Source organism: Ascaphus truei, chromosome 6, assembly GCF_040206685.1.
Source record: "Ascaphus truei isolate aAscTru1 chromosome 6, aAscTru1.hap1, whole genome shotgun sequence".
NCBI classification, from domain to species: Eukaryota; Metazoa; Chordata; class Amphibia; order Anura; family Ascaphidae; genus Ascaphus; species Ascaphus truei.
Window position 1 is genome coordinate 137,818,059 of NC_134488.1, and position 72,089 is coordinate 137,890,147.

The 72,089-nt window shown below is 47.0% G+C and overlaps 1 pseudogene; it reads right to left on the minus strand.

The window, feature by feature from the left end:
- Positions 1–2,206: 2,206 nt before the first annotated feature.
- On the minus strand, positions 2,207–56,246 carry LOC142497970 (uncharacterized; annotated as a pseudogene).
- Positions 56,247–72,089: the final 15,843 nt, after the last annotated feature.

Below are 72,089 nucleotides of genomic sequence, written 5' to 3' on the forward strand. Positions count from 1 at the left end.
TATATAACACACTGGGGGAAGGAGCCGCTCCTGGATGCTGGGTATATAACACACTGGGGGAAGGAGTCGCTCCTGGATGCTGGGTATATAACACACTGGGGGAAGGAGCCGCTACTGGATGCTGGGTATATAACACACACTGGGGGAAGGAGCCGCTCCTGGATGCTGGGTATATAACACACTGGGGGAAGGAGCCGCTCCTGGATGCTGGGTATATAACACACAGGGGGAAGGAGCCGCTCCTGGATGCTGGGTATATAACACACTGGGGGAAGGAGCCACTCCTAGATACTGGGTATATAACACAGTGGGGGAAGGAGCCGCTCCTGGATGCTGGGTATATAACACACTGGGGGAAGGAGCCACTCCTAGATACTGGGTATTTAACACAGTGGGGGAAGGAGCTACTGCTGGATGCTGTGTATATAACACACAGGGGGAAGGCGCCGCTCCTGGATCCTCTCTTGCCGGTTCTTCCTGGGGTCTGTTTGTTGGGGCCTCCTTTACTCCCAGTTTGTGGAGGAAGTCATCCCCGTCCTCTGGCTCTTTCATGGAGATGGCCCTCCCGTTCTTGATGACCAGTAGGCCGAACGGGAAGGTCCATCGGTACCGGATGGCTCTGTCCCGGAGAATCTTCGTAACCGGTTGCAGTTTCCTCCGTCGGGCCAGCGTTAGAGGAGAGAGGTCCTGGAACAGCTGGAGGGTAGTTTCCTCACATTTGCAGGCATTCTGGTTGCGAGTCTTTTGAAAAACTGCCTCCCGGGTGCGAAAATAGTGCAACCTTGCTATTACATCGCGCGGTTGTTCAGTAGTCCCAGGTCTGCTCCTGAGAGCTCGGTGTCAGCGGTCCATTAAGAGCTCTGTTTCGGGGATTTCAGGGAGCAGGGACGCCATCAAGCGGGAGACAAATCCCTCTATCTCTGTAATCTCTTCAGGGATGCCGCGGATCCGTATGTTATTATGGCGGTCCCTATTTTCGGCATCCTCCTGCCGCTCTGCGATTTGGGTTTGCATGTACTGTCCCGGCCGAGCTGAGTCTTACAAAAGACCGGCTCCGGCCGGTCACGTGACGGGTATTTCCGCAAAAGATGCGTGCGCGCTCCCCGCACGATCACCGGCCGTTCCCGCGCCTCAATAGGAAAGCGCTATGGCGCTTTCTATTGAAAGCGCCTGAGGCGCGGGAAAACGGCCGCGAGCCTTCCCGGCTCGCGGCGGGGCACTTACGCGCGGCGCCCGCGGTTGTGACAGCCGCTTTAGGCTCAGCGGCGCCGCTACTGTACGAGGATCTCTAGTCCGATTTTCGGATAGTTTTTGACGTTGCCGCCATTTTCTCCTCTATGGCCCCCGTGCGCTCCCACAGTCCCTGGACCTCCTTACGGAGCTCCTGTATTTTGGCCTGAAATAGCGTCTTCATACCGTTATACAGCCTGTCAAAATCACAACGCCTTACCGGCAGCTATTCAGGCTCCTCCACCCCCTCCTCTTCACACTCCGAGTTCGACCCCGCGGCGGAGCCCACCACCATTTCGGCTCCGGCACCCTTTGCCACCGATCGGTTCAGGTACTTGCGTAAATCGACCGTGTTCTTCTTTTTATTTGCTTGCGGGGCCATCTCTGTGTCTTTACCGCTGTATTTATGACAGTGCAGAGGCTTGATAGTCACTGAAAAGTGGTTATTGCTGCTTTATTATCTTGGCGGGGGACGGAGCTCTAGACTTAAGCAGCCATCAACCACACCATCGCGCATGCGCCTCGAGTCACTGTACCTTTAAGGAGCGGCAGACTTTCAGATCCTCTACCTTGCTGCTGTCACTTCCGGATCAGAGAGACGCCACGGAGGGAGGGTGTCACCACGCTGGTGCACCTGAAGCCAGGAGGACGTAGGGATACAGTGCTTATCATGAGTACATTGTTGCTCCACACTGGACAATGGCTAGGTTGTGTAGTTACCGCTTTATACTGTGGACACACTCCTGCTTACCTGTTGTATATCCTCCTTCATTAGGTTATGTATTAACTCCATACGCTCCGCTTTATTTCCTTCATTATACGGCATTGGTTCCATGTTCAGAGCCCTTCCGGGAACTACATAGTAGATTTCTGTTATTTACAAAAAAAAATGACTGGTGGCAAAACGCCGGCGGCCAATTGGTCGCGGCAAAACTTTTCAATTTACAGCTAAGTGAGACTACAGACCGCTTCAGCATAACGGGGAATGCACATTTTATGAGAACAGAATGGAAATATAAAACAATAACATTTTCTTTTAAATCAAAGAATGATATAAATAACCAGCATTTAAAAAGTTATGACTTTGTTATCCTTTTCAAATGCTCATTTTATGCACCATAAACTAAAGTCACTTTGCATTGTGATTCAGCGTAACACAGATACAGTACACGTGTGCACTTATATGTGAGTGTCTTAGTTGCTGGTTATCCCTAAACAGGCCTGGCTTTAGAGATAGGTCTCTCCCCTGTGTGTGTCCTCTTGTGTGTGTTCAGGCTGGATACGTCACTAAATCCCTTCCCACATTCATGTGGTTTCTCCTCTGTGTGTGTTCAGGCTGGATAACTGACTAAATCCCTTCCCACATTCCCCACATACATGCGGTCTCTCCCCTGTATGTGTCCTCTTGGGTGTGCTCAGGTTGATTATCTGACTAAATCCCTTCCCACATTCCCCACATACATGCGGTCTCTCCCCTGTGTGTGTCCTCTTGTGTGTGTTCAGGCTGGATAACTGACTAAATCCCTTCCCACATTCCCCACATTCATGCGGTCTCTACCCTGTGTGTGTCCTCTTATGTGTGTCCAGGCTGGGTAACACACTAAATCCCTTCCCACATTCCCCACATACATGCGGTCTCTCCCCTGTGTGTGTCCTCTTGTGTCTCTTCAGGCTGGATAAGTCACTAAATCCCATCTCACATTCCCCACATACATGCGGTCTCTCCCCTGTGTGTGTCCTCATGTGTGTATCCAGGCTGGATAAATGACTAAATCCCTTCCCACATTCCCCACATACATGCGGTCTCTCCCCTGTGTGTGTCCTCATGTGTGTACCCAGGTTGGATAACTGACTAAATCCCTTCCCACATTCCCCACATACATGCGGTCTCTCCCCTGTGTGTGTCCTCTTGTGTCTGTTCAGGCTGGTTAAGTCACCAAATCCCTTCCCACATTCCCCACATACATGCGGTCTCTCCCCTGTGTGTGTCCTCTTGTGTGTGTTCAGGCTGGATACGTCACTAAATCCCTTCCCACATTCATGTGGTTTCTCCTCTGTGTGTGTTCAGGCTGGATAACTGACTAAATCCCTTCCCACATTCCCCACATACATGCGGTCTCTCCCCTGTGTGTGTCCTCTTGGGTGTGCTCAGGTTGATTATCTGACTAAATCCCTTCCCACATTCCCCACATACATGCGGTCTCTCCCCTGTGTGTGTCCTCTTGTGTGTGTTCAGGCTGGATAACTGACTAAATCCCTTCCCACATTCCCCACATTCATGCGGTCTCTCCCCTGTGTGTGTCCTCTTATGTATGTTCAGGTCTGGAAGCTGACCAAATCCCTTTCCACATTCCTTACATACATGTGTTCTCTCCCCTGTATGTGTTCTCGTGTCTGATTAGGTTGGATAAATGACTAAATCCCTTCCCACATTCCCCACATACATGCGGTCTCTCCCCTGTGTGTGTTCTCTTGTGTCTGATTAGATTGGATAAATGACTAAATCCCTTCCCACATTCCCCACATACATACGGTCTCTCCCCTGTGTGAGTCCTCTTGTGTGTGTTCAGGTCGGATAACACACTAAACCCCTTCCCACATTCCCCACATACATGCGGTCTCTCCCCTGTGTGTGTCCTCTTGTGTGTGTCCAGGCTGGGTAACACACTAAATCCCTTCCCACATTCCCCACATACATGCGGTCTCTCCCCTGTGTGTGTCCTCTTGTGTCTCTTCAGGCTGGATAAGTCACTAAATCCCTTCTCACATTCCCCACATACATGCGGTCTCTCCCCTGTGTGTGTCCTCATGTGTGTATCCAGGCTGGATAAATGACTAAATCCCTTCCCACATTCCCCACATACATGCGGTCTCTCCCCTGTGTGTGTCCTCATGTGTGTACCCAGGTTGGATAACTGACTAAATCCCTTCCCACATTCCCCACATACATGCGGTCTCTCCCCTGTGTGTGTCCTCTTGTGTCTGTTCAGGCTGGTTAAGTCACCAAATCCCTTCCCACATTCCCCACATACATGCGGTCTCTCCCCTGTGTGTGTCCTCATGTGTGTATCCAGGCTGGATAAATGACTAAATCCCTTCCCACATTCCCCACATACATGCGGTCTCTCTCCTGTGTGTGTTCTCTTGTGTGTTTCCAGGTGGGATAACTGACTAAATCCCTTCCCACATTCCCCACATACATGCGGTCTCTCCCCTGTGTGTGTCCTCTTGTGTCTGTTCAGGCTGGTTAAGTCACCAAATCCCTTCCCACATTCCCCACATACATGCGGTGTCTCCCCTGTGTGTGTCCTCATGTGTGTATCCAGGCTGGATAAATGACTAAATCCCTTCCCACATTCCCCACATACATGCGGTCTCTCCCCTGTGTGTGTCCTCTTATGTATTTTCAGGTGGGATAACTGACTGAATCCCTTCCCACATTCCCCACATACATGCGGTCTCCCTGTGTGTGTCCTCTTCTGTAGGTTCTGGTCTGATAACCAAGTCAGATTCTTCCCACTTTCTCCAAGATCTTTTCCGGTGGCACCTTCTAATATATATTCTTTTGAATATGAAGCAGTTACATTGTTTATTAATTGCCTTGACTGGTTGAAAGTTGCATTTTCTGTCATATTTATTGGAATGTTGCAAGATTGTTCTGTCCTCATCTTTTCCATATTCTCATTTGGGTGTTTGAACTTCAGATGTGTGAGGAGGTAATCCTGACTGCTAAAAGCAACCTTGCAGTCTTGGCATGGATGGATTATTGGTGCTTGGCTTTGTACTAGACGAGACAAAAAAGTCAGTTACACAAACTGTCTTACAGAAGGTCATGCAGGAGAGGTAAACTGGAATATCACAAACAGTTCAGGATGAAAGTAAACTGTAGATTTACATTGTACAAAGGAAGGGTTTAGCACAACATGTGTAAGCATTAGGGCCGGGAGAGCAGATATAGTGGATCATACATTTAAGGTGAATCTAAAGCTTTAAAAAGAAATCTCACTTGCTGGAAAACTCAATTAAAGTGGCAAAAATCTTGTCAAATCCTTTGTTACATAAAAAAAAAAAAGGGGGAAAGAATCCCTTTCTAATGCACTCAGTGTTGTGTAATGAGTTAGATACAATAAAACCTTTTATTGGTAATTAATAAAAAATAATGAAAACAGGAGTTGTGTTAATAGATCCATGACCAATCCCAATGAACAACACATTACAGTACTTATAAACATATACTCTAACATAATATAGCAGTGAATCAATTGCTGACCCTGATGGAAAACATATACTGATGTTTAACAGAGTCTCTTGGAGGTAATCTCCTATTCAATAGAATATATGGACCTGGTAGTATATACCTATAAGGGCTACAGACTCCCATTATTATAGTTAATACTGAAACTGCAGGAGGTTCAAAGCAAACCCGGAGCACTGAGGGGCCTATGCAGTAAAGTTTCATTAAAAAAATCGCCGGGCCATTTAAATCTCCGTTTTTGTGAGCGTCGCTATCACGGTATTCAGAAAGCATCGATAACCTATGATAGCAAAATTCACAAAATGGGCGAGTTGCCGGCGGCGTGAAGATCACCTCTCTGAACAGGACTTACCCGGCGATTCATTTCTGCTGCAGATAGAGCTGCTAAGAGAGAGCTGCCTCTCCCAGCGCAAATGTAGCCAAAAATGTATACAGGCCCCGTTATAGGGTGCCAGTATCTCCTATGCATGGAAATGTCCTGATCACGAGACACGGGACATTTCAATGCATAGGAGATACCGGCACCCCATATTGGGGCCTGTATCTCGGGAAGCAGTGTGTCCCCAAACCTCTAATTAATGTGGTTCTGCTCCGGAGACCCCTGCTCGTCTACACTAGTAATAAAATGTATATTAAAATATGTATTACGCACCAATACACAACCCACCCCCTGTGCCCCCACATAAAACCATTATTTATTTTTTTACACACAGGATTAATACCCCATTCTGGTGGGGGTCCCAGGGTGGTCCCCACGTGTGTCCGCATGCCCCATGCCTTGGCTGATGCGGGAGTACCTCTTTCTCCCCCCTCCCCTTCTGTCCCATAGTACCAAATTCTTTGATAGATAGCAAGCCTCCCCTCCTTCCCCCCATACCCATAACACACCTATCATGACATTTGTTTTTTACGGCGCAACTTTTACTTAAATGGCAGTGTTGCGAGTCCTATTTCACACCCCGCGAGCCCCCCCCCCCCCCCATTTTACACCTCGCGAGCCACCTCCTATTTCCTTCACGCTTCCCATGTATTTCTTTCCCCTCAGTCTCACCTCTCACTCTCCCCCCTCCAATTACCCCACTGTCCCGCCGCCTCACATACAGGCATACCACGCATTAACGTGCGCAATGGGACCGGAGCATGTATGTAAAGCCAAAATGTACTTAAAGTGAAGCACTACCTTTTTCCCACTTATCGATGCATGTACTGTACTGCAATCATCATATACGCGCATAACTGATATAAATAACGCATTTGTAACAAGCTCCCCGCTTGCGCACAGCTTTGGTACAGGTAGGGAGCCGGTATTGCAGTTCAGAATGTGCTGACAGGCGCATGCGCGAGCTGCCGTTTGCCTATTGGGCGATATGTCCTTACTCGCGAGTGTACTTAAAGTGAGTGTTCTTAAACCGGGGTATGCCTGTATATATTTCTCTCAACTGAATCTCATTCTCACTTCTCCCTCTTTTCCTCACTCACACCCCTTCGTCCCCTCTCTCTCCCTTCCATCAATTACACCACGCTCACTCCATTCCCCCCCACAAAATATATACTAAAAATCCCTACCCCCATTGCGAAAAACTTCCCACCCCAAAATACATACCAAAAAATCTGCAATCCCCAAATATACACAGCCCCTCACCTCCCCAAATATATACAAAAAACCCACCTCCCCAATACATATACAAACCCGCCAATACATATTAAAAAAAAACCCAATGCATATAAAAAAACGCAATTCATATAAAAAGCCCCAATGCATATAAAAAAAGCCCCACTCCCCCCAATATATATATATATATACAGTGGTTGACAAATCACCAAAAAATCTACTCGCCACACAAAAAAATCTACTCGCCACCTAGTACCAAACGTGTGCTGCTTGGGCCAATATTTACTCGCCTGGGGGTTAAATCCACTCGCCCGGGGCGAGCAAATGTATAGGTTTGTCGAACACTATATATATATATATGGGAAGGAGGGGGGGAGGCGGTGGGAAGGGGGGGGGAGGCGGTGGGAAGGGGGGTGGGGAGGCGGTGGGAAGGGGGTGGGGAGGCGGTGGGAAGGGAGGCGGTGGGAAGGGGCGGTGGGAAGGGGGGGGCGGTGGGAAGGGGCGTGGGAAGGGGGGGGCGGTGGGAAGGGGGGGGCGGTGGGGGGGGCGGTGGAAAGGGGGGGGGGGCGGTGGAAGGGGGAGGGGAGGCGGTGGGAAGGGGGGGAGGCGGTGGGAAGGGGGGGGGGAGGCGGGTGGAAGGGGGAGGGGAGGCGGTGGGAAGAGGGAGGGGAGGCGGTGGGAAGGGGAAGGGGAGGCGGTGGGAAGGGGGAGGGGGGGCAGTGGACAGGAAGGGGGGCAGTGGAAAGGAAGGGGGGCAGTGGACAGGAGGGGGGGCAGTGGACAGGAGGGGGATGCAGTGGACAGGAGGGGGGGCAGTGGACAGGAGGGGGGGCAGTGGACAGGAGGGGGGGGCAGTGACAGGAGGGGGGGCAGTGGACAGGAGGGGGGGCAGTGGACAGGAGGGGGGGGCAGTGGACAGGAGGGGGGGGGCAGTGGACAGGAGGGGGGGGGCAGTGGACAGGAGGGGGGGGGCAGTGGACAGGAGGGGGGGGGCAGTGGACAGGAGGGGGGGGGGCAGTGGACAGGAGGGGGGGCAGTGGACAGGAGGGGGGGGCAGTGGACAGTAGGGGGGGCAGTGGACAGTAGGGGGGGCAGTGGACAGGAGGGGGGGCAGTGGACAGGAGGGGGGGGCAGTGGACAGTGGACAGGAGGGGGTGGACAGTGGACAGGAGGGGGTGGACAGTGGACAGGAGGGGGGGGCAGTGGACAGTGGACAGGAGGGGGTGGACAGTGGACAGGAGGGGTGGACAGTGGACAGGAGGGGGGGGGCAGTGGACAGGAGGGGGGGGCAGTGGACAGGAGGGGGGGGGCAGTGGACAGGAGAGGGGGGGCAGTGGACAGGAGAGGGGGGGCAGTGGACAGGAGAGGGGGGGCAGTGGACAGGAGAGGGGGGACAGTGGACAGGAGAGGGGGGGCAGTGGACAGGAGAGGGGGGGCAGTGGACAGGAGAGGGGGGGCAGTGGACAGGAGGGGGGGGCTGTGGACAGGAGAGGGGGGCAGTGGACAGGAGAGGGGGGGCAGTGGACAGGAGAGGGGGGGAAGTGGACAGGAGGGTGGGGCTGTGGACAGGAGGGGGGCTGTGGACAGAGGGGGGGGCTGTGGACAGGAGGGGGGGGGGGCAGAGGACAGGAGGAGGGGGGGCAGTGGACAGGAGGGGGGGCAGTGGACAGGAGGGGGGGCAGTGGACAGGAGGGGGGGCAGTGGACAGGAGGGGGGGCAGTGTCACACACACACACACACACACACACACACACACACACACACACACACACACACACGCGACACCTACCTGTACTTCCGGCCGCCGCCATCTTCTCACTCGGCGCCGCGAGGGAGGAAGGGGGTCCGCCATCTTACGCGCCGCGTGGCAGCCTGTTCCCCCGCCGGAGGGAGGTGAGTGTAGCGGGAGGGAGTGGTGTGTAGCGGGAGGGAGTGGTGAGTGGAGCGCGAGGGAATGGAGCGGGAGGGTGGTGAGTGGAGCGGGAGGGAGTGGAGCGGGAGGGAATGGAGCGCGAGGGAGGAAGGGGGTCCGCCATCTTAGGCGCCGCGTGGCAGCCTGCCTGTTCCCCCGCCGGGGAGGGAATGGAGCGGGAGGGAGTGGTGTGTAGCGGGAGGGAGTGGTGTGTAGCGGGAGCTACACTGTGTGAGGTAGCGGGATAGGGGGGACATTGGTGGCATGGTGTAGCGGGGTAGGGGGCCTCGCGGTCTGGTTGCGGTAGGGAGATGTGTGAGGTTCAGGAGATGTGAGGCGTGCTGTGCGGTTCGCGGGAGCTACACTGTGTGAGCTAGCGGGATAGGGGGAGGGACATTGGTGGCATGGTGTAGCGGGGTAGGGGGCCTTCCGGTCTGGTTGCGGTAGGGAGCTGTGTGAGGTGCAGGAGATGTGAGGCGTGCTGTGCGGTTCGCGGGAGCTACACTGTGTGAGCTAGCGGGATAGGGGGAGGGACATTGGTGGCATGGTGTAGCGGGGTAGGGGGCCTCGCGGTCTGGTTGCGGTAGGGAGCTGTGTGAGGTGCAGGAGATGAGGCGTGCTGTGCGGTTCGCGGGAGCTACACTGTGTGAGGTGGCGGGATAGGGGGAGGGACATCATTGCCATGGTGTGTGAGTGGAGGCCGCGGCCTCGCGGTCCGGTTGCGGGAGGGACATGTGTGGCGTGGAGGGGAGGGGGGGTTTGAAGAGGCAGTCTGCAGTGTTTGGTGTTGTGTGAATGTGTGTGTGTGCTGTGTTTGTGCGTTGTGTGTAGATTCTGTACCTGATTCGGCAGTCTGTGGTAGCAGACGTGAAGGTTTTGATAGCTGTGAAGCGTGGCCCCAGAGCAGGTTGAGGATTAGAGGATTAGGTGTTGCAAAAGCAAAGCGTTCCCAAAACTCAGTGAGGGGTGGGACAGTGTGGAAGTATTAGGGCAGTGGTTCCCAAACTTTTTCGGTTCAAGGCTCCCCAAGGCAATCAGAATTTTTTCAAGGCTCCCCAAGGCGATCAGGATTTTTACGCGGTGCCCAAAGTAAAAACAAAGGTGTACATACATACATAGGTGTACAAACATACCTAACAGTTGCAGTGCGCAGTTGGTGTCTCTCTCAGACACTCTCACTCTCTCTCACACACTCTAACTCTCTCTGACCTCACTCTCTCTCTCTCTGACCTCTCTCTGACCGCACTCTCTCTCTCTGACCTCACTCTCTCTCCTCACTCTCTCTCTCTGACCTCACACTCTCTCTCTCTGACCTCACACTCTCTCTCTCTGACCTCTGACCTCACATTCTCTCTGACCTCCCTCTCTCTCTCTCTCTCTCTGACCTCACACTCTCTCTGACCTCACACTCTCTCTGACCTCACACTCTCTCTGACCTCACATTCTCTCTGACCTCCCTCTCTCTCTCTGACCTCCCTCTCTCTCTCTGACCTCACTCTCTCTCTCTGACCTCACTCTCTCTCTCTCTCTGACCTCACTCTCTCTCTCTCTCTCTCTCTCTCTCTCTCTGACCTCACTCTCTCTCTCTCTGACCTCACTCTCTCTCTCTCTGACCTCACTCTCTCTCTCTGACCTCACTCTCTCTCTCTGACCTCACTCTCTCTCTCTCTGACCTCACTCTCTCTCTCTCTGACCTCACTCTCTCTCTCTCTGACCTCACTCTCTCTCTCTCTGACCTCACTCTCTCTCTCTCTCTCTCTCTCTCTCTCTCTGACCTCACTCTCTCTCTCTCTCTCTCTCTGACCTCACTCTTTCTCTGACCTCACTCTCTCTCTGACCTCACTCTCTCTCTCTCTGACCTCACTCTCTCTCTCTCTGACCTCACTCTCTCTCTCTCTCTGACCTCACTCTCTCTCTCTCTCTCTGACCTCACTCTCTCTCTCTCTCTGACCTCACTCTCTCTCTGACCCCCCTCTCTCTCTCTCTCTCTCTCTGACCTCACTCTCTATGACCTCACTCTCTCTCTCTCTATGACCTCACTCTCTCTCTCTCTCTGACCTCACTCTCTCTCTCTCTCTGACCTCACTCTCTCTCTCTCTCTGACCTCACTCTCTCTCTCTCTCTCTCTCTGACCTCACTCTCTCTCTCAGACACACACAAATAAATACACACATAAATACACACACACACACACAAATACACACACACAAATAAATACACACACACACACACAAATAAATACACACAGATACACACACATTGATGCAGATACACACACACACACAAATAAATACACACAGATACGGGGGGTGGGGGAGGGTATGGCTGAACGGCCCGGTCCCTGCACGGGGGAGGTCAGTGGTGCGGGGGCCTGTGCCACGTGGGGGGAGGGCCGGTGTGCTGCGGGGAGGGAGGGGGGGGGGGGGTGACGCTGCAGTGCTGCTGGGAGACATCTGTCTCCCGGTGCTGCTCCTCCAGCGTGAGCGCCGGGCCTCCCTCTCTCAGCGTAGGCAGCTCAGCGTCGCTGAGCCGGGCTGAACAGATGCACAAAGCCCCTGCATCTGTAATCAACGCGGCTATAGTTCCTCCGGCCTGGGACATAGTAAGCGCTTAGGTGCTGCTGCTCGGAGCTTTTTGCTGTCCTGGCAGAGGAGACAGCAAGCGCGCTTGGGAGGCGGGTATCACTGTGTGTGTTTGTCACTTGGTAGCTGTGTGTGTGTGTATATTATATAATATTTTAAACATTTAAAAAAAAAAGACATGTGAGAATAAATTATTAACATTGTGCAACTTTGATAAATATATTCACACACACACACACCACACATATATATATATATATATATACACACACACCACACCACACACACACACACACACACACACACACACACACACACACACACACACACACACACACACACACACACACACACACATATATATATACACACACACCACACATATATACACACACACCACACATATATACATATATATATATATATATATATATATATATATATATATATACACCACACATACACCACACATACACCACACATACACCACACACACACACACACACACACTCACCACATACATACATATATATATATATATATATATATATACACACCACACACACACACACACACCACACATATATACATATATACACACACACACCACACATATATACATATATACACACACACACCCTGCAGCCCGTTTTTACACACACACACACACACACACACACACACACACACACACACACACACACACACACACACACACACACACACACACACACACACACACACACACACTGCTGTCTGGTGGCTTTGTAGTTGCAATGCCGGGCACTGAAGTTGCAATGCCGGGCAGGCTGCAGTCCCATTGGATGGGAGCGGTCATGTGACCGCTCCTCTGCTTCCCCTCAGAGGTTTTTTTTTTTTTTTTTAAATGAGCTAGCAGCCCTTGTTTCCCGCTGCTGGCGGCCCTGATCGCGGCGCCCCTCTAGCCAAGCCGCGGCGCACCAGGGCGCCGCGGCGCACAGTTTGGGAAACACTGTATTAGGGCATTGGTGTTGGACGCAGGCCAATGAGAGGTGTGCGGGGGCGGGCATTGGACGCAGGCCAATGAGAGTCAGTGAGGGGTGGGACGCAGGCCAATGAGAGGTGTGCGGGGGCGGGCATTGGACGTAGGCCAATGAGAGTCAGTGAGGGGTGGGACGCAGGCCAATGAGAGGTGTGCGGGGGCGGGCATTGGACGCAGGCCAATGAGAGTCAGTGAGGGGTGGGACAGTGTGGCATTGGTGTTGGACGTAGGCCAATGAGAGGTGTGCGGGGGCGGGCATGGCCTGAGCCGGAGTGACAGGGCCAAGGTCCAATGCGATTGACCCTTGGGACGCAGACATACAGTGATTTCACAAATATATAGTAGATATAAAGACCCCACTCCCCCCAATACATATAAAAAGACTCACCCAATACAAATAACAAAATGTAGACTTACCTTGGGGATGGTCGTACCCGGTGGCAGCGGGGTAAAGTGGCTGGCGCTGCAAGTTGGGGCAGACCTCTGGCCAGGTCCAGCTGCCGGTCGCCGCCGGGCTCCGGCACTCCATCAGCTGCAGGCCTCCTCACTCTGTGTCCCACGCCGAGCTTCCAGTCAGCACGCACCGGTAGCGGAGGCCCAGCTTACTTCCGGAGCGCTGACGTCAGAGACTGGAGCCCCCCAGCCTCTGGGCCCAGGACACTTGTACCTATTACTCCCCCCCTCTCGGCGGCCCTGTTACGAGGAGCTCGCTAGGTGAGAGTCTCTATGTTCCCATCGGAGCTACAAAAATAGGGAGATTTTATACAAAGTGCGAGAGGAAGCTGGTTTTCAGCTCCCGCTCGGTGTGTTTGAGCCGCAGCGCTGCCGCTCGGGGAGACGCTCTTCCCGTACGAGTTTGGCAGGTCATCGGAGCTCTCTGAATAGCAAACCTGTCAAATCGTACGGGAAGTGCTCAAAAAGCTCGATGAATTCATTATCAAAGCTACTAGAATTGGCCCCTTAGTGTTTTGTATAAGACTTCGGGACAAACCAAGCAATATCCATGCTTTACCAGCCGCTAAGGTGGCAAAGGGGGTGAGGTAATGTAATGTTTATATTATCCCCTTTGTGGTCAGCTGGTCATGGAAACTGATGACTCGTTGACCCGTGGACTACTAAGGCCGAGTCCCCGGTGGTGACTGTGGCACGCGCGCAGGCCCAATGGCTGTGTGTGTGGGCGTGCAAAGCACTATGACGCGAACGCTGGCAGGGAAGACAAGAATGTTGTCTTCACGTGCCGCGACGTGGTCATGTGGAGGCACACAGCCCATGGCAGGGCAGATATGCCCCGTCCCCACGCTCGCCTACAGACCGCCGATCGCGCATGCAGCAGGGAGGACTGGGGCCGTAGCCTAAGGGGTTAATATATACTGTAATGTATTTTAATAACACTATTTTATCATCTATTCCATGTTGGTTTAGCTTATCTTGCCTATGTATATAACGGGCAGTATATTGACCAGTATATACATAGGAAAGACAGGCTAACGCCAGCCTGGAGTAGGTGAGAAAATATTTGTGTTATTTCTGCCATTCATCCCATTCTGATAAATATCCGATCTTGATGTATGGCAATTTTAAGTAAAAATACGGTATTATCCCTGGTTTTTATGGGGATCGATGTTTTTAACGTGTCTGATAAAAAGTGCTTTATTTTTGGCACTGCAGCGCTGATTCATTGCACGATAATAATAATGCACTTTTTTAAGGCCGGTAATACGGCATGTTTAGGTAACCGCAGCTTGATGAATCCGGCACTTTGACTGAAGTTAGGTTTAGTGATATTAAGTTGTAGTTGACCCGTAATGGTGTATGCAGATCAATAACTGCAATTTAACATCAGTAATAAGACAATAGAGATGTCAAAACCACACAACACACATATTCCTGATTACCTTGTGCTGGCGCGGTACTTATCCACAGCGTACTGTATCTCACTTGTTACCAGACCGTCAGAACTCAAAACAGCAGGTCACTGGTATACTGACTCCACCAGACCTGACTCCGCCCCCTGGAACATGCCTTGGTCCTACTGACCGCAAGGTGTAACCGCTTGGGCCAGGGCAAAAAGGTGCCAAAAATCATCCACTACTATCCCTAGCCTCACTTTGCTAGGATGGTAGCATCACCCCACAGAACCACTAGACGGCCCACCACAAAAGCCACGCCCCTATACCAAGGATACCCCACCCACACTCCTGGGAACACTGACCCAGAGTACATCATGGGAATCCTATTCTGGCTTTTCTAGGAGGGTAGTTACCACCCAGAACGACTAGGGGCCCCACCCCAAGAGCCACGCTCCTATGCCGGGGACCCAGATTACACAACCTTAGGCTAAGGCCCAGCTTCCTCAGTCAGCGCGCCCGCACTGCCTGCAGGCAGCGCGGTGAGAGGCACAGACCGCTATCTGCGGTCTGTAGGGAGCGGGAGCCGTGGTTTGAGTGGAAGGGCGTGGTTTGAGCAGAGGGGGCGTGGCTTGAGCGGAGGGACCCGTAACTCCGCCCCCTCCCTCCACGGGCTCGGTCTCCTGGGCTGCAGGGGAGATCTGCTGCGGGCTGCTGGAAGGTAAGCAGCTCCCGCTCCCTCCCCCTTCCCCCACAAATGCCCTCCTCTCACACGCTGACACACACACACACACACACACACCACCCCCTACCTTGTGGAGGAAGCTCTCTGACAGCTCCCGCTGCTGATCGGCTCATCAGCGCACCACGTGACGCGTCTCCGCTCGGGATAACAATTTTCTTGCATCCCCTGGCGGCTGACACGCTACCGCGGGTAGTAAGCCGTGCAGCGAGGGGGAACTGGGACCGGCTCAAGAAGGATTCCCCAGCTGGTGAGGAACGCGGCCACGCACGCCGCCGAACGCAGCGGGACCATACCCTGATACCTGTGTGATTTCTGGGGACAGAGGGACCCCCGTGAGTGCAGAGGGTCTCAAGGTTCCCAGAACACGTAAAACAATTACACAATCCCTGCACCCAGATCACAAGGATCCCAACCTCCATTACGTGGTCTCTGGGGGTACCGGAATTTCCACTTAACCTAGAGAATTCCAGAACTCCCAGCGAGCACACAGCACGTTACTGGGTCACAAAGCACACACAGTAACAACCCTAGCTGAGCTCACTACGGGGCAGCTTCTGAGCAATATCACAACATACAGTAGGTCACAAGTTACACAAAACCATGTGGACTAACACTCTGTCCCAACAATAGTGCGATCAAAGAAGAGTTTAACCTAGAGGGTACAGTACACAAAATATAACGTACCGTCAGCAACAGTAAGTACACCGGGAGGGCAGAGAAATGAGAGAGTTCTTCTTTGAAACTTACAAGTAGTCAGTTCCACCCGGGGGGGCGGGAATAAAGTCTTTGGGAGGGTGCAGGGCAGTGGGGTAACTGCACAGAGCAATATGTTCCAAAGAGAGGTCCCAGCATCTGAATGTCTTTCCCCAGTGAGTCCCAGTCTGGAAAGGCCGGGCAGGGGGTTTAAACATTTCCTCGCCCATCATTCCCTATGGGGGGTTTGCACCAATCAGAGATGTTTTAATCTTCAGCTAATCACAGGGCTGGCCCCCGCCTAACTGAAATGTGAAAATAAGAGGGGAATCCAGCACAGAAGGGGTTACAGATGGGGACACTCAGTCTGCAATGTAAGGAGCTGATCTCAGCAGGGGTCATGCAGCAAATGGCTGCCTGGGACACACAATAGAGGAGCCACAGAGGGGTATCTGTCTGCTAGAGGGGGGAGGGAATCAGTAGATCATACAGCTGTAACCCAGCAATATACCTTTCCCTGATATTCTGCATTAAAATAAAAGGGCATGGCATGGCAAGGAGACTGCAGACTGGCCTTAGCCTTCTTTTACTAAGGGCGCCCGGTTTAATCCGTCACACCAAGTTTCCTCAAAGAAAAGAAAAACGACAATTGGTTGGAGAAAGGATCTAAGGGTTTCTATAGATGTCTTAACTGTAGAGCCTGCCATTGTAAGGCTGCGCTTACAGTGCTGGCTACGGATGATATCACCCGTCTCCGTAGCCATTGCGAAAGTTGTAATTCAGTTTGAGACGTTGCTGGCTACAAGGCCAGTGACATCAACAAGGGGAAGGTAGAGGGGCGGAGACAGGAGATTCGGCTGAGACAATAAAAAAAAATGCATCCAAAAGCAAATAAAACCTATTTGCGCTCTTTTATTTGTCTGCAGCTTTTATTGGGGAACAGTTTGTGCCACAGGATGCAGTTATAAAAACTTGTACATGCTATGTAAAATGAAACACAGACACACATGCATTGGATGCAATAGGCACTCTGTGATTGTGTTAGAGGCAGTCACATGTGGAGACCGTCTCTCCAAAAATCAAATTTCACGGACTACCAGAATTTTGGTACAGAACACTGTAACTGCTAGATCTCCCTTTAGGGGGGGGGGGGGAGGGAGGGGGGGAAGAAGCGTTAAATATGCAAACAATGGTTGTTCCTCCCCCCTCCCTTTTACCAATTGGTCGCAGCAAAACTATTCCAATTAACAGCTAAGGCCCCGCTCCCTCAGTCAGCGCGCCCGCAATACAGACAGGCGGCGCGCTGACAGACATAGACCGCGATATTGCGGTCTGTAGGGAGCGGGGGCGGAAGTGGGAGGGGGGGCGTGGCTTGAGCGGAGGGACCCGCTACTCCCTCCCCCTCCCATCACGGGCTGCCGGACAGGAAGGAGCTGCTGCGGGCTGCTGTAAGGTAAGCAGCTCCCCCTCCCCCTACACACACACACACACACACACACTACCTTGTGAAGGAAGCTGTCTGACAGCTCCCGCTCCCGCCCCCACCGCTGATTGGCTCATCAGCGCACCACGTGACGTGTCACCACTCGGGATCACAATTTTCTTCCATCCCCTGGCGGCTGACGCGTCACAGTGCGTAGTGAGCCGTACAGCGAGGGGGGACTGGGACCGGCTCGGGAGGATTCCCCTGCTGGTGGGGAACGCTCGAGCGGCCGCCCGCACCGCCGGGCGCAGCGGGTCCCAGCCCTTGTGAGGGTACAGACCGCTTCAGCATAATGGGAAACGCACATTTTATTAGAACCAACCGCATGGAAATACAAAACAATAAAATTTTCCTTTAAATATAAGAATGATATAAATAACATGCATTAAAAAAGTTATAACATTTCTATCCTTTTAAAATGCTCGTTTTATGCACCATAAACTAAAGTCACTTTGCATTGAGATTCAGCGTAACAGACACATGTGTGCACTTATATGTGAGCGTCTTAGTCGCTGGTTATCCTTAAACATGCCTGGCTTTAGAGATAGGTCTCTCCCCTGTGTGCGTCCTCTTGTGTTTGTTCAGGCTGTATAACCGATTAAATCCCTTCCCACATTCTCCACATTCCTGCGGTCACTCCCCTGTGTGTGTTCAGTCTGAATAACACACTAAACCCCTTCCCACATTCCCCACATACATGCGGTCTCTCCCCTGTGTGCTTCCTCATATGTATGTTCAGGTGTGATAACTCCTTAAATCCCTTCTCACATTCCCCACATACATGCAGTCTCTCACCTGTGTGTCCTCTTGTGTAGGTTCTGGTCTGATAACCAAGTCAGACTCTTCCCACTTTCTACAAGATCTTTTCCTGAGGCACATTCTAATATAAATTCTTTTGAATAAGAAGCAGTTACATTGTTTATTAATTGCCTTGACTGGTTGAAAGTTGCATTTTATGTCATATTCAATGTTTGGGTGTTTGAACTTCAGATGTTTGAGGAGGTAATCCTGACTGTTAAAAGCAACCTTGCAGTCTTGGCATGGATGGATTATTGGTGCTCGACTTTGTACTAGACGAGACAAAAAAGTCACAGTTACACAAACTGTCTTACAGAAGGCCATGCAGGAGAGGTAAGTTGGAATATCAAAAACAGTTCAGGATGAAAGTAAACTGTAGATGTACAGTACATTGTACAAAGGAAGAGTTTAGCACAACATGTGCAGCATTAGGGCCGGGAGAGCAGATGTAGTGGAGCAAACATTTAAGGTGAATCAAAATATTTAAAGATTTTAAAAGAAATCTCACGTGCTGGAAAAGACCAATTAAAGTGGCAGATCTTGTCATATCATGTCAAATCCTTTGTACATAAAAAAGGGGGGGGGGGAAGAAACAATTAGTGTTGTGTAATGAGTTAGATACAATAAAACCTTTTATAGGTAATTAATAAAAAATAATGAAAACAGGAGTGGTGTTAATAGATCCATGGCCAATCCCAATGAACAACACATTACTTATAAATATATACTCTAACATAATATAGCAGTGAATCAATTGCTAACCCTGATGGAAAACATATACTGATGTTCAACGGAGTCTCTTGGAGGTAATCTCCTATTCAGCAGAACAGCGGTGCACAAAGTGGGGGGTGCGCCCCCCAGGGTGGGTCCCCCAGGGTGGGCGTGAGATGCGCTGCAGGGGGGCTGGGTTTGCAGAGGCCGCCACACGTTTCCCGACTTACCTTGATTTAGATGCTTCTGGTGATGCGTCACCATGGCAACGGGGCGTCAAATGACGTCACATTGTCATGACGCCAGGACATCTAAATCAAGGTAAAGGGGGGGTGTGAGGAGAGGGGGAAAGCCAGCAGGGGGGCACAGGGGTAAAAGATTGCGCCCCCCTGCAGTAGAATATATAGACCTGGTAATCTATATCTATATAATTGAAAATCTTGTTTGTGAGTGTCTGTAGACCATTTGATTAGTCCATCGGTCCGCCCGCCCTCCGACGGATCTCATTGGCCGGTGTGTCTCCCCCACCCCGTGTGTCCCGCCCCACCACGGCTCTCATTGGCCGGTGTGTCTCCCCCACCCCGTGTGTCCCGCCCCCCCATGGCTCTCATTGGCCGGTGCGCTCTAACCCATAGGACCCCGGCCACACTGCTGCTGCTTCCTGAGGTGACAAAATGCTCCATGGTGCTCTTGCTGCTACTGCTGGGGGGGAGGCTTAACTGAAACGTGTGAGTATTCCCCCCACCCTCCCCAGCTCCGTTTTTTACCCCCCCAGCTCCGTTTTTGACCCCCCCCAGCTCTGTTTTTGACCCCACCCAGCTCCGTTTTTGCCTTCCCCCCTGACACACACAGTGACGCACACATACAGTGACACACACACACACAGTGACACACACATGACAGACACACACACACACAGACACACACACACATGACACACACACGACAGACACACATGACAGACACACACACTCATATGACAGACACACACACGACAGACACACACACACACGACAGACACACACACACACACGACAGACACACACACACACACGACACACACACGACAGGCACACACACACACATGACAGACACACAAACACACACGACAGACACAGACACACATACACACACGACAGACACACACACAGATGACAGACACACACACACGACAGACACACACGACAGACACACACATGACAGACACACACGACACATACACACATACACATGACAGACACAGACACACACGACAGACACACACACGACAGAGAACAGACACACATGACAGAGAACAGACACACACACATGACAGACACACACATGACAGCCACACACCCATGACAGCCACACACACATGACAGCCACACACACACGACAGCCACACACACGACAGACACACATACACATGACAGACACACACACACACACGACAGACACACACACGACAGACACACACACACATGACAGACACACACAAACACAACTGACACACACATGCAGACACACACACACACACACATGACAGACACACACACACACGACACACACGACACACACACGACACACACACACATGACACACACACGCACGACAGACACACCCATGACACAGACACACACATGAAACAGACACACACATACATGACAGACACACACACACGACAGACAGACACACACACACGACAGACACACACATGACAGAGTCAGACACACACACACACGACAGAGACAGCCACACACGACAGCCACACACACATGACAGCCACACACGACAGCCACACACGACAGCCACACACATGACAGCCACACACGACAGCCACACACATGACAGCCACACACATGACAGACACACACACACACGACAGACACACACACACGACAGACACACACACACGACAGACACACACACACACGCAGAAAAAAAAACACACACACACACGACACAGACTCACGACACACACACGACACACACACACGACACACACACGACAGACACAAGACAGACACATGACAGACACACACACACACACAAGAGACACGCACACACACGACACACACACACACGACACACACACGACAGAAACACGACAGACACACACACGACAAACACACTCATGACACAGACACACACATGACACACAGACACACACGACAGACACACACACCAGACACCCGCCGCCTCACACCCGCTCACACCCTAGCAGTAGCCCCACCCAAAGCCATCACTCACTACCCACCCGCCACCCGTACTGAACACCCACCCGCCGCCTCACACCCTAGCGGGACACACACCTCACATTTTTACTGCTGCGGCACAGTTTATTTGAGCATTTGCCCGTTCTGTGCCGCAGCAGTAGCCTGGCGCGCGCCCGAGAGTGACGGGCGCGCGCCGAAGCAGCGGAAGAGCGCCCTCCGATCGGGGCGCTCTCCCTACCGCTGCCGGGTCCGCCGGGTCCCCTGGAACCCCCTGCCGCTGTCCCGCGATCGCGGGACACCAGGGCTCCCTCGGGGAGCCCCTGGACGCGCGTGCAGGGGGCGCACGCTCCCGAAGACGCGTGACCGCGCGTCTATGACGCGCGGCACGCCGAGGGGCGGCCACTAGCAAGCCGGGAAATCTCCCGGCTTGCGGATCTGGCCGCAGTGTGATAAACTGTGTCGCCAGTGTACATCACTTATGTCATCAAAATATGCATTGTACTTTGGTGTGTTTACAATAAATCATTTTTAAACAACATCGTATTAGATTTTCTTCAATGTTTCTTTTCAACATCATTATACAACCTTTCCACCAAATAGTCATCCTATTGTTCCCCTATTTATACATAATACTACCTATTACGGATTTACATCCTAGGCAACGCCGGGTATATCAGCTAGTATATACCTATAAGGGCTACGGGCTCCCATTATTATAGTTAATACTGAAACTGCAGGATGTTCAGAGCAAACCCGGAGCACTAAATCTCTTAAAGGAGATAAACCAAAAGGGGTTCAGACAAAAAGTTTATCTAAAAAAAACTGCATAAAAAACATATAAAGCGCGTCCACATTTTAAGTAGTGTTTAGCTGTGAGGTCACCAATGACCAATTTACGACCAATGGTCGGCGCGCGATCGGTTCCGCCCCCATCCCTGATTAGGCTGCATCATAGGCTGCCGGTGCACAGAGGTGTGCCCTATCGCTGGTTACTTCCTGGTGCCGCCCTGGCTGGCTGGCTATTGGAGGCCCTGCCTTTATATATCTTGCTGCTGCCTTCATTCTTAGTGTGATGTAGAGAAGGTTCCAAATTGGAAGTCACGGTGCACAGCCAGGTAGTGGTGAAAAATTCCAGTGGGAGCCACGACCAAAAGTTGAATGAAAAAGTATTTATTATTAAGTGGTTAACACATGGGTAAAAGAGAAGCAGGTTAGAGACACCCCTCTAACGCTGCAAAAGCACTTTGTCAAAGAGAGTATGGGCAGTAACTGTGTGTACTGATTGAAATAGGAAATCCCATCCTGTACACGCCCCAAACGAATGACGTGGGAGGCGTCATGAGGGTGAACCAGAGAGTGGTTACCAAAGAGTAATCAGCAAGCTGCATGGTACACCAAGCTGGTATAATGTTATCTTGACGACATTCTAATTTTCTCTAAATCCAGACAGGAACACATCGCTAACGTGAAACAAGAGCTCCTCCGCTTACGCAAGAACAAACTTTTTGCCAAACTGAAGAAATGTCCTTTTCATCAAACATCTACCTGATACCGGCCTCACCACAGATCCCGCCAAGGTCAAAGCTGTCCTGGATTGGCTACAACCTACTACCCTTAAAGCAGTACAACGCTTCCTTGGATTCTCAAACTATTACCGTAGGTTTATCCAAAATTTCTCTTCCCTAGTGGCTCCACTTACGGAGTTAACCAAGAAAGGAGCGGACCCTGCATCTTGGCCCACTGCTGCTCTCCAGTCTTTCGTCCGCCTCAAAAATTCCTTTGTGTACGCCCCTATTCTTATTCATCCTGATCCCCATCCTGATCCCAAACTTCCTTTTACCCTTGAGGTCGACGCCTCTGATGTAGGCGCTGTTCTGTCTCAAAGGAAGAATTCCCTGTCCAAATTGCATCCTTGTGCATTTTTTTCGGAAAAAAATTCTCTGGCCCAATGCAACTACGATGTCGGGAACCGGAACTCTTAGCCATGAAACTTGCTCACGAAGAATGGAGACATCTGCTGGAGGGTACTGAAGATCCGATAACCATCCTCACGGATCATAAGAAGTTGCTTTACATTGAAGGCGCACGTCGCCTGGGAGCCCGTCAAGCCAGATGGTTGCTATTTTTCTCTAGATCTCTTTTCATAATTTCCTATCTTCCCGGATCCAAGAATGTCAAAGCTGACGCCTTATCTCGACAATTTTCCCTGGACGACAAGACTGAGGATCAGCAAAAACCCATTTTACCGCCCAAATGTATTCTCTCGGCTACATCATTTGGAGCGCTCAAAGACATTGTCCGTCAACAAAGTCACATCCCTCCTGGCATCTCGCAACCACAGGACCGTCTCTTCACTTTGTCCATGCACCGTAACAAGATCCTCGAATGGAGTCATTTGTCCAAATCTGCAGGCCATATCGGCACCAAAAGGACTCTGGACCTCATCTCTCGCACCTTTTGGTGGCCAGGAATGCAAAAGAACATAATTTTTTTTGTAGCTGCGTACCCTATGTGTGCCAGGACTAAAACGCCCAGGATACCTCCTGCAGGTCTCCTTCAACCTCTACCTGTTCCAGATTGAAATCCATGGACAAATGTGTCAATGGCCATTGTGGACTTGCCTAGTTCCAAGGGTATGGACACAATTCTTGTAGTAGTGGACCGATTCTCGAAGCAGGCCCATTTCATACCCCTCAAGGGTCTGCCCAATTCTCCCAGATTAGCTAACATCATCAGGAAGATCTTTCGGTTACATGGAGTACCCTTGGTAATTGTTTCAGATAGAGGCTCGCAATGCGTTTCTCGTTTCTGGCACTCGTTTTCTCTCCAGCTAGGTATCACCCTCCATTTCTCGTCGGGATACCACCCACAGACTGATGGTCAAACGGAGAGGACCGATCAGTCCCTTGAAAGGTATCTACGTTGCTTTACCTCGGACTCCCAAGATGACTGGGCTGAACTCTTACCCTGGGCAGAATTCGCCCACAACAACGCACGAAGCAGTTCAACCCGAGTCTCCTTTCTTCATAAATTACGGATTGAACCCATCCACTCTTCCTCTTGTTGAACTTTCCTCAGGGTTCTCAGCAGCTGATGACAGAATAAAAACTTTACAAGACTTGTGGAAAAAGATGCAGGTCAACATCAGGCAAGCAGTCAATAGGCAAAAGAATCAGGCAGATCGCCACCGCAGACCTGCTCTGGACCTTAAACCTGGCGACAAGGTCTGGTTGTCATCCACGAACATCAGGCTGAAAGTCCCCTCTATGAAGTTCGCACCCAGATTTCTTGGACCCTTTGCTATCTCCGAAAGGATCAATCCGGTGGCGTATCGCCACACTCTCCCGCCTTCCACGTGGATCCCTTCCGTATTTCATGTTTCACTTCTCAAACCTGTGGTCCAGAATGCCTTTTCAGTTCCGGTGCCTCCCACTTCTCCTCTGATGGTTCAAGGACAACCTGAATACGAGATCCAATCTATTCTTGACTCTAAGATCTCCAGGGGATCGCTGCACTCTCTGGTGCATTGGAGAGGTTTCGGCCCGGAGGAAAGATCCTGGATTCCAAGTCATCTGGTCCACGCAGCCAAACTGGTTCGCATGTTTCATGCCAAATTCCCTGGGAAACAATCATGGAGTTGCCCGGAGGGCACTCCTAAAGGGGGGGTACTGTGAGGATTCGCCATCCTGGCGGTTGCAGACCGTCTCCTCACCTCAACAAACCTTCCGTGACAAACACTCAGGATGCGCGGTCTCGTGGTCCCACTACGCGCGCGCGCGGATCTTGCGCGGTCTGGTTCCCCGTCCGCGGATTCTGTCTCCACCTCCCGCTCTGGTGATGGACAGGACCGGCGTGGGAGTGACGTGCGCCTCGGGCTCTGCCCCGACCTGTGACACGCGCGGGTCGGCACGCGATGGATCCCGACCCCTCTTGTTCTAAGGACATCCAGAACCGGCGTGGGAGTGACGCACACTCCAGGCACCGCCCCTGACCTCCGTGACGCACGCAGGTCGGCGCGCGATCGGTCCCGCCCCCATCCCTGATTAGGCTGCATCATAGGGCCCACCTCTGTGCACCAGCAGCCTATCAATGGTTACTTCCTGGTTCCGCCCTGGCTGGCTATTGGAGGCCCTGCCTTCATTCTTTGCTGAGCATAGTCTAGTGTGACGCCGCGCCTTGCTGCATTCCAGTTCCTGTGACCTTGCCTTGCTGATTAACCTCTTGTTTCCTACCTTGCTTGTCTCTTGGATTCAGCACCTCTCCTCTCCTGATCCGTCTACGAAAGACCATTCTCCTGTCTCCAGTCCTGACCTTGGCTAAGTACTCCAACGATCCGATACTCTCCTATCCTGAACCTGGCTACGTACCCCGACGATCCGCTACTCTCCAATCCCGAACTTGGCTGCACACTCCGACGGTCCGCAACTCTTCACTTCAATCTATAACCCTGGCTTGAATGACTACTCTACATCCTAGGCTCGCCCACGTGGCTGTGGGTCGGCGTTAACCAATTCCCTACCTCAGCACCACATTCGCGCTTCATTTGTGGTGAGCTACACGTTGCAGTGGCAGTGTAAAGCGATTGTGACCGATTCCGGAGTTCGAACAACACGTGAAGCTGGCAGAGCGTAGTTACTGTGACATATACTTAGGTTGTTAACACTTAAGGTCTCTGGTTAGGTGCTATATGTCAAAAATGTGTAGCTCTAGTGTTCCTAGTATAAGGTACAGTGTGTATATTACTCACATTAGGCACGTCTATATAGTGTCACAAGGTTTGCCTATGAGATGAGAGAAGCAATACTCCTAGTCTCAGGTAGTCCTCAACTGAAGAAGCGAGTAGACCTCGCGAAACACGCGTTGATGAAGTAGAGCGTCACGATCGGTGACGTCATTGCAGTTGCGACATCAGCTACTGGGAATACGGCTTGTATACTAGCTTTCTCTATCTTACCCGCTGTGGCAGAGCTTGTGGATATGGTTGCCTTGATAAGAGTTTTCCAATACAGCATGATTTACTCCTGAGCCAGCCCTTACACACACTCTTTATTCAGACACACATGCAATATACTCAATGCAGATACGCAAATTACGCTAATTAGAGGGTTAAATGTATTACCTAAATACGCCCTGACTGTGGAAAGCAGATAATGTGTGTGTCATAATAGAATATATTGTGTTGTGCAAATAATTTATGGTAGACACCTAGACTAGGAGTATTGCTTCTCTCATTTTATAGGCAAACCTTGTGACACTATATAGAGACGTGCCTAACGTGAATATTATACACACTGTACCTTATACTAGGAACACTAGAGGTACACATTTTGACATATAGCACCTCACCAGGGACCTTAAGTGTTAACAACCTAAGTATATGTCCCAGTAACTACATGGTGTCACATACAGTACATAACAATTTAATAGAGGTAATTCCCAGGTCCTATTTGGAAATAAATTTGGAAGCACATGTCTTTTTCCGATGTCGCAGTAGAATTTTGGGACATAACCACGAGGGTTAAAACATATCACTGTACAATTAGATTTGCCCAAACATTTTCTGCACCTCAGAAAATCCCTACTACCTTACTCCTCTACGGGGATTTTAAGTATATATTTTAATTATTTTGCACTATGTCACATGATATTCCTTTTGATGTAATAAAATTTTAGTTATTTTTGATTTTATACTGACCCTATTTTTCGGAGAGAGCCAAAGCGGTTTAATTATCCGTAGTATTTACCTAATTCAGCTAGTCCAAAAGTCATAGAGTGCATTTTTGGAGGGTCTTCTTCTGATCCCGTAGGGATCAAACTGTTAAATTATTTAGTTAAACCCTTTGGCCAAAGCATCGTAAGCCTGCATACCAAACATCAAGGTATAACCAATAATGCAGGTCCTACACTACACTGAATCCTCCCCTTTACCTCTGTATGAGGGGAAAGAACCATAGTAGGTCCTGTTTTTGCAGCAAAGTGAAAAGACCCCTTGATATTTATCAAAAGTCCATTGGTTCCAATCTGATGCCGCACTACGGCTCTCCTTTTATCATCAGATACATATCATCAGGACTTTGCTGCTGGGTTTCTCATTTCTGCACTTTGTTGGGGGTTACCCCTAGCAGGACATTTCATTCATCCACCGCTATTCACTTCGAAGAGCTGAGTATATCCATTATCTGCTGGCTCCAAGTATACAGCTGTATTCAGGGCTTTATTTTTCAGTACCTGCATTGCCTAGGGATATTGGATCTGGGTTTAATTGGAGTTATTTCCCCCTTCCAGGCAATGTTTGCAGCCTTCAGTTACTTAGGTAGTGTTGACATCTAATATATGTATGTTTTTGGATGTCATTGGACATATGTATGTTTACATGGATGGATGTTCATTTGTGTCCTTTAGAGTGCTCTCTGACTATTTATTTTTGTTTGGCTTTATCATGAGCCATGTGTGCAGTTATGTAGTTTTAGTTCAAGGATTATTTTTTTCCCCTCTTTATAACCGGCCGGTTGTAATCGCACTGGGAACTCTGTCCCCAGTGTGGTCTGTTTCATTACAGGGGAGAGGGGGGGGGGGGGAGTTTGTTCCTTTTAGGTTTGCATTCATCCAATCCTTTTCATTTGTCCTTATTATTTGGAGGTCAGTAGGTAGGCTTTTTTAGTCAGTTTTATGTCTGCGTATGTGTATGTGTGATATGTTATGTTTTGAGTTTTTGATTTAATTGATCTAATAAATTTATTTTCATATTTTGTACAATATGTCTGAGTGCTTTATTTGAGGGTTCTTTTTTCTTTTTTGTGGTATATATTTATATCTATATCTCTATCTCACTCCCCCCAATACATATAAGACCCCCACTCCCCCCAATATATTTTTATAGAGCAGGATGTAATTTCTCTTCAGAAGGACTTGGAGAGACTGGAAACGTGGGCAGGTAAATGGCAAATGAGGTTTAATACAGATAAATGTAAGGTTATGCATTTGGGATGCAAGAATAAAAAGGCGACTTACAAATTAAATGGAGATATATTGGGGGAATCCTTGATGGAGAAGGATTTAGGAGTGCTTGTAGACAGCAGGCAAAGGCAAACAAGATCTTATTTGGCATTAAATGGGCAATGGATGGAAGGGAAATAAACATAATTATGCCCCTTTACAAAGCATTAGTAAGCATTAGTAAGACCACACCTTGAATATGGAGTACAATTTCGGGCACTGCTCCTTAGAAAGACTAGAGAGTGCAGAGAAGAGCCACCAAATGAATAAAGGGGATGGCCAATCTAACTTATGAGGAGAGGCTAGCTAAATTAGATTTATTTACATTAGAAAAGAGGCATCTAAGAGGGGATATGATAACTATATACAAATATATTCGGGGACAATACAAGGAGCTTTCAAAAGAACTATTCATCCCACGGGCAGTACAAAGGACCCATCCCTTAAAGTTGGAGGAAAGGAGATTTCACCAGCAACAAAGGAAAGGGTTCTTTACAGTAAGGGCAGTTAAAATGTGGAATTCATTACCCATGGAGACTGTGATGGCAGATACAATAGATTTGTTCAAAAAAAGATTGGACATCTTTTTAGAAAGGAAAGGTATACAGGGATATACCAAAAAAGTATACATGGGAAGGATGTTGATCCGGGGATTAATCCAATTGCCAATTCTTGGAGTCAGGAAGGAATTTATTTTTCCCCTTATGAGATATCATTGGATGATATGAACTGGGGTTTTTTGTTTGCCTTCCTCTGGATCAATAAGTAAGGATAGATATAGGATAATGTATCTTTTGTCTAAATTTAGCATGGGTTGAAGTTGATGGACGTAAGTCATTTTTCAACCTCATTTACTATGTAACACACACACACTATGCTCTCCATGCACATAAACTCTACGCTCCTCACACCCACACCCTCTGTACACACCCTCACATGGGACAGGCTAAAATGCTTAATGTGGATAAATGTGCCAAGACATACACCAATTGCCTTCAAACTTTGCACAGTACAGTACATGCTTTGCACTCCCTCAAGCTATCCTGAAAATGTCATGGCTTTTCATAACATGCACTGCAAATTATGTACATTAAGCACATTCTGAAAGTGGAAAGTGCTTCATGTAAATTAAAGTGTCAAAACATAACTGTCACGAGAGCTTGCGACAGGCTGTAATTTACACCAAAACTATATATATATATATATATATATATATATATATATATATATATATACCTGGGTTTGAACTGGGACGAGACTTAGATATGATAAATATAATTTATTCCTTGACAAAGGTGAACACAACAGATTATACAATAACAGCAAAATATAGACACTTACTTAAAGATTAGGACAGAAGGCCATCAGGATACAGATTTGGCCACTTCTCCCATAATTCCAGTTGACATCACAGCAAAACAGGCAGGTCATAAAAGACACAGGCCTGATGACATGCAGACATGAAGACATTTGCATGAAGAACAATGAACATCATGAACAACTTGGATAAAAGTGTGACTTTGACTTGTATATCATTTCAACCCTGGTATCCCAGTTTTACGGCTCCGTGCCATCTAGTAAAATCCCCTTTGAAGCTTTTGAAGCTCGGTTTGGACTTCCAGGGTCCAGTGTAAAAAGTTACACTTACTCTGGTTAATTTCCTTTTGGTCAGTTTTGGCCAAGCATAAGCAATTAGCAACTTAGCCTTTGATGACCAGGTAATGTGAGTCCTAGCCTTCCCTGCTCATTATCATAACAGGGGGGTTCCTCAGAACTCAACCAAAATTTCATATTTACTGCAAATCACCTCATAACTTGAGTTCAGTAATACATACAATCAGGTGAGATATATTAATACATTCTGTCCCATCTGTCGCTCGCAGAGAGACCCAACATTACAGTGTAATATGAAAATTAATAGAGATATTAATATCTGGCATTTCGTAACGGGTAAATGTACAATGTTTAGCCTCAAAACGATGGGCTACCTCCCACGGATACACATATGTAATTCTTATCCGGTTCCGCCAAGGACATCTCATAATATTCTTATATTTAATAAGGTTACTCATTTGATTCCCTTCTTGGGTAGCTCCACCCCTACCCCCATCAATAAAACTTTTTGAAGTAGGCTTGTAGCTCCTCGCATAACCAACTAGGTAATTACCTGTTGCTCACTGGGGCTATGTATCACACCTAAGCCCAGACCTCCTGATCAGGGGCCTTTGTAAGTGTGAGTTATAATGCCCACCCCCACTCTGGCTGCCTGCAAACAGGTATTAACATACTGTACACTAAAAAAAACCCTTCTGCTTTTCACATTCAACTTCAATTAAGCCCTTTGAAGTCCAAATTTCCTGAAAAGACACAATACAATGGAATTTCCTTAAACTGTAGCTTATTAACCCCTGATGATCCAGTGTGTGTGTTATGCAGGTACTGATTAACCCAGACATTACAATGGGACAGGGGAACAGGGGAGAATACAATTACACAGGGGAATAAGCATTTTCATGTTATTTAACAAGGGTTAAGTCACAGTTCTGGGCCTCAGCCCAGTTAACCCCTTGTCTCCCTGGCGAGGTTAGAGGGGGCTCTTGGGGGGTAACCCCGTTAATCCCGGGCCAAACCCTCACTATCGTCACAATAACCCCATTAACTTAAAACTTGGCACATGTGCTGTATACTGCCCACAACTATCCTGAACATTTCAAGGTGTTTGCTAACACACACTGCAAATTATTTACGTTAAGCACTTTAAGAAGGGCAAAATACTTAATATGACGTGGATTAATGTACCAAAACATAATCCAATTGCCTTCAAACTTGGCAGAAGACATACTTTACACTGCCTGCAACTATCCTGAACATTTCTTGGCTTTTGCTGACATACACTGCAAATTAGTCACATTAAGCACTTTCTAAAGGACAACAGTCTAAAACGCTTAATGTGAAAAACGCTTAATGTGGATTAATGTTTTAATAGACATACACCAATTGTCTTCAAATTTGGCAACGTACATGATTTGCACTCCCCTCCCACCAAATTGTCCTGCTAATTTCTTGACTTTTGATAATATGCACGGCAAATTATGTACGTTAAGCACTTTATGGAAGTGGAAAATGCTTAATGTGAATTAAAGTGCCACAACATAAACCGATTAACTTCCAACATGGCACATGATATGCTGTACACCCCCCACAACTATCCTGAGAATTCCATGGCTTATGCTAACATACACTGCAAATTATTCACGTTAAGCACTTTTTGGCAGAGGAAAATGCATAATGTGAAAGTGCTTAACGTGTCTAAACAAAAGCCAAGCGCATTGAAACCTGAGTGAAGAGGGTCCCTTCCGGAGGGGATGCCTTGGGGTGGCCATTTACCCACAACTTAAGGTTTGTCCTAATATAGGGAGTTACCGTACCTGCCACACCTGGATACAGTGGTCCAATCCCTGAATTGCATGAGGTAGGCCAGCGACTGGGCCAGTTCCATTTACCATGATGTCCTGTGAGGTACCCCGAGCCTGGGGTATGACACTTCTGGGGAATGGGTGCAGTTAGCTGCAAAGCTGTCCATGTTCTGGGTGGTCTCAGGCCAGGATAAGTGAAGTGTATTATCCGTGGCCTGAGGTTGAGAGAGTATGTGCAGTCGTTTGGGTGACCTAGAACCCTGCCCTCAGAGGTTTAATGGGACCCTGCTTAGGAGTGCCATCTCTGGGAAAGTGTTGATGTATTTTGATCTAAAATTTTTGTAAATAAAGATTGTTGTATCCCCATTGAATACTGGTGAGGAGTATAGCTTTTACCCTAATGGGGTGGAGGCACTGTTATGAGTTGAATCATTGTTAGAGTTGGGGATGGTATTTCTGCCATGATATGTCTCCCACAGAGGTGAAAAGCCAGTGCTGAGAACAACCAGGCAAATCTTTAGCTGCTCCATGTTTGCCTCATAGGTGGCAAACAGTACCTACAAGGTGCTAGGTAAGTGCCAAGGTGGGTACTTACAGGTCAACACCCGAGAATATGGAGATTTGGGGTAATTTAATCCATTTCAGGAATAATCAGGTTATTGTTAACCTTTTCCAGGGAGATCTGGAGTAATGTTATCCAACTCGGAGATTTCGGGTCAATATCAGGATCAGTGAGATTAACACCAATCAGGGAGACTCCTTAAAGTACAGGGAGACTACAGGTGACTTAGGTTATGCTATATCAGCATCCCCTAATGTGTTGAGGCAGGGAGTGACACTGTTCATGGAGGGCACTGTATAGAATGTGGCCTAGGACAGGTTTCTGCCACTACCCGGCTTAAGTATCGTCTGCCAATACTGTTAGGGACATCCTGGCAGCTTGGAATTAGATGAGAGTGCATGAAGTGAGAGTTGTCCAGCCCAACTGACTTTGGGTTCTCTGGTGATACTCTGGATGAGCTAGAAGTGAATGTATGAGGTCAGAGTTGTCCAGCCCAAATTACTTGGGGTCCCTGGTGATACTCTGAACGATGATTGAGGTGTGTGTGAAGGTTGAGAATGAGGGTATGCATGTTGAGAGTACCCCCTTTAAGGTACCCTGTTTTGGAGGTTGGTGGTCACTCACAAGAGTAACTCTAATGGGTTGGCCTGAGTGTAGCTACTGATTTCCCCCTATCTATATCCCCCTTACAACAGCTTTCATAATAAATACCTCCAAATCAGGGAGACTGAGAGGAGGGACATGCACTCATATGTTGCATTCATTCCCCATACATCCAAACACACAGCTCTGGTTCCCTGGTTTAGGGGGGGGGGGGGAGAAGGGTTAAATAACCATCACTCAAATAACTCCACTTACACAGAGAATGTGGGAAATGGTTAGTTCATTAAACAAAATTATGTACATATAGCCCTCGTGCTTAACATGTATAATTAGCAGTATGTGTTCGCTAATGCCATGGAACGTTCAGGATAGTTGTGGGCAGTATACAGCACATCATGTGCCAAAGTTTAAGTTAATCGGGTTATGTTTTGACACTTTAATTCACATTAGGCACTTTTTCCACTTCCATAAAGTGCTTAACGCACATAACTTGCTGTGCATGTTAAGAAAACCCATGACATTTGCAGGATAGCTCGGGGGGAGTGCAAAGCATGCACTGTGCAAAGTTTGCAGGCAATTGGTGTATGTCTTGGCACATGAATCCACATTAAGCGTTTTTCACATTAAGGGCCTCATGCTATAAAGTTTGATAAAAATTATCGCCAGGGCATTAAAATCGCAGTGTTTTGGAGCGTTGTTATCATGGTATTCAGCAAGCTGTCATTACCGATCATAACAAAATTCCCAAAACGAGCGATTTGCTGCCAGCGATAGGAAGGACCCTGTGAAAAGGCCTAACCCAGCGATTCATTTCTGCTGAAGAGAGAGCTGCTCTGAGAGAGCCGCCTCTCACAGCGGAAATGTCGGCCAAAAATTATTTATTTTAATATACATTTCTTTCATAGTGTAGAGGTGCAGGGGGTCTCTGGAGCTGAACCGCATTGGTTTCAGGTCCAGGGACCCCCTGCTTCCCGAGATACAGGCCCCTTCATGAGGTGCCGGTATCTCCTATACTTTGAAATGTCCTGGTCACGTGACGCGGGACATTTAAATGCAGAGGGATACCGGCACCCCATAAAGGGGCCTGTATCTCGTGAAGCAGGGGGTCCCCGGTCATAAAACCAATGCGGTTCATCTCCGGAGACCCCCTGAACCTCTACACTATGAAAGAAATGTATATTAAAAAAAGATTTAAGAAACATCAATACACGCCGCCCCCCCCTCCCCCCCTCCGCCCAAACCCATACAGTACATTAATGGGCAAAATAACTATTATCCAGATATTGATAATAGATTATTTGCCCATTATTATTAAACACTGCATTAGCATACCTAAATAAAGTAAGTAAATACAGTTATACTTACCACACCAGCGGGTCACTCTGACCTCCGTTGCCAGAAAGCATATATACATAATAAAGACATTCTAATGGCCCCTAACCCCTTAGCAGTTAATAACCGCTATAGTCATTAAGGGGTTAAGCCACCCTGCCCCGCTACCCACACGGGAGGCCTAAGCACCCACCCCGGACTGACTATACCCACCCTGTACCCATTGAGTAGTATAGTGGTACATCATACCCATATAATAATAATATGGGCATGATAAGCCTCTATAGCACTCAATGGGCACCCTAATTACAATACATTAATGCACCAGACACACAATAATAAAACCTAACTCCAAAAAAACACACTTCACTAAATAAAAACAGTAGCCAGCTAATCCAATGAATACAAGCAACATCAACAATGAATTAAACCATTAACCAATCAAAACAATTCATTCCTAAAACAACTCGGAATTCTTTCAAGCAGTAACCAATCAAACCAAATCATTACTAAACCAACTCGAAAGTAATAGTAACATTAACCAATTAAACCAATTATTTACCACAACATCAATGAATTCATTGAAACCTTAAACTACACAGAAATAAATTCAAACAATATCTGAAATAACCATTAAACATAATACAACATTAAGTAAAAACGAACAACAATCGCAAACATTTGATTACCATCAAGCAGGAAAAAAACAAACAATGACATCCACATAATAAACTGTAATTAAAAAAAACAACAGCAATACCAAGCCAGAAATGCCCCCCAAATATTGCCATAATAATGTATTAATCTGTACCCTAAAGTGGTACAGATTAATATATTATCAGTCAATGTGCCTTCCCCAAAAAATAAAAAAACACATCCAATGAAAAATCCTGTAAAAAAGACATTTACAAACATTCAATATCTTACTTACCATTAGAAGCGCTGGCCCTCCGACTCCCGGGGAAACAGGAAGCTCACGTACCTTGAAGGCCTCCAACAGCATCCGATGCCATCCGCCATGAAGATCCGGCTCAGGTACCCAAATCTTCTTTTTACTTTCTTTAATCACCTTCTTCTATCTTCATCTGTCACCAGGCCTCTCGGGTGGGTGAAGGGGGTATTAGCCCTATGGATGGGTGCCTAGACCTTGCGGGTGGGTAGCGGTTGGGTTAACCCCTTTATTACCGTAGCGGTATTAACCGCTAAGGTAATGAAGGGGTTAAGTCCCCCCGCAACGCCTAAACAGCCACTAAGGGCCAAATTCCCCCTTCAACCACCCTCGCTAGCCACAGTAAGCCTGGCACGGGTGTTTAACCCCTTCATTGCCTTAGCGGTTAGCCGCTAAGGTAATGAAGTTGCTGTAAATGCATTTTACCTGCATCGGATGCATGCCTGGGGGCCCCGGTGCTGGTATTAATGGCTATCAGCTCCGGAGACCCCCGGCATGAACCCGAGGCAGGAAAAGGTCCCCACTTATCGCAGCTCATCGATGCATCTCCCCACCAATCTGCCAAAATTTTGAGGCGTATTGGACTGGGGAGATCGCCTTTTTAAGGCTGCGATAGGCGAATCGAGGCTACTAGAATTGCGCGAGTTTATGATCATTCCGAAAATGGACGATAAGTGGCTGATCGCCGCTCAATCAGCGATTTTATTTTGGACATAAGATTTTGCGGCGATACAGGCCGTTATCGGCCACTTATCGAGGCTTACTGAATACGAGTAGGCATTTTGGTCGATAAGTGCCTTATTGACGCTTACAGAATGAGGCCCTAAGCGTTTTAGACTGTTGTCCTTCAGAAAGTGCTTAACGTGAATAATTTGCAGTGTACTGCTGCGACACACTTTATTCGAGCAAATAACCAGTTTGTACCTGGCAGATACCTGGAATGCGCCGCCGCTCACCTCTGACACGCCACGTTGCGTTTGCCTTCCCAGCCACGGTTCATGCCTGGCTGACGGGCGGCTGATCTGTTAAATGATAATGATCAGGATTTAATAGGCTGCAATGCTTCGCGTGTCCACCAGATGGCATAAATTCATGAATTGTAATGCAGTATATATATATATACAGTATATACACAGTATATATATATATATATATATATACTGTATAACAACAACCCCTATAACCCCTAACATACAGTACTGTACACATACAGTACTCTATATGCACATACATAAATGATACTATGGGCCGGCGGGGGCGAGATGTGTTTGCAGCAGAGAGAGATCCGCTGCTCTCTCTCTGCGCAAACAGCAGCACATTAAAAATTATTTTAAATACATTTTTATTTATAGTGTAGATGTGCAGTGGGTCTCGGGAGCTGAACCGCGTTGGTTTCAGGTCCGGGGACCCCCTGCTTCCCGAGATACAGACCCCTTTATGAGGTGCCGGTATCCCTCTGCGTTTCAAGGTCCCGATCACGTGACCACGACCTGTAAACCAAGCAGAGGGATACCGGCACCCCCACAAGGGGCCTGTATCTCGGGGAGCAGGGGGTCCCCGGACCTAAAACCACAGCGGTTCTGCTCCGGAGACCCTCTGCACATGTACAGTATAAATAAAACACATATATAAATAAACACTCGTTCTTTACCTTAGCGGCGATGTGCTATGGTAACGAAGCAGCATTTCTGTATTTTTAATAATATTGTACAGTGAGCAGGGGGTTCCCTGAGCCAGAAATCTAAACTCAGGGGACCCCCTGCTCCTGCTCAATATTATTAAAAGTACAGAAATGCTGCTTCATTACCATAGCGTATAGCCGCTAAGGTAATGAAGGGGTTAACCCACCGTGCCCGCTTTATTGTGGGTAGCGGGGGTGGGTGAAGGGGGTATTTGGCCCTTGGTGTGAGTTTAGGACTTGCGGGGGGGGGTTGCGGGTGCACTTAACCCCTTCACGACCATAGCAGTTAATACCGCTACGGTCATGAAGGGGTTAACCACTCCCGCGACCCCCCCCGCAAGCCCAAAACAACCACCGTTGGGGCTAATACCCCCTTCACCCACCCCCACTACCCACAATAAAAAATAATCACACACAGCATCCCCGCAATACATAAATAAATAAATAAATACATTTGAAATACATTTTTATTCCTAGTGTAGATGTGCAGGGGGTCTCGGGAGCTGAACCGCGTTGGTTTCAGGTTCGGGGACGCCCTGCTCCCCGAGATACAGACCCCTTTATGAGGTGCCGGTATCCCTCTGCGTTAAAGGCCCCGATCACGTGACCGCGGCCTGTTAAACCAAGCAGAGGGATACCGGCACCCCCAAAAAGGGGCCTGTATCTCGGGGAGCAGGGGGTCCCCGGACCTGAAACCAAAACATTTCTGCTCCGGAGACCCTCTGCACATCTACAGTATGAATAAAACACACACATCAATAAAGAATCATTCTTTACCTTAGCGTCTATGCGCTATGGTAACGAAGCAGCATTTCTGTATTTTTAATAATATTGTACAGTGAGCAGGGGGTTCCCTGAGCCAGAAATCTAAACTCAGGGGACCCCCTGCTCCTGCTCAATATCATTAAAAATACAGAAATGCTGCTTCATTACCATAGCGTATAGCCGCTAAGGTAATGAAGGGGTTAAGGCATAATAACCAATAAATACATTCAATACACTACCCACTACCCACGGCAACCTCCGCTGCTGCTGCTGTAAAACAGAGAAAAAAATTAACACTTTCAAAGTAATGTCCCCTAACCCCTTAATCACCATAGCGGTTATTAACCGCTACAGTCATGAAGGGGTTAACCCACCCTCACCCACCACTCGGGACGCCTACATACCCTCCCACTCTAAACCCCACCCCGTGAGGCCTAACCACCCTCACCCACTAACTACCCACAAGGGAGGCCTACCCACATACCGTTGGAGAACCCCCCCACCCCTCACCCCCCACCCCCCGCAATAAAAACAATACACAGCCCCACAATAAACATCATTATATTTATTAAATACATTACCCACCCTCTGTGCCCCCCCCATAAATACAAGATTTATCCTTTTACATACAGGGTTCATAACGCAGCCCCACGCTAGTCCCCGGTGGGCTGGCGGGGCACCTGGACAGACCTACAGGGTACCAGCAGCCTTTTTCAAACAGTCCATCCCTACTCTGATTGGCTACCGTACCATGTGACAGGTTTTCAGTGACGTCACATCCTTTCTCCCCCAAGCCTCTGTCACATGGTATACCAGAGCCAATCAGAGTAGGGATAAAGTTCCCACGCTCTGATTGGCTCTAGTACCATGTGTGCACGGCCATGTGTCTTTTAATGACGTCACCTTAAAGGCATTTGAAGCAAAGCCATTCTGATTGGCTGTGCTTTCATTGCCTTTAAGATGACGTCATCATTTTTATTTTTGTCGGCCAAAACACATGGTTTTCACGGCCCAATCAGGACCGTGGGAACCATGACGCAAAATGTGACGTCATAGGCCTTTAAAAGCCTATGTCGTCTCATTTTGAAGCCAGACGCCGCGGAGGAAGGACCTCCGGGGAAGAAAGAAGACAAGGGCGTGGCCGACGATGGAAAGAAGACCCCCGCCCCGCCCGGGAGAAGAAAGAAGAATACAGATGAAGATGGATTACAAATAGAAGACCCGTGGATTGTTTTGGATTTGTAGTTTAAAGTTTATTTTTTTCTGGTTTATTATTTTATGGGTTCCTGTTCGTGGATTGGTTCGTGAGTAAGATGCGCAACGGGAATCGGTGGGGGCAAGTAATGGTAAGTTAACTAAAGAAATGTATTTTATTTAACTTGTTAATTTTTTCAAAAGGTTTTTTAACATGTGTATTTTTTTTTTGTGGTATATCATTTCTTGCCACTGTATGTATGTATGTATATATGTCTAGAGAGATATATACATACAGGGGAAGAAATGATGTTGTTTTAAAAGCTGGATTAGATGTGTTTTAAATTATTTTGTGTATGCTGCTATGCTTTATTGTGAGTTTAAAGTATTTTAAAATTAGATAGATGTATTCCTTGATATTGTATTGTGTGTTTGAGAAAGGTCAGGGATAGGCTTGGTTGTAAAGGTTGTATTTTTGTCGGTACTTATATTTTTTCAAAGGCTTAATTGTTCTGCTCTAGGCGTGAATTTGTTAATGGTTTCATTGTTCGGGATGTAGTGTGAATTGTTTAGGGATGTAAATAATGATTGCTAATTGATTTTTGTTGACTTGGTTGATTAATTTGCAGAATGTATATGGTGCATAGATTTTAGGCATCATTTATATTGGAATGTGAATTGTTTAAATGGCTTTTCAGAGGTTTTGTGATGATTTAGATTGAGAGATCAGTTATGAATATTAAAGGAAATTGATTTTAATGTAGTGTGTATGTATGGAGAAGTGTTTGGTTGTAGGACAGTATGGTTTTGATAACCCTTCTACATTTATTTGTACTGTATATTGGTTCATCATGTGTGTGTATATATATATATATACTGTATATCTCTCTCTCTCTCTGTATATATATACAGTATATATAAATAGTTGCATGATGAAGCCACTGTACAAATTCATGGGTGAAGGGTGGGTATCGGGCCAATGTGGCTTAACCCCTTAATTGCCTTTGCGGTTATTATCCGATAAGGTGTTTAAGGGGTTAATTGATAACTGAATGTACTTGCAATGTATTGGCTTTGTTTTTGCTATGTATTGTGTGGGCAAGAGAAGGATGGCGCTGGCGACGGACACTTCGTATTGATGAGGTCAGTAGTACTTTATTTATTTGAATATGCTAGTTAATGTTTTTAATAATGGGCAAATAATCTATTATCCATATCTGGATAATAGTTATTTTGCACATTATTGTACTGTAGGTGTTGGGGGGGGGGGGGTTGTATTGAATGTATAGGCCAGGTTTATTTTTTTTTACATTCAGGGTTTGTTCCGTGGTTTTGCGTGGGACCTCTGGAGACCACCTGCGGGTATTCTCGGGTATCCCACGGGTATCAGGCTGGTGGTTCCACGGGTGACACATGCGGGGATGAAGCGGTGGCCTCACATCTGTGGGGGCACCGCCGACCCGTAGTCTGCGGGGATGACACTGTGTGGTCCCACTTGCGTGGGGGCACCGCCAATCCGCAGGTGCGGGGATGATGTGTGTGGTCCCACTTCTGTGGGGGCACCGCGGACCCGTAGTGAGCACTCGTGAGTTCCCCAGACCCCCGTGGGAACCACCCGAGGCCCCGCAGACACCTGTGGGTTTGACCCGGGGCTCCCAGACATCCGCGGGCCTACCGTGGGGACCCAACTGTGGCCCACGGTGACCCAAGGAGACCACCTGGGGGCCATGGTGCTGGCGGGATCCACCAGCAGGCCTCCAGAACCTGTTTGAAAAAGGCTGCTGGTACCCTGTAGGTCTGTCCAGGTGCCCCGCCAGCCCACCGGGGACTAGCGTGGGGCTGCGTTATGAACCCTGTATGTAAAAGGATAAATCTTGTATTTATGGGGGGGGCACAGGGGGTGGGTAATGTATTTAATAAATATAATGTTTATTGTGGGGCTGTGTATTGTTTTTATTGCGGGGACTGGGGGTGGGGGGTGGGGGGGTTCCCTAACGGTATGTGGGTAGGCCTCCCTTGTGGGTAGTTAGTGGGTGAGGGTTGAGGGTGGTTAGGCCTCACGGGGTGGGGGGTTAGAGTGGGAGGGTATGTAGGCGTCCCGAGTGGTGGGTGAGGGTGGGTTAACCCCTTCATGACTGTAGCGGACATTACTTTGAAAGTGTTAATTTTTTTCTCTGTTTTACAGCAGCAGCAGCAGCGGAGCTTGCCGTGGGTAGTGGGTAGTGTATTGAATGTATTTATTGGTTATTATGCCTTAACCCCTTCATTACCTTAGCGGCTATACGCTATGGTAATGAAGCAGCATTTCTGTATTTTTAATAATATTGTGCAGGAGCAGGGGGTCCCCTGAGCATTAATTTCTGGCTCAGGGAACCCCCTGCTCACTGTACAATATTATTAAAAATAGAGAAATGCTGCTTCGTTACCATAGCACATAGCCGCTAAGGTAAAGAACGATTCTTTAATGATGTGTGTGTTTTATTTATACTGTACATGTGCAGAGGGTCTCCGGAGCAGAAACGTTTTGGTTTCAGGTCCGGGGACCCCCTGCTCCCCGAGATACAGGCCCCTTTTGGGGGTGCCGGTATCCCTCTGCTCGGTTTAACAGGCCGCGGTCACGTGATCGGGGCCTTTAACGCAGAGGGATACCGGCACCTTATAAAGGGGTCTGTATCTCGGGGGGCAGGTGGTCCCGGACCTGAAACCAACGCGGTTCAGCTCCCGAGACCCCCTGCACATCTACACTAGGAATAAAAATTTATTTGAAATGTATTTATTTTTATTTATTTATTTAGATTTATTTATTTATGTATTGCGGGGATGCTGTGTGTGATTTTTTTTTATTGTGGGTAGCGGGGGTGGGTGTGGTTATTTACACGGGATCCCCCTCCCCACATTTACATACAGTACACTGCACTCAGAAACACAGGCCAGGGAGATTTAACACACACAATAGGGGGAGGGTTTTTTACATAGATTGCAGGGAAGCTTAACGCACACAATAGGGGGATAGGGGGAGGGGTTTTTACATATATTAGAGAGAAGGCAGGGAGGTTTAAAAGAGAGAATAGGGGGAGGGGGTTTTACATAGATTACAGTGAAGGCAGGGAAGTTTAAAAGAGAGAATAGGGGAAGGGGGTTTTACATAGATTACAGTGAAGGCAGGGAAGTTTAAAAGAGAGAATAGGGGGAGGGGGTTTTACATAGATTACAGTGAAGGCAGGGAGGTTTAACACAGACATTAAAAATATGTATTGAATGTATTTATTGTTTATTATGCCTTAACCCCTTCATTACCTTAGCGGCTATACGCTATGGTAATGAAGCAGCATTTCTGTATTTTTAATAATATTGAGCAGGAGTAGGGGGTCCCCTGAGTTTAGATTTCTGGCTCAGGGAACCCCCTGCTCACTGTACAATATTATTAAAAATACAGAAATGCTGCTTCGTTACCATAGCGCATAGCCGCTAAGGTAAAGAACGATTCTTTAATGATGTGTGTGTTTTATTCATACTGTACATGTGCAGAGGGTCTCCGGAGCAGAAACGTTTTGGTTTCAGGTCCGGGGACCCCCTGCTCCCCGAGATACAGGCCCCTTTTGGGGGTGTCGGTATCCCTCTGCTTGGTTTAACAGGCCGCGGTCACGTGATCGGGGCCTTTAACGCAGAGGGATACCGGCACCTCATAAAGGGGTCTGTATCTCGGGGGCAGGGGGTCCCCGGACCTGAAACCAATGCGGTTCAGCTCCCGAGACCCCCTGCACATCTACACTAGGAATAAAAATGTATTTCAAATGTATTTATTTATTTATTTATTGCGGGGATGCTGTGTGTGATTATTTTTTATTGTGGGTAGTGGGGGTGGGTGAAGGGGGTATTAGCCCCAATGGTGGTTGTTTTGGGCTTGCGGGGGGGGGGGGGGGGTCGCGGGAGTGGTTAACCTCTTCATGACCGTAGCGGTATTAACTGCTACGGTCGTGAAGGGGTTAAGTGCACCCGCAACCCCCCCGCAAGTCCTAAACTCACACCAAGGGCCAAATACCCCCTTCATCCACCCCCGCTACCCACAATAAAGCGGGCACGGTGGGTTAACCCCTTCATTACCTTAGCGGCTATACGCTATGGTAATGAAGCAGCATTTCTGTATTTTTAATAATATTGAGCAGGAGCAGGGGGTCCCCTGAGTTTAGATTTCTGGCTCAGGGAACCCCCTGCTCACTGTACAATATTATTAAAAATACAGAAATGCTGCTTCGTTACCATAGCGCATAGCCACTAAAATAAAGAACGATTCTTTAATGATGTGTGTGTTTTATTCATACTGTACATGTGCAGAGGGTCTCCGGAGCAGAAACGTTTTGGTTTCAGGTCCTGGGACCCCCTGCTCCCCGAGATACAGGCCCCTTTTGGGGGTGCCGGTATCCCTCTGCTCGGTTTAACAGGCCGCGGTCACGTGATCGGGGCCTTTAACGCAGAGGGATACCGGCACCTTATAAAGGGGTCTGTATCTCGGGGGGCAGGTGGTCCCCGGACCTGAAACCAACGCGGTTCAGCTCCCGAGACCCCCTGCACATCTATACTAGGAATAAAAATTTATTTGAAATGTATTTATTTTTATTTATTTATTTAGATTTATTTATTTATGTATTGCGGGGATGCTGTGTGTGATTTTTTTTATTGTGGGTAGCGGGGGTGGGTGTGGTTATTTACACGGGATCCCCCTCCCCACATTTACATACAGTACACTGCACTCAGAAACACAGGCGAGGGAGATTTAACACACACAATAGGGGGAGGGTTTTTTACATAGATTGCAGGGAAGCTTAACGCACACAATAGGGGGATAGGGGGAGGGGTTTTTACATATATTAGAGAGAAGGCAGGGAGGTTTAAAAGAGAGAATAGGGGGAGGGGGTTTTACATAGATTACAGTGAAGGCAGGGAAGTTTAAAAGAGAGAATAGGGGAAGGGGGTTATACATAGATTACAGTGAAGGCAGGGAAGTTTAAAAGAGAGAATAGGGGGAGGGGTTTTTACATAGATTACAGTGAAGGCAGGGAGGTTTAACACAGACATTAAAAATATGTATTGAATGTATTTATTGTTTATTATGCCTTAACCCCTTCATTACCTTAGGGGCTATACGCTATGGTAATGAAGCAGCATTTCTGTATTTTTAATAATATTGAGCAGGAGTAGGGGGTCCCCTGAGTTTAGATTTCTGGCTCAGGGAACCCCCTGCTCACTGTACAATATTATTAAAAATACAGAAATGCTGCTTCGTTACCATAGCGCATAGCCGCTAAGGTAAAGAACGATTCTTTAATGATGTGTGTGTTTTATTCATACTGTACATGTGCAGAGGGTCTCCGGAGCAGAAACGTTTTGGTTTCAGGTCCGGGGACCCCCTGCTCCCCGAGATACAGGCCCCTTTTGGGGGTGTCGGTATCCCTCTGCTTGGTTTAACAGGCCGCGGTCACGTGATCGGGGCCTTTAACGCAGAGGGATACCGGCACCTCATAAAGGGGTCTGTATCTCGGGGGCAGGGGGTCCCCGGACCTGAAACCAATGCGGTTCAGCTCCCGAGACCCCCTGCACATCTACACTAGGAATAAAAATGTATTTCAAATGTATTTATTTATTTATTTATGTATTGCGGGGATGCTGTGTGTGATTATTTTTTATTGTGGGTAGTGGGGGTGGGTGAAGGGGGTATTAGCCCCAATGGTGGTTGTTTTGGGCTTGCGGGGGGGGGGTCGCGGGAGTGGTTAACCTCTTCATGACCGTAGCGGTATTAACTGCTACGGTCGTGAAGGGGTTAAGTGCACCCGCAACCCCCCCGCAAGTCCTAAACTCACACCAAGGGCCAAATACCCCCTTCATCCACCCCCGCTACCCACAATAAAGCGGGCACGGTGGGTTAACCCCTTCATTACCTTAGCGGCTATACGCTAATGTAATGAAGCAGCATTTCTGTATTTTTAATAATATTGAGCAGGAGCAGGGGGTCCCCTGAGTTTAGATTTCTGGCTCAGGGAACCCCCTGCTCACTGTACAATATTATTAAAAATACAGAAATGCTGCTTCGTTACCATAGCGCATAGCCACTAAAATAAAGAACGATTCTTTAATGATGTGTGTGTTTTATTCATACTGTACATGTGCAGAGGGTCTCCGGAGCAGAAACGTTTTGGTTTCAGGTCCTGGGACCCCCTGCTCCCCGAGATACAGGCCCCTTTTGGGGGTGCCGGTATCCCTCTGCTCGGTTTAACAGGCCGCGGTCACGTGATCGGGGCCTTTAACGCAGAGGGATACCGGCACCTTATAAAGGGGTCTGTATCTCGGGGGGCAGGTGGTCCCCGGACCTGAAACCAACGCGGTTCAGCTCCCGAGACCCCCTGCACATCTACACTAGGAATAAACATTTATTTGAAATGTATTTATTTTTATTTATTTATTTAGATTTATTTATTTATGTATTGCGGGGATGCTGTGTGTGATTTTTTTTTATTGTGGGTAGCGGGGGTGGGTGTGGTTATTTACACGGGATCCCCCTCCCCACATTTACATACAGTACACTGCACTCAGAAACACAGGCCAGGGAGATTTAACACACACAATAGGGGGAGGGTTTTTTAAATAGATTGCAGGGAAGCTTAACGCACACAATAGGGGGATAGGGGGAGGGGTTTTTACATATATTAGAGAGAAGGCAGGGAGGTTTAAAAGAGAGAATAGGGGGAGGGGTTTTTACATAGATTACAGTGAAGGCAGGGAAGTTTAAAAGAGAGAATAGGGGGAGGGGGTTTTACATAGATTACAGTGAAGGCAGGGAGGTTTAACACAGACATTAAAAATATGTATTGAATGTATTTATTGTTTATTATGCCTTAACCCCTTCATTACCTTAGCGGCTATACGCTATGGTAATGAAGCAGCATTTATGTATTTTTAATAATATTGAGCAGGAGTAGGGGGTCCCCTGAGTTTAGATTTCTGGCTCAGGGAACCCCCTGCTCACTGTACAATATTATTAAAAATACACAAATGCTGTTTCGTTACCATAGCGCATAGCCGCTAAGGTAAAGAACGATTCTTTAATGATGTGTGTGTTTTATTCATACTGTACATGTGCAGAGGGTCTCCGGAGCAGAAACGTTTTGGTTTCAGGTCCGGGGACCCCCTGCTCCCCGAGATACAGGCCCCTTTTGGGGGTGTCGGTATCCCTCTGCTTGGTTTAACAGGCCGCGGTCACGTGATCGGGGCCTTTAACGCAGAGGGATACCGGCACCTCATAAAGGGGTCTGTATCTCGGGGGCAGGGGGTCCCCGGACCTGAAACCAATGCGGTTCAGCTCCCGAGACCCCCTGCACATCTACACTAGGAATAAAAATGTATTTCAAATGTATTTATTTATTTATTTATTGCGGGGATGCTGTGTGTGATTATTTTTTATTGTGGGTAGTGGGGGTGGGTGAAGGGGGTATTAGCCCCAATGGTGGTTGTTTTGGGCTTGCGGGGGGGGGGTCGCGGGAGTGGTTAACCTCTTCATGACCGTAGCGGTATTAACTGCTACGGTCGTGAAGGGGTTAAGTGCACCCGCAACCCCCCCGCAAGTCCTAAACTCACACCAAGGGCCAAATACCCCCTTCACCCACCCCCGCTACCCACAATAAAGCGGGCACGGTGGGTTAACCCCTTCATTACCTTAGCGGCTATACGCTATGGTAATGAAGCAGCATTTCTGTATTTTTAATAATATTGAGCAGGAGCAGGGGGTCCCCTGAGTTTAGATTTCTGGCTCAGGGAACCCCCTGCTCACTGTACAATATTATTAAAAATACAGAAATGCTGCTTCGTTACCATAGCGCATAGCCACTAAAATAAAGAACGATTCTTTAATGATGTGTGTGTTTTATTCATACTGTACATGTGCAGAGGGTCTCCGGAGCAGAAACGTTTTGGTTTCAGGTCCGGGGACCCCCTGCTCCCCGAGATACAGGCCCCTTTTGGGGGTGCCGGTATCCCTCTGCTTGGTTTAACAGGCCGCGGTCACGAGATCGGGGCCTTTAACGCAGAGGGATACTGGCACCTCATAAAGGGGTCTGTATCTCGGGGGGCAGGGGGTCCCCGGACCTGAAACCAACGCGGTTCAGCTCTCGAGACCCCCTGCACATCTACACTAGGAATAAAAATGTATTTCAAATGTATTTATTTATTTATTTATTGCGGGGATGCTGTGTGTGATTATTTTTTATTGTGGGTAGTGGGGGTGGGTGAAGGGGGTATTAGCCCCAACGGTGGTTGTTTTGGGCTTGCGGGGGGGTCGCGGGAGCGGTTAACCCCTTCATGACCATAGCGGTATTAACTGCTACGGTCGTGAAGGGGTTAAGTGCACCCGCAACCCCCCGCAAGTCCTAAACTCACACCAAGGGCCAAATACCCCCTTCACCCACCCCCGCTACCCACAATAAAGCGGGCACGGTGGGTTAACCCCTTCATTACCTTAGCGGCTATACGCTATGGTAATGAAGCAGCATTTCTGTATTTTTAATAATATTGAGCAGGAGCAGGGGGTCCCCTGAGTTTAGATTTCTGGCTCAGGGAACCCCCTGCTCACTGTACAATATTATTAAAAATACAGAAATGCTGCTTCGTTACCATAGCGCATAGCCACTAAAATAAAGAACGATTCTTTAATGATGTGTGTGTTTTATTCATACTGTACATGTGCAGAGGGTCTCCGGAGCAGAAACGTTTTGGTTTCAGGTCCTGGGACCCCCTGCTCCCCGAGATACAGGCCCCTTTTGGGGGTGCCGGTATCCCTCTGCTCGGTTTAACAGGCCGCGGTCACGTGATCGGGGCCTTTAACGCAGAGGGATACCGGCACCTTATAAAGGGGTCTGTATCTCGGGGGGCAGGTGGTCCCCGGACCTGAAACCAACGCGGTTCAGCTCCCGAGACCCCCTGCACATCTACACTAGGAATAAACATTTATTTGAAATGTATTTATTTTTATTTATTTATTTAGATTTATTTATTTATGTATTGCGGGGATGCTGTGTGTGATTTTTTTTTATTGTGGGTAGCGGGGGTGGGTGTGGTTATTTACACGGGATCCCCCTCCCCACATTTACATACAGTACACTGCACTCAGAAACACAGGCCAGGGAGATTTAACACACACAATAGGGGGAGGGTTTTTTAAATAGATTGCAGGGAAGCTTAACGCACACAATAGGGGGATAGGGGGAGGGGCTTTTACATATATTAGAGAGAAGGCAGGGAGGTTTAAAAGAGAGAATAGGGGGAGGGGGTTTTACATAGATTACAGTGAAGGCAGGGAAGTTTAAAAGAGAGAATAGGGGGAGGGGGTTTTACATAGATTACAGTGAAGGCAGGGAGGTTTAACACAGACATTAAAAATATGTATTGAATGTATTTATTGTTTATTATGCCTTAACCCCTTCATTACCTTAGCGGCTATACGCTATGGTAATGAAGCAGCATTTCTGTATTTTTAATAATATTGAGCAGGAGTAGGGGGTCCCCTGAGTTTAGATTTCTGGCTCAGGGAACCCCCTGCTCACTGTACAATATTATTAAAAATACACAAATGCTGTTTCGTTACCATAGCGCATAGCCGCTAAGGTAAAGAACGATTCTTTAATGATGTGTGTGTTTTATTCATACTGTACATGTGCAGAGGGTCTCCGGAGCAGAAACGTTTTGGTTTCAGGTCCGGGGACCCCCTGCTCCCCGAGATACAGGCCCCTTTTGGGGGTGTCGGTATCCCTCTGCTTGGTTTAACAGGCCGCGGTCACGTGATCGGGGCCTTTAACGCAGAGGGATACCGGCACCTCATAAAGGGGTCTGTATCTCGGGGGCAGGGGGTCCCCGGACCTGAAACCAATGCGGTTCAGCTCCCGAGACCCCCTGCACATCTACACTAGGAATAAAAATGTATTTCAAATGTATTTATTTATTTATTTATTGCGGGGATGCTGTGTGTGATTATTTTTTATTGTGGGTAGTGGGGGTGGGTGAAGGGGGTATTAGCCCCAATGGTGGTTGTTTTGGGCTTGCGGGGGGGGGGGTCGCGGGAGTGGTTAACCTCTTCATGACCGTAGCGGTATTAACTGCTACGGTCGTGAAGGGGTTAAGTGCACCCGCAACCCCCCCGCAAGTCCTAAACTCACACCAAGGGCCAAATACCCCCTTCACCCACCCCCGCTACCCACAATAAAGCGGGCACGGTGGGTTAACCCCTTCATTACCTTAGCGGCTATACGCTATGGTAATGAAGCAGCATTTCTGTATTTTTAATAATATTGAGCAGGAGCAGGGGGTCCCCTGAGTTTAGATTTCTGGCTCAGGGAACCCCCTGCTCACTGTACAATATTATTAAAAATACAGAAATGCTGCTTCGTTACCATAGCGCATAGCCACTAAAATAAAGAACGATTCTTTAATGATGTGTGTGTTTTATTCATACTGTACATGTGCAGAGGGTCTCCGGAGCAGAAACGTTTTGGTTTCAGGTCCTGGGACCCCCTGCTCCCCGAGATACAGGCCCCTTTTGGGGGTGCCGGTATCCCTCTGCTCGGTTTAACAGGCCGCGGTCACGTGATCGGGGCCTTTAACGCAGAGGGATACCGGCACCTTATAAAGGGGTCTGTATCTCGGGGGGCAGGTGGTCCCCGGACCTGAAACCAACGCGGTTCAGCTCCCGAGACCCCCTGCACATCTACACTAGGAATAAACATTTATTTGAAATGTATTTATTTTTATTTATTTATTTAGATTTATTTATTTATGTATTGCGGGGATGCTGTGTGTGATTTTTTTTTATTGTGGGTAGCGGGGGTGGGTGTGGTTATTTACACGGGATCCCCCTCCCCACATTTACATACAGTACACTGCACTCAGAAACACAGGCCAGGGAGATTTAACACACACAATAGGGGGAGGGTTTTTTAAATAGATTGCAGGGAAGCTTAACGCACACAATAGGGGGATAGGGGGAGGGGCTTTTACATATATTAGAGAGAAGGCAGGGAGGTTTAAAAGAGAGAATAGGGGGAGGGGGTTTTACATAGATTACAGTGAAGGCAGGGAAGTTTAAAAGAGAGAATAGGGGGAGGGGGTTTTACATAGATTACAGTGAAGGCAGGGAGGTTTAACACAGACATTAAAAATATGTATTGAATGTATTTATTGTTTATTATGCCTTAACCCCTTCATTACCTTAGCGGCTATACGCTATGGTAATGAAGCAGCATTTCTGTATTTTTAATAATATTGAGCAGGAGTAGGGGGTCCCCTGAGTTTAGATTTCTGGCTCAGGGAACCCCCTGCTCACTGTACAATATTATTAAAAATACACAAATGCTGTTTCGTTACCATAGCGCATAGCCGCTAAGGTAAAGAACGATTCTTTAATGATGTGTGTGTTTTATTCATACTGTACATGTGCAGAGGGTCTCCGGAGCAGAAACGTTTTGGTTTCAGGTCCGGGGACCCCCTGCTCCCCGAGATACAGGCCCCTTTTGGGGGTGTCGGTATCCCTCTGCTTGGTTTAACAGGCCGCGGTCACGTGATCGGGGCCTTTAACGCAGAGGGATACCGGCACCTCATAAAGGGGTCTGTATCTCGGGGGCAGGGGGTCCCCGGACCTGAAACCAATGCGGTTCAGCTCCCGAGACCCCCTGCACATCTACACTAGGAATAAAAATGTATTTCAAATGTATTTATTTATTTATTTATTGCGGGGATGCTGTGTGTGATTATTTTTTATTGTGGGTAGTGGGGGTGGGTGAAGGGGGTATTAGCCCCAATGGTGGTTGTTTTGGGCTTGCGGGGGGGGGGGTCGCGGGAGTGGTTAACCTCTTCATGACCGTAGCGGTATTAACTGCTACGGTCGTGAAGGGGTTAAGTGCACCCGCAACCCCCCCGCAAGTCCTAAACTCACACCAAGGGCCAAATACCCCCTTCACCCACCCCCGCTACCCACAATAAAGCGGGCACGGTGGGTTAACCCCTTCATTACCTTAGCGGCTATACGCTATGGTAATGAAGCAGCATTTCTGTATTTTTAATAATATTGAGCAGGAGCAGGGGGTCCCCTGAGTTTAGATTTCTGGCTCAGGGAACCCCCTGCTCACTGTACAATATTATTAAAAATACAGAAATGCTGCTTCGTTACCATAGCGCATAGCCACTAAAATAAAGAACGATTCTTTAATGATGTGTGTGTTTTATTCATACTGTACATGTGCAGAGGGTCTCCGGAGCAGAAACGTTTTGGTTTCAGGTCCGGGGACCCCCTGCTCCCCGAGATACAGGCCCCTTTTGGGGGTGCCGGTATCCCTCTGCTTGGTTTAACAGGCCGCGGTCACGAGATCGGGGCCTTTAACGCAGAGGGATACCGGCACCTCATAAAGGGGTCTGTATCTCGGGGGGCAGGGGGTCCCCGGACCTGAAACCAACGCGGTTCAGCTCTCGAGACCCCCTGCACATCTACACTAGGAATAAAAATGTATTTCAAATGTATTTATTTATTTATTTATTGCGGGGATGCTGTGTGTGATTATTTTTTATTGTGGGTAGTGGGGGTGGGTGAAGGGGGTATTAGCCCCAACGGTGGTTGTTTTGGGCTTGCGGGGGGGGTCGCGGGAGCGGTTAACCCCTTCATGACCATAGCGGTATTAACTGCTACGGTCGTGAAGGGGTTAAGTGCACCCGCAACCCCCCGCAAGTCCTAAACTCACACCAAGGGCCAAATACCCCCTTCACCCACCCCCGCTACCCACAATAAAGCGGGCACGGTGGGTTAACCCCTTCATTACCTTAGCGGCTATACGCTATGGTAATGAAGCAGCATTTCTGTATTTTTAATAATATTGAGCAGGAGCAGGGGGTCCACTGAGTTTAGATTTCTGGCTCAGGGAACCCCCTGCTCACTGTACAATATTATTAAAAATACAGAAATGCTGCTTCGTTACCATAGCACATAGCCGCTAAGGTAAAGAACGAGTGTTTATTTATATATATGTTTTATTTATACTGTACATGTGCAGAGGGTCTCCGGAGCAGAACCGCTGTGGTTTTAGGTCCGGGGACGCCCTGCTCCCCGAGATACAGGCCCCTTTTGGGGGTGCCGGTATCCCTCTGCTTGGTTTACAGGTCGCGGTCACGTGATCGGGACCTTTAAACGCAGAGGGATACCGGCACCTCATAAAGGGGTCTGTATCTCGGGAAACAGGGGATCCCCGGACCTGAAACCAACGCGGTTCAGCTCCCGAGACCCACTGCACATCTACACTATAAATAAAAATGTATTTAAAATAAGTTTTAATGTGCCGCTGTTTGCGCAGAGAGAGAGCAGCGGATCTCTCTCTGCTGCAAACACATCTCGCCCCCGCCGGCCCATAGTATCATTTATGTATGTGCATATAGAGTACTGTATGTGTACAGTACTGTATGTTAGGGGTTATAGGGGTTGTTGTTATACAGTATATATATATATACAGTATATATACTGCATTACAATTCATTATAGGGGACGGCTTCAAAGACAACAGCTCGCAAGCGCCCCCATGTGTTTTTACACGGCATTGCAGTATTGCAGCCAGCCGGAATAAAATGCTTCAATCCCTGTCGGGAAAATAAAGCTATACACTCCGGCAGAAAACGATAAAAAACCTCAATACACCGGAGTATACCCAAATTCGCGGGACTAGCCGAGCGAGAATAAAGTGTGTCGCCACTGTATGTCAGCAAAAGCCAAGGAATGTTCAGGATAGTTGCGGGCCATGCAAAGTACGTCTCCTGCCAAGTTTGAAGGCAATTGGATTATGTTTTGGCACATTAATCCACGTTAAGTGCTGAGGGGGAGGGGGGAAGAAGAGAAATAGACCTCCTGTAATAGCCACGCCCCCCACTCCTGCTCTAAAATATTAGCAGGACACCGATCGCTCATGCTTGGAGAGCTGGTGACATCACCACTCAAGCATGAGCGTGCTCAGCGGCGCCGCAGCCTAAGGATGAGGACAATGAGGATGTCTTTAGAGGGGGCTCCCGCGAGCGTCCGCAGGCGTGCTGACGAGTTGGATTTTTCAGCCGACAGCCAAGCTGTTTTTCAGCGCGCTGTGGGCTGAAAACATCCAATCTGCGAGAAGCAGCGTCAACGTCACGGCGCCGTGACGTTGTCGGTGTGTCGCCGGCGATAGGCCCAGCGACGTCACTGCCCCGCCTCCCTCTGCCTCCCCCCGCCTCCCGATCGCGGACGCTGGCTCGCCTGCATGGGCATGAAATCGCTCATGCTTGATCAGGTGAGCATCATCGTCCGCGCGGTTCAGCGCTGCTCCACGTTCTATGGATTCAGCCTAAAGGGGCGGACCCAGTAACTTCCAAGGGCGTGCGCTGTGCGTTCAAACTCCGCCCCCCCAGTCAGGTCGGTCCCAGTCCCTACCTTGTCGCGCACCTTTGCCCAGCGGTGCGGGACAGGTTTTCAGGCAGGCAGGGGAATTTAAGATCAGACAAACAAGAAAAAAACTGGCGCACAGCCAAGAATGGGTCCCAAAGATGTAATAAAATCTTCTTCTTTATTGAAGCATCTAAAAAATGGAGGTGAACAGCCTCCTACGCGTTTCATGTAAAACACTTTATCAAGGAGCATGTACAATGACAAACATTCAAGGTTTATATACACAAATCTAAATACCCGATTTCGCGCCAAAAGGTAGAAACGTGGACACGCCCACAATGCGTGATGACGTCACCAGCCCGTCGGGACGGCTCCCACCTATCCCACAGCGTCTAGAAGCCGGAGACCAAAGTCCCCCTCCCCCTCCCAGAGGCCCGCAGCACTCATGTTAGGAGCCTAACACTGTCCAGGGCCTGCCAGTCAAACTCACGGCGAGCGCGGGAGCGGAAGATACCGTTCACTGCGTCACCGCCGTAAGCGGCTTCCCAGCAGGTCCCAGGCTAGACCTCCCCCCAGCACCGGGACCCGGTGAGGGACGGGGAAAGCGCACTCCCATAAAAACACGATGGCCAATGCGAGCATGCCACAAGGGGCAAGCATGGCCCCACGTCATCACCTGTTGCTAGGTAGAAAACCTCGTGTACAAAAATCAATTACAACTACAAACTTTATTATACAATATTGTTAAAAGAATCTCCTATTGTCATGTCACATTAATGATCATATATAATATAAATAAAACCTGTCAACAGACATACCTAAATCACCAAAGAAACTGTAGTATATGTATTTGAAAATAAAAGAATTATATCTCCAACCTATTACTTATGCATTCATTAATGATTTTATTGTAATAGTTCTAAAGAAATCCTATCTCCCCTTAATTCTTTATAATTAGAAGAAAGAACACAGTGTGATATAGTGTGATATAATTTGAACATACATATAATAATTTCTAAAACATATATATATATATATATATATATATATATATATATATATATATATATATATATATATATATATATACAGGCATACCCCGGTTTAAGGACACTCACTTTAAGTACACTCGCGAGTAAGTACATATCGCCCAATAGGCAAACGGCAGCTCGCGCATGCGCCTGTCAGCACGTCCTGAACAGCAATACCGGCTCCCTACCTGTACCGAAGCTGTGCGCAAGCGGGGAGACTATAGAGCCTGTTACAAATGCGTTATTTACATCAGTTATGCACGTATATGACGATTGCAGTACAGTACATGCATCGATAAGTGGGAAAAAGGTAGTGCTTCACTTTAAGTACATTTTCGCTTTACATACATGCTCCGGTCCCATTGCATACGTTAATGCGGGGTATGCCTTTATATATATATGCCCTAATAAGAAAGGATCAAACATAGAAACATCATATATGGAATAACAAGTTATAGTATTATAATGAACCAGTAATAACCTAATCTGTTCATTTGTACTTAGATGTAAACAGTAGAGAGTACAATGGATAATACCGATATGCTTTAAGGAACACGAGGAGTTATATAGTCAAGGGTAGCGCCCGGGCATTTTCTATCACCATTGCTCTACAGTTAAGACATCTATAGAAACCCTTAGATCCTTTCTCCAACAAATTGTCGTTTTTCTTTTCTTTGGGGAAACTTGGTGTGATGGATTAAACCGGGCTCCCTTAGTAAAAGAAGGCTAAGGCCAGTCTGCTGTCTCCTTGCCATGCCAGGTCCCTTCATTTTAATGCAGAATATCAGGGAAAGGTATATTGCTGGGTTACAGCTGTATGATCTACTGATTCCCTCCCCCCTCTAGCAGACAGATACCCCCCTGTGGTTCCTCTATTGTGTGTCCCAGGCAGCCATTTGCTGCATGACCCCTGCTGAGGTCAGCTCCTTAGGGTGAGGTCCCAGTCTGCACTGTGGCACGCGCCCGGGGTGGGGGCTCGTGCACAGCGCTGTGGGGGGGGGTGGAGGGAGCGTTTGCGGCAGGAGGGGGCGTGGTGGTGGTGGGTTTGCAGGGGCGTGGTGGTGGTGGGTTTGCAGGGGCGTGGCTGGCTGGTTCGTTCTCATTGGCTGAACCGCCGGCGGGGGCGTGGCCACGCCTCCGTTGCAAACTTGCAAACGTTGACTAAATAACTCCTCGTGTTCCTTAAAGCATATCGGTATTATCCATTGTACTCTCTACTGTTTACAGCTAAGTACAAATTAAATTGAAAAATAGGTTGCCCACCCCTGCAGTAGATCATACAGCTGTAACCCAGCAATATACCTTTCCCTGATACTCTGCATTAAAATGAAGGGACCTGGCATGGCAAGGAGACAGCAGACTGGCCTTAGCCTTCTTTTACTAAGGGAGCCGGTTTAATCCGTCACACCAAGTTTCCCCACAGAAAAGAACGATGACAATTGGTTGGAGAAAGGATCTAAGGGTTTCTATAGATGTCTTAACTGTAGAGCCTGCCGCTGTAAGGCTCATTCTATACTGTGTGCGGACGTGCACGCACAGGCCGCACGCTTTTGTGTATATGCTGTTCGCGAGTTAGGTACTGTATGTGTGTGTGTGTGTGTGTATATGTACTGTATGTGTGTGTGTGTGTGTATGTGTGTGTGTGTGCATGTATATGTACTGTATGTGTGTGTGTGTGTGTGTATGTGTGTGTATGTATATGTACTGTATGTATATATGTGTGTGTGTGTGTGTGTGTATGTTTTGAAATAAATACTTTAATAAATGTTTTAGTAACATTGTACACACACACACACACACACACACAAACAAGCAGAACAAATGATTTAAGGCAGTAGATAAAAACTCACTGGATGTTCCTGTGAGCAGCAAAAAGCAGGGAGACTTTGCATGCTCCTGTGAGGGGGAGATACATGTGCAGGCAGTCTCTGCAGAGACATCAGGCTGAATATAACCCTCAGTTTCAATCCATCTGAAAAAGATACATGTGCAGAGACATCAGGCTGAATATAACCCTCAGTTTCAGTCCATCTGAACAGAGGTGGAAAAGCAGGAATAGATCCACAGCAACTTGGAAAGTAAGGAGAAGCTTTCATATGGAGAAATCTCTCTCCAGGCCGACACAGACGCCCCAAATATCAGCAAAAGCAGGTGAGAGCTGGGAGAAAGTCAGAGCACACCAAGATGGCTTCCAAGCACATGGAGGGGCTGCATGCAGAATCAGAGGTGTGTCAGGAGGCAGAGACTCCCGGGGATTATGGGAGTTATAGAAGAAATAAACTGTTCGGTGCTTCCCCCAACTGTAAAAAAACAGTGCAACAGCACCACCTCGTGGTGAAAAGTGCTAATAGCACAAACAGAGCAGGCAATATGCACTCGTGTATATAAACAGAAAAATATGTTGTGCTATATGGTGCTGGCATTACCTGTTGGCTCACAGAGATCTGAGCCTCCACCACTGGGAGGAAACAAGAAAAAAGCGCAAAACGCAAATGGTGAAGTATATCAAAAGTATTTTTAGTTAAAAAAGGTAAGTATTCTCTTCCGGTGGTGACGTCACACCACATGCCAGCCTAATTCGGAGCTCCCTAATCCCTTCCATGAAAAGGTGCTAGAACGAGCACAAAAACCACCCCAAAACCCACCAAAACAAGAGGGCACTAAGAGCTAAGATCAAGGATGGCTAAGCAACAAAAAAAGGGACCCATGCAGAGTGTCTCCGCTTACTTCACTCCGTCGAAGCGCCCAGGAGATCAGGAGGAGCTGAGCCAAGATGGCGCCGACCCCAGCGTGGCAAGCACTCCCGCCCGCGAGCAACAGATCCCGGAGAACATCACAGCTAGCCATCTTATTACTAAAGACTTTTTGGAGGACTATATGTCCCAAATGTTCTCCAAACTCAGAAAAGATGTTAGCCAAGACTTTAATAGTGCTATAAATAAAATGAAAAAAGATATTACCGAAATCTCCCAAAGAACAGAATCACTGGAGAGCAGGGTGGAGGAAGTAGAAGCGGTACAGTCCTCGGCCGAGGACGAGATTAACCGCCTGAACCAGGAGATAAACCGCCTAAAAGATGGATTAGAGGACCAGGAGAACCGGGACCGACGTCAGAACTTAAGGTTCCGGAACATCCCTGAGTCGGTTCCCGCAGAAACCCTCACATCTTACCTTCAGGATCTCTTCCAGCACCTGGTCCCAGACCTAAAAAAGGAAGATATGGAGCTAGACCGAGCCCATAGAGCCCTCGGTCCGAGACGAGAAGACCCAAAGAGACGCAGAGACGTCATCGCTCGCTTCCACTCATACACCACCAAGGAGAAAATAATAACAAAAAGCAGAGGAATGAACCAAATTCCGTTCCAAGGCGAGCAGATTCAAATATACAACGATTTATCCAGAATAACCATCCTCCGTCGCCAAGAACTCAAGCCGCTGACCCAGCACCTGCAAAACCACAATGTGCGCTATAGATGGGGCTTCCCCTTTAAACTTAGCGTTCTTGCTAAGGGCAAGCTCCATTCTATCACCCACATTGATGACGCACCTGGTTTCCTGCGACTCCTGGACCTACCACCCATCCAGAGACGAGGCCGAGATGAGGATGAAGAGGAAGCCAATCTACCCCCACATCAGCGCGGTTCCAGGTCTTCAGAATGCCTAGCCCAGCAGAAGACGTCCAAGACCCCGTCCGGATCCTAAAGAGGAAAAGACAACAGCACAAGACAAGCTGTGCTGCCACCCAGCCCAGCTGAGATGACATCGCCAGAACGATCGGGACAGTGACACTGCCCTTCTTACCTGATCCCCTCAGGCTTTTCCCAACACAACTCCCCGACACCCGAAGAAAGAATCCCGTCCCCCCCCCACCCCCACACTCTCACCCCCCCCCCACACCCCCCAAACAGCTCCAGGTTACACGCAACCACTGAAGCCCCTTTTTCCCCCCCCCTGCCCCACCCCCATTCCACCCCCCCACGCAATCCCGTCCCCCTCCCCACCACCACGAACGCACCAACCCCCCCCCCCTCTTTCCCCAGCAGAACACTACCCCGATACAAAACCTCACCCCTGAGCTTGCCATAAGCTCACCCTAGCCCCGCCCCCCCGTCCTCCCTCCTCTCCCCTCTGCTACGAGTCCAAAAGCAGACATCCCCCCCCCCCCATGTCCCCCACTTACCTGAACAGGAGACCCGGGGAGCAGGACATGCAGAGGGGCGGGACGGAGTCCAATCAGGGACACAGCGGAAGACGGGTAAAGTAAAGTAAAATAAATAAATAAACTATCACTGACAAATAAAAATAAGGGGATGCAGCTCCACAGTGCTAGTCCTGCAGAGTCCCAGACCCCAAAGAGCACTCCCCAGACCCCCCCTCCCCCCCAACCCACGCTACCACCGCAATGCCCCCCCCACCACTGTTCTCCCACTCCCGCGCCAGCCGACTACTCAGTGCACCCCCCCCACCCCACCACCCCCCTCAACGCCGCAGACCCAGCTACATGCACAACACATAGAGAGTAATCAAACGCCCCATTCGCCTCGCCCACACTCCCTCCCCCCCCCTCCACCGCCCCGGACAACTCCCATCCCCCTATCAGAATCAAGCACCCCAAAGATTTCTGCCCCCCCCCCCCTTGCCTCCCCCCACCCCCCCCCCCTCTCTCTCTCCCCCGGCACCGGCTCTAACCCTCCCATCTCCCCCTCTGAGAATACACAGACGCTGGAGAAACTTCGGTCCCCCCCCTACTCACCCGGAGGGCGAAAACAGGAGTCCAGCCGGAGAAAGAACAGAGGAGAACGAACAGCATCCAGCCCCAGTCTATGAGTCTGCCGGGTACAGTAAAACTAAAATGAACAATATATACCAGACTTGTCCATGAGAGGGCGCTCTCCCATTAGATTCCAGATTCGGACTTTTAGTCAAAAGAACATTATAGATATAATGACGCCTAAGCTCTCTCATAATAAATGTTCCCCCCTTTTTTTTTTTCTGATACCATCTCCCACCCCCCTCTCCCCCCTCCCCTCCTTCTTCCCTCCTCCCTCCTACCCTCCCCCCTCTCCTGTCCCCCTTCCCCCGCCCCCCCCCCACGCATACGAACTCAACAGACCCCTCACCCCTTCCCCCCCCCCTCTGCACCTCCCCACCCCCCACTTACCCCCCCTCATATGAAACAAGAAGCCAGGGACAAAACGACAAAATGAAGAACTGGATGGGAGCCATTATATAAAGAGGTTCCCCTCTCTTTCTCACTATTACTAGGATGTTAAACAAACGTACTGTACTGTTGAAAATGTTATTTGAATATGCATCCCCCAGTGCTTCCCCCCCTCTCCCAACCCCCCCCCCCCATCCCCTGCCCTAGCACCCCTCCTGCTCCCCCCCTCCCCCCCCTATAATCAGTAATCTAGCGAACTAAGTGTCTACATAAGCTCAACCCAGGTAGACACATACTGAGCCTCAGAGTAAGAAGCTCAAAGAGTCATCTCAGGTCCTAATTATACCAGGACCAACTTAGATAAGGGTAAGCCCCTTATTGCTTCTAGAAACAGAGAAACTACCCCCGCCCAAGCCCCCAAGTAGTGGTCCCCCCCCCTCACAGAATGGAGGGTCTAGGGACTAACACAGTGCTCCGAGACAGGCCCATGTCTCCGGAAGTCCCTCTAGGGGCACCTCACCCCACTTCCTTTTTCACGAAAGTGTTAAAGGCTATTCTTTGTAGGCCTACCCAAGGCCCACCCAGTTTCCCCCCCCCTTATGTGTGTCCCTCCCCTACTACCCCTACCCATAGCGCAAACACCCCCTCCGCGACCCCCTCTACCGAGGGTTCAGGTCTGTGCGCCGCCCCCCGGTTCCGAACTCCTGACATGGGAAAAATAGGAGTCACAGGGCCCAGTGAAAAGAAAAGAAAAGAAAGTGCGCAGCTAACTAATTACGTGACGTGATAATAAGTGTTAAGAACATAACCTTGAGCGGAGCGTCTGCAGCTGCGATGGAGGGGGGGCTCAGAAACCCCCTAGACTAGCAGATAAAGACAAAAAAGACACAGCGCACAACGCTCATAGTGCATAAAATAATATAATAAAGGTACAATTAATTAGGGTAAGTAATGTGCGTACATCAATATAGATAAATATATGCAGTTAGGGATAATGTTACCCAACGCCTCAGGAAACCGGAAGGAGTATCCTCACAAGGGTTATGGCGCTGGTGTCTCGGATGCAGGATCCTATTGGTAAGTAGGTAAGTAGATCGCCTCTAATAAGTTCTTTTTCCCCAAGAGCATGAGTCCAAAGCTGCTGCTGCCACTTGCAGTTCTTTGCCAGAGCACAGCTCCACACCGGCCGGGTCCTCTCACTCCCCTCTGTGCAGAAGCACTTCCGGGTCGATGACGTCACCACGGGGGGGGAGCGCTGGTAATCGCGCCGTTCACACTCGATCAGCTCAGATGGTGGGGTAGTAAATTAGAGGTTGAGCTCTTGTCCAATCATCCAACGCGTTTCGAAACGAAATGTTTCTTCATCAGGGATATAGATTAAAGTGGTTCCGGATCAGTTATAAATACTACATGATCGTACCTCATTGGCTAGGCTATCAACTCTCACAGCCAATGGGAAAGTAATGGGGGCGGGTTAATAGTCCCGGTTTCGCGCGTCACTGGTAGCTAATAGCAACATAACATAAACATCATAAAAACTTTATTAACAACAAACATAGCTAACCACACGCGATTGATGAGACTAAAAGAGAGAAAACAGTGTTACACATAATAAAAAACGTACATGAGTGCATTAGTGGCCATGTAGACCAGGGAGGTTACTCTAATGGGCAATAAATATCACCATCAAACTGAAATAGGAAACATGAAAAGTCTGCAAAACCGATCACTAATAGGGGAGCATTAAGGTGATGCAAGCAATCCTAGTACATATTAAAAAGGCATGTCCTAAGAATTATACTAAAAGGACAAAGAGACAAAAGTTAAAAATCTGTTACTAATGAAAAAAATCCCTTAAATTGCTAAAAAATGCTAAAAAATATATATATACTAAAAAATATATATAGACAAGTAAAATATAGTTGGGAACATAGAAAAATAATGTATAAACTTAATACAGGGACCAAATGTCTATATCTTCGTTTAAACCCCCTGGATACAGAGTATTTAGCTTGTGTATCCAGAAGGTTTCCTGCCTGGAAAGTTCTTTTACTCTGTCACCCCCTCTCCTGTTTTTGGGTACGTGCTTAATACCTTTAAATAATAGAGAGGAGGGATCACATTTATGGGATTGTGCATAGTGCTTGGAAAGACTATGCTTCATAAAACCTATTTTAATGTTGCGCAAGTGTTCTTGTATGCGCACTTTCAATGGGCGTTTAGTGCGTCCCACATATAAAAGGCCACATGGACACTCCAATAAATAAACGACATGGTCAGTGTTACAGTATATAAAATCATTAATACCATGTGTTTCTCCATTGATACATTTAAAAGTCTTTCTCTCTGGGTGCAAATATTTGCAAACTGAGCACTTCCCACACTTGAAATTCCCAATTGGTTTAGTACTTAACCATTTATCGTCCCCACTAGGACATTCAATTTGTTTTATGTCGCTTGGGGATAGTGTATTTTTTAAATTTTTTGCTCTTCTATAGATGAATTTTGGGAATTTCGAGAGGTGAGCACCCAGCAGCAAATCATTTGATAATATAGACCAATGTTTTCTTACAATTTTCTCAATTTGCCCCGTCATTGAGTTAAAATTAGTGATAAAAGAGACGTTGCATTTCCCCTCACCCTCCTGGGGGGTTTTGCTTTTTTTGGAATTTGTTAATAGCATATTTTTTCTATCAAGTTTTCTTATTTTCTCCAGATCTGTATTTAATTTCTCTAGACGATAACCCCTCTCTAAAAACCTTGAGGTCAGTTTCTCAGCTTGTTCCTCAAAGTCTACTTCCGTGCTACAATTTTTCTTCAACCTATAATATTGGCCACTGGGGATATTTGATATCCACGTTTTTTTGTGATTACTTGTGGCAACAAGGAGGTTGTTGCAATCAACCTCCTTGAAATACGTTTTTGTTACCACCTTTCCTTCTGCTGACGCCATAAGGTTGAGATCCAGGAAGTGTATTTGTGTCTCATGCTCTACATGTGTGAAAGTGAGGTTTTTATTATTATTATTTAAATACTGCAAAAATTGGCCGATAGAACACTGGTCGCCGTCCCATATGCACAAGACGTCATCTATGAAACGGCGCCATATAATGATATTTGCCTTGAACGGGTTGTTGTTAAATATACATTCATCTTCCCATCTTCCCATATACAGGTTTGCGAAACTAGGGGCAAATCTAGTGCCCATTGCAGTTCCGCAAACCTGTATGAAAAATTCATCAAGAAACATAAAATAATTATGTTTCAAGATGTACCTGATGGAATCTATAATAAATTGGCTATTGAGGGGATGCAGAGTGGCATCGTTCAATAGAAAAGATTGAACAGCATTCAGACCCTCCTCGTGTGGGATGTTGGTGTACAAGGCCTGAACATCACAAGTGAGCCACCTATAAGAGTCTTTCCACACGAACCCTTCTAACAGATTCAACACTGATGTTGAATCTCTCAGGTAGGAAGGGAGTTGTACTACAAATGGTTGGAGGAAATAGTCCACATATTGGGATAGGTTAGATGTAAGGCTCTCTATTCCCGAAATAATCGGTCGGCCAGGCGGCTTTATCATACTTTTGTGTGTTTTTGGGAGATGATAAAAAATGGCAATTTTTGGACAATTGCAGTATAAAAATTCATATTCACGTTTTTCAATTACATTATTCGTGAGGGCATCATCAAGAAGATTTTTTAGTAAAACCAAGAATTCCCCAGTGGGGTCCCTTTTCAATCTTTTATAGGAGGAAGTGTCGTTTAGGAGTCTGAGGGCTTCCCCCTCATAGTCCTTCCTATCTTGTAACACGACACCCCCCCCCTTATCAGCTTGCCTGATAATAAGGTTCTTATTTTCCTTTAGGAGTTTTAAAGCCAATGCTTCCTTTTTATTTAAATTATGTCTAATATCACTATTTTTAAAATTACTGGTTAAAAGATTAAAATCTTTGTTGACCATGTTAAAAAATGTCTCTATGTGGTGACCTTTAGAGTGTGCAGGGTAAAATTTTGACTTCCCTCTAAAGTGAGTGTGTGTGCAGGTTAATTCATCGTCTCTAGTCTCCAGCTGAATTGATTCAGCAATATCAATATCAGTAGTTATTATTGCTGGAGTATTTTCTATGTCCGATTTAATAAAATGCCGCTTCAGAGTGAGATTCCTAACAAACTTCTGAAGGTCCGTGTAAAGTTGGAAAGCATTAGGACCACAAGACCGGGAGAAAGTAAGGCCTCTGTCTAAAACCTTTTTCTGATCATCCGTCAGAATGACGGTAGACAGATTAAAGATTCCTTTAGGGGGTGTAGTTTTTAAGGCATCTCGCAATCTCTTTTCTTGAGATCTGGCCCCCCCTCTTGTTCCTCTCCTGACAGGACCCTTTTCCTCCTTTCTTTGATCTCTGGTTTTTGTATTGCCCCCTGACCCTCTCCCTTCCTCAGTGGATCTATATGTCTGTTTTTGACTGAGTCTAAAAAACCTGAGGGAGAGGGTTGGGCCGGTGATCTCTGCCTAACACTTGGTATAAAAACTCTCTGGTTAAAATCTCTCTGATTAAAATTCGAATCATAATTACTATATTCTCTTTGCCCATATCTAAAATTTGGAATGTAATTTTTCCCTTTATAGTTGGGGTTTCTAAACTGTCCCTCCTGTCTGGGATGGGGCGGGTAACCATTATTAGGGGTGAAGCCCCTTCTATTGCCATATACTTGGGTATCCCTGCCTCTTTCATTCCAATTACCCCCACCTTTTTGATTAGGGAAGGGTGTAAATTGTCTTTGCTGCTCGTTATTTCTATTTAAGGATTGGGAGGAGTCTCTTGGGCCCCCTTCTTTATGGTTTGTTTTAGCAGACCTACTTCTATCGGTATCTTTTGCCCAATTCCTTTGTCTATTGTTATCGTAATCGGCCTTGTCTCTAAAAAACTTTTCATGTTTCCTTTTCAGAGTTTCTTCCTCCGCATGTTCAAGTTTCATGCGGAGGTCGTGTTCAAGCTCTGAGCAATCATACTCAATAACTAAGGGCTCCAACACTTTAATAACTTCTGAAATCTCCTTATCCATAATTTTTAGTGTTTTAGTTCTTTCATAAATAATGAGCTTCATTAGTGATATAGAGCAATCATCCAGGATCCTATTCCACTCTTTTATAAAATGTTCATTCTCCTTACCGAAGGTGGGTGATTTGCGAAAGCGCAGGCCCCTAGGGACTCTATCACACTCCACATATTTTTGTATAGTTCTTTTTTCAAGGTGGATTTTTCCTTCGGTAAGGAGTAATTGCTCAAGTACTTTAAAATTTTGTTCAATAGATCCCTTAACATTTCCCTTGTCTGGAACTACAATATGTTCCTCAGAAAACAGTGAATCAAATTGCGCATCACGTTTTTTCCGGCACTCTACCAGGCTCCAAACCATGGTCCGGGTAAGATATTAAACCACACTACAAAGTGTAAAGTAGGGAAGTGTCAGTGCAGCACCAAACAGAGCAGAGATAAGTGAAAAGAAAATAAAGTGCGCAGCTAACTAATTACGTGACGTGATAATAAGTGTTAAGAACATAACCTTGAGCGGAGCGTCTGCAGCTGCGATGGAGGGGGGGCTCAGAAACCCCCTAGACTAGCAGATAAAGACAAAAAAGACACAGCGCACAACGCTCATAGTGCATAAAATAATATAATAAAGGTACAATTAATTAGGGTAAGTAATGTGCGTACATCAATATAGATAAATATATGCAGTTAGGGATAATGTTACCCAACGCCTCAGGAAACCGGAAGGAGTATCCTCACAAGGGTTATGGCGCTGGTGTCTCGGATGCAGGATCCTATTGGTAAGTAGGTAAGTAGATCGCCTCTAATAAGTTCTTTTTCCCCAAGAGCATGAGTCCAAAGCTGCTGCTGCCACTTGCAGTTCTTTGCCAGAGCACAGCTCCACACCGGCCGGGTCCTCTCACTCCCCTCTGTGCAGAAGCACTTCCGGGTCGATGACGTCACCACGGGGGGGGAGCGCTGGTAATCGCGCCGTTCACACTCGATCAGCTCAGATGGTGGGGTAGTAAATTAGAGGTTGAGCTCTTGTCCAATCATCCAACGCGTTTCGAAACGAAATGTTTCTTCATCAGGGATATAGATTAAAGTGGTTCCGGATCAGTTATAAATACTACATGATCGTACCTCATTGGCTAGGCTATCAACTCTCACAGCCAATGGGAAAGTAATGGGGGCGGGTTAATAGTCCCGGTTTCGCGCGTCACTGGTAGCTAATAGCAACATAACATAAACATCATAAAAACTTTATTAACAACAAACATAGCTAACCACACGCGATTGATGAGACTAAAAGAGAGAAAACAGTGTTACACATAATAAAAAACGTACATGAGTGCATTAGTGGCCATGTAGACCAGGGAGGTTACTCTAATGGGCAATAAATATCACCATCAAACTGAAATAGGAAACATGAAAAGTCTGCAAAACCGATCACTAATAGGGGAGCATTAAGGTGATGCAAGCAATCCTAGTACATATTAAAAAGGCATGTCCTAAGAATTATACTAAAAGGACAAAGAGACAAAAGTTAAAAAATCTGTTACTAATGAAAAAAATCCCTTAAATTGCTAAAAAATGCTAAAAAATATATATATACTAAAAAATATATATAGACAAGTAAAATATAGTTGGGAACATAGAAAAATAATGTATAAACTTAATACAGGGACCAAATGTCTATATCTTCGTTTAAACCCCCTGGATACAGAGTATTTAGCTTGTGTATCCAGAAGGTTTCCTGCCTGGAAAGTTCTTTTACTCTGTCACCCCCTCTCCTGTTTTTGGGTACGTGCTTAATACCTTTAAATAATAGAGAGGAGGGATCACATTTATGGGATTGTGCATAGTGCTTGGAAAGACTATGCTTCATAAAACCTATTTTAATGTTGCGCAAGTGTTCTTGTATGCGCACTTTCAATGGGCGTTTAGTGCGTCCCACATATAAAAGGCCACATGGACACTCCAATAAATAAACGACATGGTCAGTGTTACAGTATATAAAATCATTAATACCATGTGTTTCTCCATTGATACATTTAAAAGTCTTTCTCTCTGGGTGCAAATATTTGCAAACTGAGCACTTCCCACACTTGAAATTCCCAATTGGTTTAGTACTTAACCATTTATCGTCCCCACTAGGACATTCAATTTGTTTTATGTCGCTTGGGGATAGTGTATTTTTTAAATTTTTTGCTCTTCTATAGATGAATTTTGGGAATTTCGAGAGGTGAGCACCCAGCAGCAAATCATTTGATAATATAGACCAATGTTTTCTTACAATTTTCTCAATTTGCCCCGTCATTGAGTTAAAATTAGTGATAAAAGAGACGTTGCATTTCCCCTCACCCTCCTGGGGGGTTTTGCTTTTTTTGGAATTTGTTAATAGCATATTTTTTCTATCAAGTTTTCTTATTTTCTCCAGATCTGTATTTAATTTCTCTAGACGATAACCCCTCTCTAAAAACCTTGAGGTCAGTTTCTCAGCTTGTTCCTCAAAGTCTACTTCCGTGCTACAATTTTTCTTCAACCTATAATATTGGCCACTGGGGATATTTGATATCCACGTTTTTTTGTGATTACTTGTGGCAACAAGGAGGTTGTTGCAATCAACCTCCTTGAAATACGTTTTTGTTACCACCTTTCCTTCTGCTGACGCCATAAGGTTGAGATCCAGGAAGTGTATTTGTGTCTCATGCTCTACATGTGTGAAAGTGAGGTTTTTATTATTATTATTTAAATACTGCAAAAATTGGCCGATAGAACACTGGTCGCCGTCCCATATGCACAAGACGTCATCTATGAAACGGCGCCATATAATGATATTTGCCTTGAACGGGTTGTTGTTAAATATACATTCATCTTCCCATCTTCCCATATACAGGTTTGCGAAACTAGGGGCAAATCTAGTGCCCATTGCAGTTCCGCAAACCTGTATGAAAAATTCATCAAGAAACATAAAATAATTATGTTTCAAGATGTACCTGATGGAATCTATAATAAATTGGCTATTGAGGGGATGCAGAGTGGCATCGTTCAATAGAAAAGATTGAACAGCATTCAGACCCTCCTCGTGTGGGATGTTGGTGTACAAGGCCTGAACATCACAAGTGAGCCACCTATAAGAGTCTTTCCACACGAACCCTTCTAACAGATTCAACACTGATGTTGAATCTCTCAGGTAGGAAGGGAGTTGTACTACAAATGGTTGGAGGAAATAGTCCACATATTGGGATAGGTTAGATGTAAGGCTCTCTATTCCCGAAATAATCGGTCGGCCAGGCGGCTTTATCATACTTTTGTGTGTTTTTGGGAGATGATAAAAAATGGCAATTTTTGGACAATTGCAGTATAAAAATTCATATTCACGTTTTTCAATTACATTATTCGTGAGGGCATCATCAAGAAGATTTTTTAGTAAAACCAAGAATTCCCCAGTGGGGTCCCTTTTCAATCTTTTATAGGAGGAAGTGTCGTTTAGGAGTCTGAGGGCTTCCCCCTCATACTCCTTCCTATCTTGTAACACGACACCCCCCCCCTTATCAGCTTGCCTGATAATAAGGTTCTTATTTTCCTTTAGGAGTTTTAAAGCCAATGCTTCCTTTTTATTTAAATTATGTCTAATATCACTATTTTTAAAATTACTGGTTAAAAGATTAAAATCTTTGTTGACCATGTTAAAAAATGTCTCTATGTGGTGACCTTTAGAGTGTGCAGGGTAAAATTTTGACTTCCCTCTAAAGTGAGTGTGTGTGCAGGTTAATTCATCGTCTCTAGTCTCCAGCTGAATTGATTCAGCAATATCAATATCAGTAGTTATTATTGCTGGAGTATTTTCTATGTCCGATTTAATAAAATGCCGCTTCAGAGTGAGATTCCTAACAAACTTCTGAAGGTCCGTGTAAAGTTGGAAAGCATTAGGACCACAAGACCGGGAGAAAGTAAGGCCTCTGTCTAAAACCTTTTTCTGATCATCCGTCAGAATGACGGTAGACAGATTAAAGATTCCTTTAGGGGGTGTAGTTTTTAAGGCATCTCGCAATCTCTTTTCTTGAGATCTGGCCCCCCCTCTTGTTCCTCTCCTGACAGGACCCTTTTCCTCCTTTCTTTGATCTCTGGTTTTTGTATTGCCCCCTGACCCTCTCCCTTCCTCAGTGGATCTATATGTCTGTTTTTGACTGAGTCTAAAAAACCTGAGGGAGAGGGTTGGGCCGGTGATCTCTGCCTAACACTTGGTATAAAAACTCTCTGGTTAAAATCTCTCTGATTAAAATTCGAATCATAATTACTATATTCTCTTTGCCCATATCTAAAATTTGGAATGTAATTTTTCCCTTTATAGTTGGGGTTTCTAAACTGTCCCTCCTGTCTGGGATGGGGCGGGTAACCATTATTAGGGGTGAAGCCCCTTCTATTGCCATATACTTGGGTATCCCTGCCTCTTTCATTCCAATTACCCCCACCTTTTTGATTAGGGAAGGGTGTAAATTGTCTTTGCTGCTCGTTATTTCTATTTAAGGATTGGGAGGAGTCTCTTGGGCCCCCTTCTTTATGGTTTGTTTTAGCAGACCTACTTCTATCGGTATCTTTTGCCCAATTCCTTTGTCTATTGTTATCGTAATCGGCCTTGTCTCTAAAAAACTTTTCATGTTTCCTTTTCAGAGTTTCTTCCTCCGCATGTTCAAGTTTCATGCGGAGGTCGTGTTCAAGCTCTGAGCAATCATACTCAATAACTAAGGGCTCCAACACTTTAATAACTTCTGAAATCTCCTTATCCATAATTTTTAGTGTTTTAGTTCTTTCATAAATAATGAGCTTCATTAGTGATATAGAGCAATCATCCAGGATCCTATTCCACTCTTTTATAAAATGTTCATTCTCCTTACCGAAGGTGGGTGATTTGCGAAAGCGCAGGCCCCTAGGGACTCTATCACACTCCACATATTTTTGTATAGTTCTTTTTTCAAGGTGGATTTTTCCTTCGGTAAGGAGTAATTGCTCAAGTACTTTAAAATTTTGTTCAATAGATCCCTTAACATTTCCCTTGTCTGGAACTACAATATGTTCCTCAGAAAACAGTGAATCAAATTGCGCATCACGTTTTTTCCGGCACTCTACCAGGCTCCAAACCATGGTCCGGGTAAGATATTAAACCACACTACAAAGTGTAAAGTAGGGAAGTGTCAGTGCAGCACCAAACAGAGCAGAGATAAGTGAAAAGAAAATAAAGTGCGCAGCTAACTAATTACGTGACGTGATAATAAGTGTTAAGAACATAACCTTGAGCGGAGCGTCTGCAGCTGCGATGGAGGGGGGGCTCAGAAACCCCCTAGACTAGCAGATAAAGACAAAAAAGACACAGCGCACAACGCTCATAGTGCATAAAATAATATAATAAAGGTACAATTAATTAGGGTAAGTAATGTGCGTACATCAATATAGATAAATATATGCAGTTAGGGATAATGTTACCCAACGCCTCAGGAAACCGGAAGGAGTATCCTCACAAGGGTTATGGCGCTGGTGTCTCGGATGCAGGATCCTATTGGTAAGTAGGTAAGTAGATCGCCTCTAATAAGTTCTTTTTCCCCAAGAGCATGAGTCCAAAGCTGCTGCTGCCACTTGCAGTTCTTTGCCAGAGCACAGCTCCACACCGGCCGGGTCCTCTCACTCCCCTCTGTGCAGAAGCACTTCCGGGTCGATGACGTCACCACGGGGGGGGAGCGCTGGTAATCGCGCCGTTCACACTCGATCAGCTCAGATGGTGGGGTAGTAAATTAGAGGTTGAGCTCTTGTCCAATCATCCAACGCGTTTCGAAACGAAATGTTTCTTCATCAGGGATATAGATTAAAGTGGTTCCGGATCAGTTATAAATACTACATGATCGTACCTCATTGGCTAGGCTATCAACTCTCACAGCCAATGGGAAAGTAATGGGGGCGGGTTAATAGTCCCGGTTTCGCGCGTCACTGGTAGCTAATAGCAACATAACATAAACATCATAAAAACTTTATTAACAACAAACATAGCTAACCACACGCGATTGATGAGACTAAAAGAGAGAAAACAGTGTTACACATAATAAAAAACGTACATGAGTGCATTAGTGGCCATGTAGACCAGGGAGGTTACTCTAATGGGCAATAAATATCACCATCAAACTGAAATAGGAAACATGAAAAGTCTGCAAAACCGATCACTAATAGGGGAGCATTAAGGTGATGCAAGCAATCCTAGTACATATTAAAAAGGCATGTCCTAAGAATTATACTAAAAGGACAAAGAGACAAAAGTTAAAAATCTGTTACTAATGAAAAAAATCCCTTAAATTGCTAAAAAATGCTAAAAAATATATATATACTAAAAAATATATATAGACAAGTAAAATATAGTTGGGAACATAGAAAAATAATGTATAAACTTAATACAGGGACCAAATGTCTATATCTTCGTTTAAACCCCCTGGATACAGAGTATTTAGCTTGTGTATCCAGAAGGTTTCCTGCCTGGAAAGTTCTTTTACTCTGTCACCCCCTCTCCTGTTTTTGGGTACGTGCTTAATACCTTTAAATAATAGAGAGGAGGGATCACATTTATGGGATTGTGCATAGTGCTTGGAAAGACTATGCTTCATAAAACCTATTTTAATGTTGCGCAAGTGTTCTTGTATGCGCACTTTCAATGGGCGTTTAGTGCGTCCCACATATAAAAGGCCACATGGACACTCCAATAAATAAACGACATGGTCAGTGTTACAGTATATAAAATCATTAATACCATGTGTTTCTCCATTGATACATTTAAAAGTCTTTCTCTCTGGGTGCAAATATTTGCAAACTGAGCACTTCCCACACTTGAAATTCCCAATTGGTTTAGTACTTAACCATTTATCGTCCCCACTAGGACATTCAATTTGTTTTATGTCGCTTGGGGATAGTGTATTTTTTTAATTTTTTGCTCTTCTATAGATGAATTTTGGGAATTTCGAGAGGTGAGCACCCAGCAGCAAATCATTTGATAATATAGACCAATGTTTTCTTACAATTTTCTCAATTTGCCCCGTCATTGAGTTAAAATTAGTGATAAAAGAGACGTTGCATTTCCCCTCACCCTCCTGGGGGGTTTTGCTTTTTTTGGAATTTGTTAATAGCATATTTTTTCTATCAAGTTTTCTTATTTTCTCCAGATCTGTATTTAATTTCTCTAGACGATAACCCCTCTCTAAAAACCTTGAGGTCAGTTTCTCAGCTTGTTCCTCAAAGTCTACTTCCGTGCTACAATTTTTCTTCAACCTATAATATTGGCCACTGGGGATATTTGATATCCACGTTTTTTTGTGATTACTTGTGGCAACAAGGAGGTTGTTGCAATCAACCTCCTTGAAATACGTTTTTGTTACCACCTTTCCTTCTGCTGACGCCATAAGGTTGAGATCCTGCAATGGGCACTAGATTTGCCCCTAGTTTCGCAAACCTGTATATGGGAAGATGGGAAGATGAATGTATATTTAACAACAACCCGTTCAAGGCAAATATCATTATATGGCGCCGTTTCATAGATGACGTCTTGTGCATATGGGACGGCGACCAGTGTTCTATCGGCCAATTTTTGCAGTATTTAAATAATAATAATAAAAACCTCACTTTCACACATGTAGAGCATGAGACACAAATACACTTCCTGGATCTCAACCTTATGGCGTCAGCAGAAGGAAAGGTGGTAACAAAAACGTATTTCAAGGAGGTTGATTGCAACAACCTCCTTGTTGCCACAAGTAATCACAAAAAAACGTGGATATCAAATATCCCCAGTGGCCAATATTATAGGTT